At 41.4% G+C, this 62,076-nt stretch overlaps 1 protein-coding gene across 2 annotated transcripts; it reads left to right on the forward strand.

Moving 5' to 3' along the window:
- Positions 1 to 31,949: 31,949 nt before the first annotated feature.
- ARMCX4 (armadillo repeat containing X-linked 4) lies at positions 31,950 to 42,532 on the forward strand. Of its 2 annotated transcripts, none has more exons than XM_058441450.1 (6): positions 31,950 to 32,098; positions 32,591 to 32,660; positions 33,827 to 33,906; positions 34,242 to 34,325; positions 34,642 to 34,733; positions 35,078 to 42,532. In XM_058441450.1, exons 4-6 carry the CDS (start codon positions 34,252 to 34,254, stop codon positions 42,106 to 42,108), a joined length of 7,197 nt encoding a protein of 2,398 aa, XP_058297433.1. In that variant the 5' UTR covers positions 31,950 to 32,098; positions 32,591 to 32,660; positions 33,827 to 33,906; positions 34,242 to 34,251; the 3' UTR covers positions 42,109 to 42,532. The 2 variants fall into 2 exon arrangements, with proteins under 2 accessions (XP_058297433.1, XP_058297434.1); XM_058441451.1 differs by having other exon boundaries at positions 34,678 to 34,733.
- Positions 42,533 to 62,076: the final 19,544 nt, after the last annotated feature.

The raw sequence follows: 62,076 nt of genomic DNA on the forward strand, positions 1-62,076 counted from the left end.
ACGGTGGCTCTCGCCTGTAATCCCAGCACTTTGGTGGGGAGGCCAAGGCGGGCGGATCACGAGGTCAGGAGTTCAAGACCAACCTGGAGCTGGGGGTTAAGTGAGAAAAGTACACCTGTGGCCAGCACCACTGATAATTTTCTGGGTCAGACCTGAAGCCAGCACAGCACTGGGTCTTGCCCAAGGCCCTCTGTAACCACTACCTGGCTACCACCTATGTTTGCTCAAAGCCCTAGGGCTCTACAATCAATAGGTGGCAAAGCCAGTTAGGCTTGTGTCTTTCTTCCCTCCCCTTCCCACAGGCAGATAAGCCTCACTGCATGATCACTGCCACCACAGGCTCATGGGGAAGTACTTCCAGATTACCATCAATGTTCACTTAAGGCCCAAGGGCTGTTCAGTCAGCTTGTAGTGAGTGCTTCCATGCCTGAGACTCATCCTTCAGGGCAGTGAACTTCCCTCTGGCCCAGGGCAGGTCTAGAAATGCTGTCCATGAGGCAAGGCCTGGAATCAGGGACCCCAAGAACCCACTTTGTGCTCTACTTCCAAGGACCAAGCTCATACCTAAGGTGCAAAAGAAAGTTCTCTTTACTTTTCCCTCTGCTTTTCTCAAACAGAAGCAGTTTTTCACCATAGCCACCACAGCTGGGAATGTGCTGGGTCTCTCCTGAAACCAGCACATCTCAGAACCCAAGGCCCATAGTGTACTTTCTGGATATTGCTGCTGGTTATTCGGGGATCCAGGGCTCTTCAGTCAGCAGATGATGGGTCCTGCCAGGACAGAGTCTTTCCCCTTAAGGGAGTGGGGTCCCTTCTGGCCCACTGTGTGTATAGAAATGTCATTTGGGAGCTCAGGCCTGGAACAGGGGCCTCACAACTCTGCCCAGCGCCCTATCCTACTGTGTCTGAGCTGGTATCCAAGATGCAAGACAGTCTTCTTCACTCTTCCCTCTCCTCTACAGAAACGGAAGGAAGAGTCTCCTTTAAAGCGGTGAGCTGCCTGCCTGGGGTTGGAGGTGGGGTGGCATAAGCATTCACTTAGCCTCCCTGGCTTGTGTCTCAATAGGTCATGTGACCCTCAGTCTTCTGGCTCTGGGCCCAGTTCAGCACTAGGACATGCCTAGGAATTGCAGTCCTTTTGGCCTAGACTGTCTTTCAAGTTTATTTAGAGACCCAGAACACTTTAGCCTGTGGTGACAAGGCTTGTCAGAACTCAAGTTCTGACCACTGGGATGGGTAATTTCCCTCTGGCTAGGGATGGTCTAAATGCTCCCTCTGTGGGCAGGCATAAACTGAGTTCAGCCTGGTTTTGCTTTCTGCGATAACAGGGCATCACTGAGTTCAATGCCAAGTCTCATGATCACTGCATTCTCCTTCTCCAAAGCACATGAATTTTTTCTCCATGTCATGTGGCTGCTGCCAGGGGATGGGGGAAAGGTGCCATCAGTAGTTCATGATGGTCTTTCCTACCCTCTTCAGTGCCTCTTTCAGGGATATGAAGTTAAAACCAGGTACTGTGAGTACTCACCTGATTTTTAGTTCTTTTGAAGGTGCTTTTTTGTGTAGATAGTTGATAAATTTGGTGTTCCTGTTGGGGAGATGATCAGTGGAGCCTTCTATTCAGCCATCTTGCCCTGTCCTTCTCCATGTATGTATTTTGACAGGTGAAGACACAAGACCAAAATGTGCTTCCCGGAGAGCATGAATGAATACAATATTTACTCTGGACACTGATCTAGAAAGTCCAAAGAATGAAAGGAAATCCTACCAATTCATTTAAAAAGAATGTAATGTTTTTTCTCTCAACTCTATGTCAACCTAAAATAACCAAAAAGATCACAATCTAGTTTGGGAGTTTATTCAAGTGAAAAGGTTGAGGACAGCCTGCCCAGTAAGCACAGATTTCAAAGAATGCAAGTCAGTGTTCCAAAGAGTAGAAGTTCAAGATCGTTTATATAGATAAGGTTCAGGGAAGTTTAACAGAATTTCAGTGTCTTTCTATGGAAGCCTTAATGTATAATTACAATGATACAATTGGTCAAGGTGGTCTTTTTCTTTCAGGAAAGGTATATTTAACATTCCACACCGAATATATAACTGTCATGAGGTGCCTATTTGGGGGTGTTATCCGATCTGAGTTAGACGCAGGACAATAAAGGAGGCAGTTGGTCTATAACAAAGATCAGTGATTGGAAGGGGCAAGTCTAGTCTCTGATCTTTCCTAGTTATTTACAGAACAAGAACAATGAGGAAGAGAGTTAATCTGTAATCTAAGAAGCAGAAGTTATAAATACGTGCTACATGACTCAGATCACAGTTACATCTCTCTCAAGTCTTTAAATGTCTTGAGGCTTCCAACTGCTTTTATATTTTATTTTCACACCTAGTCCCATCAGAACAACTCATTATATCATGCAGAAATAGTATTCAGTTATCACATAATGTACAAAATACTATTTATTTTCCTTTTTGCTGTTAAATTTCCAGAGGTTCTCCATGACATGGTTGGGCTGGTTTTTTTGTTTGTTTGTTTGTTTTGAGACAGGGTTTCACTCTGTTGCCTAGGCTGGAGTGCAGGGATGCAGTCTCAGCTCACCGCAATCTCTGTCTCCCGAGTTCAAGTGATTCTCCTCCCTCAGCCTCTCGAGTAGCTGGGATTACAGGTGCACACCACCACACCCAGCTAATTTTTGTATTTTTAGTAGAGATGGGGTTTCGCTATGTTGGCCAGGCTGGTCTCGAACTCCTGACCTTAAGGGATCTACCCACCTCGGCCTCCCAAAGTGCTGGGATTATAGGGATGAGCCACCACGCCCAGCTGGGCTGTTTGTTTTGTTATTATTATTATTTTTTTTTCAGAAAGGAGGTAGTAGGGAGGGAGAGAACTTATATTGAATGAGTAATTACAACACACCGATTACTTTATATAGGTTTTCTTATTTGATTCTCATTACCACCTGAAAATAAAGTACTATTATCACCGTTTTACAGATGAGGAGATGAACAGTTAGAAAGCTTAGTTTTTTTTTAGGATCACTCAACTAGTGAGTGGAACAGGAAGGACTCAAATCCAGGCTTTGTTTAACTGTGGTGTTTATTATGGTGCTTCATTTTGAGATGGTGCACTTTCAAGATTCAGGGTTACATTGATTTGAGCTTGCTAAGTCATAGAGTTCTTTTTTGATTCAATGACAAAATGAATATAAATCTTTACCATATTCTCATGACACAAAAATAGTATTTGTTATTATGAAGGGCCACTAACATTAATACTCTGAACTCCATGGCTCTAAGCCCCTAATTGCTCAGTTTCAGTAAATTTGATGTTCTATAGACCCATGCTTCTCAAACTGAAATGTGTAAACATATCACCTGGGGTATGTGGTTAAAATGCAGGCTCTTATCCAATAGGTCCTGGGTGGGGCCTAAGCTGCATGTCTAACAGGCTTTCACGTGGTGCTGATACTGCTTGTCTTCATATCATAGTTTGAGTAGCAAGACTGTGGAATAGCAAGACTTAAATACTCTTGAAATTCCCGGGGTGCTTCCAGCAGTCTAAGAATTTGTAGTCGTGGACAAGGATGGCTAGCTGTGCTAGAACTCTGAGGCTTCTGGTCACAGCTGTTTTACAGGGGTTCTCCTCTACACCAGAACTCTGCTTGTGGTACCACTTCTATCTCCTGTATATGAGTGGATTTGGAAATCTGCTATGCCAGGTATTACTGGATCTGCATGCTATTGCAGTCCCTTGATGTTAATTATAAGAAGATGATGAGCAATGGCAGCCTAGAAGAGGGTGAATCAGAGAGGCAAGTACAATAGGCATCTGCTGCTTGATAGGGAGGAGAGAGAGGGAGCCTGGACCATGAAGAGTTTTAGAAAGTTTAAACTTCCGTATATACCTCTGTAAGCCAGATGTTGAATAAGATTTTAGAGATATAGCATCATTACCCTCAAGAAAATTTCAGCTTGGAGGGGAAGACTGACAAGTAACCTACAGAACATAGTGATGGGTGTAAGTTTAGGGCATTATCAGAGCCTAGAGCAGAGCCATTTAACTCACACTTGGGATGGGGTGGGGAAGGAGCAGGGCAGTGGTGTGTTGGAAAATGTTTAACAATCAGTTCTCTGGAAAAAATAAAAGCTCTGATCTGTAGTGTTTGTTGACTTCCATGATGTAAATACTTCCATCATGGCCAATTTCTTTTTATTTTTTATTTTTTTTTGAAATGGAGTCTCGCTCTGTCGCCCAGGCTGGAGTGCAGTGGTGCGATCTTGGCTCACTGCAAGCTCCACCTCCTGAGTTCACACCATTCTCCTGCCTCAGCCTCCTGAGTAGCTGGGACTACAGGTGCCCGCCACCACGCCCGGCTATTTTTTTTTTTTTTTTTAGTAGAGACGGGGTTTCACCATGTTAGCCAGGATGGTCTCGATCCCCTGACCTCGTGATCCGCCCACCTCGGCCTCCCAAAGTGCTGGGATTACAGGCATGAGCCACTGCGCCCGGCTCATCATGGCCAATTTCAAGGTACTATCTTGATGTCACTGAACAAAGAATTGGGAAGAGATGTTCATAATTGGCTCTTGTAAGTCAGGCCAAGCTGACTCTAAGCACACCACTGAGGTAGCGAATCCTTCCCAAAGTGAATGTCTTTGTCAATTCGGGCTGTCATAACAAAGTACTATAGACTGGATGGCCTGTAAACAACAAGAGTTTATTCCTCATCTTTCCGGAGTCTAAGATCAGGGTGCCAGCATGGTTGGGCTCTGGTGAGGGCCCTCTTCCCAGGGTTGCAGACTGCTAACTTTTCACTGTACTCTCACATGGTAGAAAGAGGGCAAACTAGCTTTCTGGCCTCTTTTTATAAGGACATTAATTCCATTCATGAGGGCTCCATGCTTATTACCTAATTACCTCTCAAAGTCTCCACCTCCTAATATTATCACACAGGGCATTGGGATTTCAACATATGGATTTTTTGAGGGAAGGAGGGACCCATTTAGTCCATTGCAATGGGAAAGAAGAGATTTGAAGGATAAGCAGAAGTTAGCCCATCAAATGTAGAGGACAAATGAGAGGATTCCAGGTAGAAGGATGGCAGGTACAAATGACCCAAGGTAATAGGAAACATGGTGCTTTGGCAGTAAGTTATGAATTAGAGTGGAAGTGCACAGTCCTAAGTCTCCAAGTAGGCAAACATTTAATTACAGAACACATTTAATTATACTCTCTTTTCTGATCCCATTATTGCTTTTGCCAAATCATTTCCATCAAACTAGACCAATGCTGCATTTATGTCTGTGATGAGCTTAAATCTTAGTAAGGACATTAATTGAATCTATTTGTATTTTTTTTCAAGTTACTAAGCAAAGCATGTTATTAGATACTCCACAAAGAGCATATTTGTAGTAAGTAATGACACAATTTTAGATTATTACCACTAAACTCTTTTAAAGATAATTTATAATCTACTTAAGAATTACACAACCATCACAATGTGCATGTTAACAAAAGCACAAAAAGATAATGCTCCTCCATGGTTTATTATGATTTTGTGTATAAAAAGAAGATATATGAATATAAATGGTTTTTTCTCAACTTTTATTTTAGGTTCAGGAGGTACATGTGCAGATTTGTCACATGAGTAATTGTATGTTGCTGAGGTTTGGTGTATAAATCATCTCACCACCCAGATTGTGAGCATAGTACTTGATAGGTAGTTTTTCAACCCTCGCCCCCCTCCAGCCTCCCGTCTAGTAGTCCCCAGTGTCTATTGTTTTCATCTTTATGTCCATGTGCACCCAATGTTTAGCTCCCACTTATAAGTCAAAATACGAGACATATGGTTTCTGTTTCTGCATTAGTTTGCTTAGGATTATGGCCTCCAGCTGCATTGGTGTTGCTGCAAAGAACATGATCTCATTCTTTTTTAATGGCTGTGTAGCATTCCATTGTGAATATGTACCACATTTTCTTTATCCAATCCACCGTTGGTGGGTGGGTACCTGGGTTGATTCCATGTCTGCTATTGTGAGTAGTGCTGCAATGAACACATGGGTGTGTGTGTCTTTTTGGTTGAACAATTTATTTTCCTTTGGATAGATACTCAGTAATGGGGTGCTGAGTTAAATGGTCATTCAACTCTAGTTCTTTGAGAAATCTTTAAAGTGTTCTCCATAGTGGCTGAACTAATTTACATTCCCACCAACAGTGTATAAGTGTTCCCTTTTCTCTGCAGCCTCATCAACACCTGTTTTTCTTTTTTTTGCTTTTTAACAAAAGCCATTTTGACTGGTATGAGATGGTATTTTATTGTGGTTTTCATTTGCATTTCTCTGATGATTAGTGATGATGAGCACTTTTTCATCTATTTGCTGGCCTCATAGGCGTCTTCTTTTGAGAAGTATCGTTCATGTCCTTTGCCCATTTTTAATGGTGTTGTTTTTTGATTGTTGAATTTTAAAGTACTATAGATATGTACTTCTTTTTATTGTGGGCTTTTTCAAACATACATAAAAATAGAATAGTAATGAATTGCCATATTCTCACCAACCAACTTCAACAATTATAAACTCATAACTAATCTCATTTAATCCTTCTAAAGAGTTTGGACTTAAACATCCATAACTTCAGTATTATTATTATTCATCAAACAATTAACGATATTCCTTAAAATTATTAAATCTTCATTTAGTGTTCTAATTTTCTTAATTGTCTAATTTTTCCTTTATAATTTGTTTAAAACAGGATTCAAAGTCCATATATTGTATTTTATTGACTTTTTAAAAGTTTCTCTTAATTTGTTGATTCTCTGTGTATTTTTATTTTAAAATTATTTTATTTTACTTTGAGGTGGGGATTTGCTATGTTGTCCAGGCTGGTCTTGAACTTCTGGGCTCAAGTGATCCTTCTGCCTCAGCCTCCCAAGTAGCTGGGATTACAGGCATACGCTACTACACCCAGCTTTATTTTAAAATTATTTCAACTTCTTTGTTGAAGAAAACAGGTTATTTAGCCTGTAAAATTTTCCACATTCTGGAATTTACTGACTGCATCCCTGTGGTATTGATTAACATATTATTTTGTTTCCTATTTTTCTGTAAACTGGGAGATCTAGAGGCTTGTTCTGATTCAGGGTTGATTTTATGGAAGGAATATTTCATAAGTGTTGTTTGTATTTCTTTCAAGAGGTACATACTATCTGACTGAAGCTCTTTTTTTTTTTTTTGTGATGTTAGTGGCCATCAATGGTCATAGCCTAGATTCATTATTTCCTTAGGGATTTGTAAGATGGTGATATTCAATTTCTGTAATTCCTTCTTCATTTATTAGTTAAAAAAAATGGCCTTGGTGCAGTGGCTCATGCCTGTATCCCCAACACTTTTGGAGGCAGAGGTGGGCAGATCGCCTGAGGCCGGGAGTTTGAGACCAGCCTGGCCAACATGGCGAAACCCCATCTCTACTAAAAATACAAAGTTAGCTGGGTGTGGTGGTGCATGCCTGTAATCCCAGCTACTCGGGAGGCCGAGGCAGAGAATCACTTGAACCTGGGAGGTGGAGGCTGCAGTGAGTCGAGATCGCACCATTGCACTCCAGCCTGGGCGACCAAGCGAGACTGTGTCTCAAAAACAAACAAACAAAACCCCCCAAAACCCCCTTTTTTTAGACGGAGTCTCACTCTGTTGCCCAGGCTGAAGTGCAGTGGCACCATCTTGGCTCACTGAAACCTCTGCCTTCTGGGTTCAAGTGATTCTCCTGCCTCAGCCTCCTGAGTAGCTGGGACTACAGGTGTGCACCACCATGCCCGGCTATTTTTTGTATTTTAGTAGAGACAGGGTTTCACCACGTTGGCCAGGCTGGTATCAAACTCCTGACCTCAGGTGATCTACCAGCCTCGGCCTCCCAAAGTGTTGGGATTACAGGCATGAGCCACTGTGCCTGGCCTAAAAAACCTTCTGTAAATGGAAAATTTCTCCCAATAACTGGTGACTGTGAGGGGCATCATCCTTCGAAGGTAGCCAATAAAGATTTTTTTCGGTATTATTATGAATTCTTAGAGTTTTAACATATTTGATGTGTTTTGACTCATCAGTTCATTGCAGTTGTTATTTTTAATGATGCTCAAATTTGCTGGTGCAATCATTTTCAAGTTGGCTCCTGAATGCTTTTGACACAACCCCACTAGCCTTTGATAGCTTTCTTGCTTGGTAACTAGTAAAATATCATAAATAAGTAATTTGAAATATTTATGACATGTTAACTGCAAAATTGTGATTCTAAATTACCATTTCGTTATGCTTCATATAAAAGGAAATAAAAACTACCCTTGCATCCAACCTATGGAATGTTAAGTTGACACGTAAGACAGTCAAAGCTTCCTTTAATTCAATATCCCCCTCCTCCCACCTTTTTTTTTGAGATGGAGTGCAATGGCGTGATCTTGACTCACTGCAACCTCTGCCTCCCGGGTTCAAGCAATTCTCGTGTCTCAGCCTCCCGAGTAGCTGTGATTACAGGCGCCCGCCCCCACGCTCGGCTATTTTTTGTGTTTTTAGTAGAGACGGGATTTTATCATGTTGGCCAGGCTGGTCTCGAACTCCTGACCTCAGGTGATCTGCCCGCCTTGGCCTCCCAAAGTGCTGGGATTACAGGCGTAAGCCACCATGCCCGGCTCACTATCCTACTAATTTCTAGCTTTACAGAAAAATAGGCAGCTAGTGCATGATTTCCTCTTCTAAATAAAGCATTGATACTTATCTAAATAAAATAAAATAAAATTAAAATAAAAGTGGAATGGGGTAGAATCTCTTCCTTTTTAAAAATGTGTTCCTGGAGCTACTAAAAAACTGGATTTTCAAAGTCCTTGATAAAAACCATTCCCCCATATTGTAGAAGAAGGGAAGTATTGGGACCCCTGATAATACTGGGTATAAATATGCTATTCAGACTTGGCTTGTTTCCATCCTGCTGCATCAGAGGCTGGATTCACCTTTTATGTTTTCCCTTTCTTGCCGTCTTTAGTGTCTTGTTTAGCCACTCCAGTGAGTTTCCCTTTTGCCCTTCCTTTCCCTTATATTTGTACTTTTTACTGAAGGTTTATCCTTTTACTTTGCCTTTTGTTTATGATTTAATTTTAACTTCTGCAGGAGCGGGTTTGAACTACTACCTTCAGATCTTCTCTTGGGCTCTTTATTTAGCACCTCTTTAGCTGAATTGACTTTCTTCTTATAAATCTTGGCAATGGCTGCAGTGGGGAGGGCAGGTGCCTAGGTGCCTGGGTGCCTGTGGGCCTTCACGAAGCTGGCCTACCTGTATATTTCATTTCTTGCTTACATTTCCAGATGCTATCTATAATAGCTATGTAGCTATAATAGCTATAATAGCTCTATGCAGTTTATATCAAAGTCTTCTCTTTATGTGAGAAAGAAAGCAGGGTAGGCCAGGACTAACATTTGGTGAAGTCCTTTTATGTGCCAGACATTCTTTGTTGATTTTCTCCTTATGTTCTCTCTTAAGAGTCAAGTAAAAGGTAAAATAAGGAGGACAAGGAAACACAATTTTTTAAAAAAGAAATGGCATAGGGATTTTCTATTTTTTTCTCAGCCCCAGAAGGTAATTACTCTTACGATGCAGAAGTATCACCAGATACTATCTGCACAGGTTTTCCCATTTTTTGCTCACACCACTATGGTAAAGCAGGGGAATCTGTCACCTCCACTGAGGAGACTGAGGCTCACAAGAGGTGATAACATATAAAACTCTATCAGTCATTTATGGAGTGGAGCAGAGGCTCTCAAAGTTCAGCATGCATCATCTGTAGGTGTATAAACACTAATTGCTGGGCCCTGCCCCTAGAGTTTCTGATTCAGACCATATGGGTGAGACTCAAAGATAGGCATTTCTAAGAAGTTCCCAGGTAATGCTGATGCTACTGCTCTAGGGACCACAGTCTGAGAACTACTGGTCTGGCTAATAGACAAACAAATAAACAAAACAGCATTTATTCTTTACAAGGTACATAGAGAATTGCATTGAGCTGAGCGGATTGGTGGAAGTACATGGCCTGGAGTCAAAGCAAAGGGGTCAGAGTTTGCAGTGTACCTAGGCCCATGACCTGGGCCATTCACTCAGGCAGGGGGTGACACTATATCATTCTCCTAAAATGTAAGGAAACCAGTCACTTGCCCTTAGAACAGCTCATGTGGGCATTGGTGATTTCATCACGTCTCTTACCCTGGGGAGCCTGGTGGGTGAGGGATTAAGCTCCAGGCTCCTGGGATCTCCCTTGATCTTAGCTATTCAAGTTACTTATTATTAAATCCGTAATTCAGATCAGGGTATAGGAAGTTAGGAGATGTTAAGTAAATCAGGGAAACTGTCTTATAAATGCTTGCTTAGTAGTGAAACCTGGAATTACTCTAAAGCTTTCCCCATGGTGTCTGGAATCCACCAGGGTTCTAAGTACTCCAATCTGTCTGGGTAACTGATGCTGGGCGGGGTATGGCTTAATTTTTTAAAATAGTGAACTGTATTACTTTTAAATTATATTATTACTGAAAAATTTAAAACACAGTATATGGCAAAAAAATCAGTAAAGCTTGTCTAAAATGACAGCAAATATTTGCAAACTATTAATATATGTGGCTAATTCTTATGATATAAGAAGCCTTCCCAGTAGCCAATATAAAGAGATGGACAAATGAAGTAAGCAGCCTCTAAGATGGTGATCTCAATGAGCCATGCCTCCTAGTGTTCATGCACTTGCATAATCCCTATCCTTGAGTGTGGGCTGGTAGTTAGGAGAGGCTTAAATAGTGAAAACTGAAATTACTCTAAAGCTTTTCTGTTTGAAGCCTCCAGGGCTCTGAATGCTCTGATTTCTCTGGGTGCTGGCACCTGATGCTCTCCAGGGTATTGCTCAATTTCTGTTATAATGAACTGTTTTATTTATTTATTTGTACTGTATAACAATATTTACCATTTTAATCATTATATATATATATATATTTTTTTTTTTTTTTTGTATTTTTAGTAGAGACGGGGTTTCACTGTGTTAGCCAGGATGGTCTCGATCTCCTGACCTCGTGATCCACCCGCCTCGGCCTCCCAAAGTGCTGGGATTACAGGCGTGAGCCACCGCGCCCGGCCGTTTTAATCATTTTAAAGTGTACAGCTCAGTGGCATTAAGTACTCTCACATTGTTGTGCAACCATCACCACTGTCCATCTCCAGAACTCTTCATTTTGAATAAAACTCTATACCCATTAAATGATAACTTCCTATTCTCTGTTTCCTCAGACTCTGGCAACCACCATCCTTTTCTCTGTCTGTATAAATTTGACTACTCTGGGTAGCTCATATAAGTGGAATCATACAGCTTTTGCCCTTTTGTGTCTGGCTTCTTTCACTTAGCATAATGTTTTCAAAGTCAGCATGTAACAGACTTTCCTTCCTTTTTAAGGCTGAATAATATTCCATTGTATGGCTATACTATCTTTTGTTTATCCATTCATCCATTCATGGACATTTGGTGGTTTCTACCTTTTGGCTATTGTGAGTAATGCTGCTGTCAGCATGGGTGTGCAAATATATGTTCAAATCTCTGTTTCATTTCTTTTGGCTATATACCCAGAAGTGGAATTTCTGGATCATATGGTAATTCTATGCCTAATATTTTGAGGAACTGCCATACTATTTTCCACAGTGGCTGCACCATTTTATATTCCTACAAGCAATACACAAGAGTTCCAATTTCTCCACATCCTCACCAACACTTACTATTTTCTCTCTCTCTTTTTTTTTAAATATTAGCCATCCTAATGGGTGTGATTTATTATTTATTTTTAAAACTAAACTTTATTTTGTAATAATTTTAAATTTATAAAACTGTATAATTTTAATTAACATTATTGAAAAATTTAAAACTGTGTATTGCAGAAAAAGGTAAAAGTTATGTGAAAAGTAGAGAGAATATTTGCAAACTAATGGGGCTTATATTTGTGATATGTTAGGCAGACTTACTGACCAACAGTGGGTCAATGATGTCAAAAAAAAATTCACTGAAAGAGCAATATTTATGTCAGTAAACATTGCTAATGAAATGTCAGTTAAAATCAGAGATATCATATTAAGTGAAATAGGAAAATTGCAGAAGAATATGTATGACTACAGTTTTGAAGAATATGTGTATTTTATATATTTTATGTAAATATTTTTCTTTATATGTAGCTATACAGTAGTAAATTACGTGTACATAAACATCTGGAGAACATGCACCTATTTTCAGTGAAAATCTTTGGGTCGGAGTGAGAGTCAGGCAGATGAAATAGACAGGATAAATTTAATTTATACATACACCTTTTTGGCTTGTTTGAAATTTTGTAATCAGGAACATTTATTAAGATAAAAATTTGTAGGCCGGCGCAGTGGCTCACGCCTATAATTCCAGTACTTTGGGAGGCTGAAGCGGGCAGATCACAAGGTCAGGAGATGGAGACCATCCTGGCCAACATGGTGAAACTCTGTTTCAACTAAAAATACAAAAATTAGCTGGGCGTGGTGATGCGTGCCTGTAATCCCAGCTACTCCGGAGGCTGAAGCAGGAGAATCGTTTGAACCAGGGAGTTCGAGGTTGCAGTGAGCCGAGATTGCACCACTGCACTCCAGCCTGACGACAGAGTGAGACTCTGTCTCAAAAAAAAAAAAAAGATAAAAATTTGTAAAGAGCAAAAATATATAACCCCAATTGAAAAAAATTAGATACGCATATATTATGTTTTGGAAATATGTGTACAATATACTGGTTGCTTGGGAAAAGAGCAGATTAAAGCAACTGATTTGGTGATGTATCTACTTATGTGTGTATTGCTATGTCTCAAACTTCTTCACTCCAAATAATCACACACTCACACATGCAGCTTTCCCTTCAGCTCAGGCTAGAAGTGGATGTCTAGTTTTAGGGCTTAGAGACCACAGAAAGTCCTATATTCAGAGGGTTGCTGCCAGTGGGTGGTCATTCCAGAAAGATCTGGCTGGTGCCCATAAGTCCAAGCCTCTCCCTCCTTCCCTTCTTCCCTTGCAAAGCCCTCTGTCCTGACTTTCATAATTGCAACTCTGATTCTAATCACCAGGTGGCATCTGTCTCCATTCTGTCTCTCTTTCTCCATCAAGGTTGCCTGTGTCCACACTGTAGAGCACTCCCTGGAGAGAGGAGGTGGTTCAAGTCCTCAAACACCATACGCCTATAATGACTTCCCGAATCAGGCCACTTTACATACAGCTGCTCAGAATGGTTTCCCTGAAGTTAGCTCTAATACTGTCACACAAACACCCTCAGAGGCAATCCACTACCCACCCAAGAGAACTATGCACTCTTTCCCAGCTGGCATGCAAGGCTCCTCATCCCATGGGTCCAGACTACATTTCCAGCACTCTCTTGCAAGTGCTCTTGGCAAACTGTACCACGGCTGCTCTTTCAAGGGACTCTTGTATTTTTTGTGTGCCTCTCCATTAGGTTAGGGGTCAATTTGCATAGACTTTGGTCCCTGCCCACACATGATAACGTTAAATATTTAGATCAATCCTTTGAGGAGGGATTGTTATCCTCATTTTAAAGAAGTGGAAACTGAACCTCAGGGAAAGTGAGAACCAGTCTTGTCTTCGGGAAAGACACTGGGGTTATAGAAGTAAGAGACCCAGTGGTAGCTTGGTAGTGATAACGAACAGTATTATTTTGCTCTATAACAAAGAGTAATGGATAAAGTGCTCGCTACAATTAAGTGCCTACTATGTGTAGTATTAATTTTATTATTTTATTTATTTATTTATTTATTGAGAGGAGGTCTCACTCTGTCACCTAGGCTGAAGTGCAGTGGTGTAATCTTGCTTCACTGCAACCTCCGCCTCCCAGGCTCAAGTGATGGATCCTCCCACCTCAGCCTCCCAAGTAGCTGGGATCACAGGTGTGCACCACCATGACCGGCTAATTTTTTTTGGTATTTTTGGTAGAGATAAGGTTTTGCCATGTTGCCCTGGCTGGTCTCCAACTCCTGAGCTCGAGCGATCCACCTGCCTCGGCCTTCCAAAGTGCTGGGATTATAGGCGTGAGCCACTGCGCCCAGCCTATTTTTTCTAAGATTTAAATAATATGTGTTCAGGCTGGGTGCGGTGGCTCACGCCTGTAATCCCAGCAGTTTGGGAGGCAGAGGCGGGTGGATCACCTGAGGTCAGGAGTTCGAGACCAGCTTTGCCAACATGGTGAAGCCCCGTCTCGATGAAAAATACAGAAAAAATTAGCCAGGCGTGGTGGCGGGTACCTGTAATACCAGCTACTTGGGAGCCTCGGGCAGGAGAATCACTTGAACCTGGGAGGTGGAAGTTGCAGCGAGCCGAGATAGCGCCATTGCATTCTAGCTTGGGCAAAAAGAGCGAAACTCCATCTCAAATAAGTAAATAAATAAATAAAATGTGTTCATTGTAGAACATTTAGAAAATATATTAAAACAGAGAGAATGGGAATGAACACCCACAATACCACAACTAGAACAGCCCATCCCTTTCTAGGATTTGCTAACATCAAGTGGTAGGTTCAAGAATGTCAAGTTATACCTATAAAATAAATGAAGATAGGTCAAGAGAGGGTGAAAACGTTTCCAGGTTCCATCTTACTCTGACTCCAATACGCACAACTCCAATTTTACATCATCTACTCCTTTTAGATGATGGATTTCTAGATTTCTAGAGCTCAGGATATGGCTATGTTACATTTGTTTGGAATGGTACACATATATTATGAAATGATGCATACATATGGGTACCAGTTTATGTATCTCTCTTGATGGAGATAAAATCCCTTTCTTTGTGCTAAAGGGACAAGGTGTATGACCAACATCACTTGGTCTCCAAGGCAGTAATATATATAGAAAATCTCACAGGCTTTGGAATCACAGATGGAGTGCGGAATGCAGGCAAAGGATCTAATACTTATTTAGGAGTGTGCTATAGTCAGACAATGTGGTAAAATTTATACTAGGCTTGAGTAATGTCTAGGATGTATTTTTTATTCTAATGTAACCACTACATGAATAGTAATAGAATCTATAATTAACAAGATAATGGGGAAAATGGAATTATAAAAAACCATTATGCATTTCAAAAGAGGGCAAGAGAAAAGAGAAAAAGCAATGTAAAACAGGAAGAACAAATACAAAGCAAATAGTAAGATGGTAGATTTAAGCCCCAATATACCAAATATACCATCTATAAATATATATTATAGGTAAGCAGCCTAAACATTCCAGTTAAGACACAAAACTTGTCAGAATGTATTAAAAAATAACTATATGTTGCCTATAAAACATCCATTTTTAATATGAAGCCACAGAAGGCTAAAAGTAAAAAGATGGAAAAAGATATGCCATGCAAATATTAACAAAAAAGCTGATGTAGTTGTATTAATATCAGATAAAGTAGACTTTAAAGCAAGAAGTGGTAATAAAGACAAAAAGGGACATTTCATAATGATAAAAGAGTCAATTCAGCAGGAAGATCAAATAATTCTAAATTTGCATGCATCTAATAATACAGCTTTTAATAATATAACTCAACATTATGTTTGTGAGATTCATCCATTTGGTTACATGCAGCAGTAGTTTGTTCATTATTATTGCCACATGATGTTTCATTGTATAAACTTTTCTCAGTATTGGTAAAATAAGACAAATAAGTAAGAATATCAAATATTTGAATTGCACAAGTATTCTTAACATAACTGACAAATGTAGAACCCTGGACTCTAAAACTGCAGAATATAGTTTATTTTTAGGTACAAGGAACATCTACAAAATTTCACTACATGAAAGGCATAAAGTAAGTCTCAACAAACAGCAAAGGTTGAAATAACACAGCGTATATCCTTTAGCTATTGCAAAATTAAGCTACAACTTTAAAATTATTAACAATTATTAAAATTATTAAAATTATAAAATGTCTAGAAGAAAATATAATAGAAAATATTTGTGATCTTGTGTTTGGCAAACATTTTTTTGGTAGAACACAAATAGGACAAACCATAAATGGTGAATAAATAAACTGGATGTACCCAAATAAAGACTACTGCCCTTTCTAAGATGCTGTTAAGAAAATGAAAAGCTGAACTATAGACAGGGATGAAATATTTGTAACTTAACAAAGCTAATAAAGGACTTTATCCAGAATATATAAAGAACTCTCACAATTCAATATTAAGAAAACAACAACTGAATTTAAAAAATACAGGTAAAAGATTAGAATATCTACATCTGTTAGAGTGGTTTTAAAAATGACAAAACCAAGTGCATGTCAGAATTGGAGCAACTGGAACTCTCATATGATTCTAGTGGGAATGTGAAATGGTATAGCCACTTTGGAAAAGAGTTTTGTATAGAGTTAAACATACACTTCCCATGTGACTCAACAATCCCACTCCTCAGTATTTACCCAATAGAAATAAAAACATAGGTCCACACAAAGACTTGCATGCAAATATTTATAGCAGCTTTCTTGGTAATTGGCCTAACCTAGAAACAACCCAAGTGTCCATCACCTGGTGAGTGAATAAATAAATTGTACTATACAATGGCATACTACTTAGCAATAAGAAGGACCAAGCAATTAATACAAGCAACAACATGAATGAAGCTCGAAAGCACTATGTTAAATGAATCTCAGACATAAAAAGTCTTGTTTCATTTATATGACATTCCGAGAAAAGCAAAAATTATAGGACAGAAATCAGATCAGTGGTTTTTTAGGGGTGCTGAGGCTGAAGAGAGAGGGTTGACTATATGGTACAAGGGCACTTGGTGGGGTGATGAAAATATTCTGTATCTTGATCATGGTGGTAGTTACATGACTACATACACTTGCCAGAACTCATAGAACTTTATACCCTAGAAGAGCAAACTTTACTATGTGTAAATTATACACCAGTAAACCTGATTAAAGTGATCCCTTTTGCTAATTTGTAATTAATCTCTTTTGCTAATTTGCACAAAGCCATGTGCCAACTGGGTGGCATCTTCCTAGAAGAATCTCTTTTGTCTCATTTATGCAAAGGCAACAAATGAGATAGTAGTGGCCTTGTCTTATTCCATGTTGAATCCTTTTTATCTTTGTCTTTTTAAAAATTTAGGTAAAATTATATATAGAGAAATACACGAATATTAAGAATATAGTTAAAAAATACACTTGATTTTTAAAAGCCTATGATTTTTCTTTTGAGACAGGGTCTCGCTCTGTTGTCCAGACCGGAGTGCTATGGTGTGATCTCGGCTCACTGCAACCTTCACCTCTCGGGTTCACGTGATTCTTGTGCCTCAGCCACCTGAGTAGCTGGGATTACAGGCGTGCGCCACCATGCCCGGCTAATTTTTTGTATTTTAAGTAGAGATGGGGTTTCACCATGTTGGCCAGGATGGTCTCAAACTCCTGGCTTCAAGTGATCTGCCCACCTTGGCCTCCCAAAATGCTGGGATTACAGGCATGAGCCATCACACCCAGCCAAAACCTATGAATTTTAAAAAGGCTGGAAAGAAACCATCAAAGCATCTATCTCAAGAAGCTAGAAAAAAAATCCCAACCAAACAAATCAAACTGGGTTAAGCTGGTGATGATGATATAATTCCTCTTTTGTAAAGTTATGTTTTTCCCTCATGGCTATAGCACCTGATGATACAAGCATCCATCCATGCATGATCCTTTTCTGAATCAATTATTTCATGGTGGTGGGGGACGGTGTCATAAAATGATAATTTTTGAATTCTATCATTTTTCTATGTGTATTAGTTAACATTCTCCTAATCTAGAAGGAAGCACTTTCCCTCATTAACTGGGCTTTTTGGTTACCGAAAACGTGGTTTCTGCTGGAAAGGCAGGTAACTGCCTAATTCTTCTCCTCTAATGAAACCGTTGCTCCACTTAGTCATTGTTTTGTTGAGTCCAACAGATTTAGAAAATACAAGAAATTATGTTCCAGTTCAAACTGTTGCTTTGGGTGTTAGTTAAGATGAATTGGTTTGATTGGATAGTGCTAAATTTATAATTAATTTGAGGAAGAACATAATACGGAATAGTATGTACAATATGATCCTTGTGTTTAACCTATATATTCTCATACAGGCATATATGGGTAAAGTATATGGCATTTAGTTAAGTGTATGGTAAAGGTTGCATTTTAAGTTCTAATAGGGGAAAGGATCTCTTCAACAGATGCTCCTGGGAATCTGGGTATCCATATGAAAAAAAAATCAGAGTCCTATCTTATGCCACTTATTAAGTTCCAAATAGATTTTTAGAACTTAGAACAGTACTACAGCAGTATAGGGGAGTATTTTTCTTTTCTTTTCTTTTCTTCCTTTTTTTTTGAGACAGGGTATCATTCTGTCACCCAGGCTGGAGTGCAGTGGTGTGATCATGGCTCACTGTAGCCTTGGCCTTCCTGGGTCCAAGTGATCCTCCAGCCTCAGCCTCTCAAGTAGCTGGGACTATAGGCACGCACCACCATGCCTGGCTAATTTTTGTATTTTTTTGTGGAGATGAGGTTTCACCATGTTGCCCAGGCTAGTCTTGAACTAGTCCCAAACGACCCACCCGCCTTGGCCTCCCAAAGTGCTGGGATTACAGGTGTGAGGCACCATGCCTGTCCTTAGGAGAGTATTTTCCTTTTCTTTTTTTTTTTTTTTGAGACAGAGTCTGGCTCTGTCGCCCAGGCTGGAGTGCAGTGGTGCGATCTCGGCTCACTGCAAGCTCCGCCTCCGGGGTTCACGCCATTCTCCTGCCTCAGCCTCTCGAGTAGCTGGGACTACAGGTGTCCGCCACCACACCTGGCTAATTTTTTGTATTTTTAGTAGAGACAGGGTTTCACCGTGTTAGCCAAGATGTTCTCGATCTAGGAGAGTATTTTTCATAGGCTTCAGTTGGGGAAGAAAAAAGCCATAAATAAAAAGACTGATGCATTTAACTACATCAAAATGGAAAAACTTCAGTATGTAGAAAGACAACATAAACAAGATTAAAATAAGCTACAGACTAGGAGGAAATATTTGCAACATATAAAACAGAGAAACAAGTACTATCTATACTAAATACAGCCCTTCTGCAAAATCAGTAAGATAAAGATAATATCTTTTGTGCCAGGAAAACAGGCAAAGCATGTGAACAGGCAATTTACAGAGCTACAAGTAACCAATAAACACGTGAACAGAGGCACAACCTCACTACTTAACAGAAATGTAATCTGCAACATTGTTATACCACTTATCAGTTATCCAATTGTCAAAATTTGCAAAGATAATTTTTGCAGTTTTTTATTGCTTAAAATGAAAGAAAACCTAAATGTCCATCAGTAGAGGAATGGCTAAATAAACCATACTATAGCCACACTATGGAATACAATACAACAGTTAAAAGGATCAACATTTATTGACAAGAAAAGAGCCCCAAGATATATTGTAGAATGAAAATATCAAGTTGTGAAACATATGTACCATTTGATACCCTCTAACAATATTTCTATAGGTACATATATATGCATGAAACTCATAGAAAAAGGTCTGGCATGATACACACCAAACTAATAAAGTGGCTTTCTCTGGAGAGGGAATTAAGGTATATTGAAGTATGATTTATATACAATATATCACACACATCTTAAATGTTCAATTTGAAGAATTCTAACAATTGTATAATCCCATGTTACCACCACACAAAACAAGATGTAGAATGTTTTCATCATCCCGAAAGGTCCCTTGTGCCTGTTTCTAGTCAATTTGAGGTAGGAGGTGGGACTCTACTCCAGGGGTGGAGCTCAGACACCAGACCAAATTGAGGACTAGCTAAAATAGGGACTGGGCTGAAGCAGCTTTCCATAAGACATGCCCACCAGTGCACCATGTCAATTTACCATGGCCATGGCAACACCTGGAAGTTACCACCCCTTTTCTAGAAATTTCTGAATAACCTGTCCCTTAATTTGCATATAATTAAAAGTGGGTATAGGTATGGCTGCAGAACTGCCCCAGAGCTGCTACTCTGGGCACACTGCCTATGGGTTAGCCCTGTTCCGCAAGGAGCAGTACCTCTGCTGCTGCTGTACACTGCCGCATCAATAAAAGTTGCTGTCTAATGTCACCTGCTGGCCCTTGAATTCTTTTCTGGGAGAAGCCAAGAACCCTCCTGGGCTAAGCCTCAATTTTGGGGCTTGCCTGCCCAGTGTCAGATTCCCGTCTATTTCCCTGAACACCACTTTCTGATTTTTATCACCACGGATTAGTTTCATTTGTTTTTACGTTTCACGTAATGGAATCCTGCAATACTCTTTTGTGTCTGGCTCTGTTCACTCAGCATACTGGCTTTTTTTTTTTAACTTCTCCTTTTTGAGACAGAGTCTCACCCTGTCACCCAGGCTGGAGTGCAGTGGCACAATCTGGGCTCACTGCAACCTTCACCCCCTGGGTTCAAGTGATTCTTATGCCTCAGCCTCCCAATTAGCTGGGATTATAGGTGTGTGCCACCACACCCGGCTAATTTTTGTAATTTTATTAATAGTAGAGACGGGATATCGCCACGTTGGCCAGGCTGGTCTCAAACTCCTGAGCTCAAGCAATCTACCTGCCTCAGCCTCCCAAAGTGCTGGGATTATAGGTGTGAGCCACCGTGCTGGGCCAGCATACTGTTTTTGAGATTTATTCATGTTGTTGCATATATCAGTACTTTAATACTTTTTATTGCTGAATAGTATTCTACTGTATATAGGTACAACAATTTATCCATTGTCTTATTGTTTTCTGAGTTTTAGCTATTATGAATAAAGCTGATATAAACATTCATGTACAAGTCTTTGTGTAGGCATGTTTTCATTTTTCTTGGCTAAATAATACTCAGAAGTGAACTTGTTGGGTTGTATGGTAAGCGAATGTTAAACTTTATAAGAACCTGAGAAAGATTTCTCCAAAGTGGCTGTACCATTTTACACCCCTGATGATAATGTATTAGTATTCTGGTTTCTCCATGTTCTCACCAACATTTGGTGCCATTAGTCTTTTGATTTCAGCCGTTCTAGTAGAAGTGTGGTGGAATGTCATTGTATTTTCTATTTGCATTTCTCTGATTACTGAAGATGTTGAGGACTAGATATCTACCATTGTGAAGTGTCCATTCAAGTTTGTGCCCCCTTTTACAATGGATTTTTCTTTTTATTGTTGATTTGTAGGAGTTCTTTATATATTCTGGATGTAAGTCCTTTGTCAGCTACATGTACTATACGTGTATTTTTCCAAGCCTGTACATTACCTATACATTTTGTTAATAATGTCTATGGATGAACAAAACATATAAATTTTGATAAAGCCCAATTTATCCATTTTCTCTTTTATTATTAATGCTTTTTATGCTCTAAGGCATCTTTGCCTTCCCCAAGGTCATGAAGCTATTCCCCCATTTTTTATGCTAGAAACCTTATGGCTTTGGCTTCTACTTCTAGTATGCTAGGAACATGGAAGAGGCATTTGTCCCTCTGAAACAGGTTTTATGGAACAGGCTATCAGATTTAGAGAGAATGGAGAATAGAAATTAGGACTGCTTGGTAGGGCCAGGCACGGTGGCTCATGCCTGTAATCCGAGAACTTTGAGTGGCCCAGGCAGGAGGATATCTTGAGCTCAGGAGTTCAAGACCAGCCCGTGCAGCATAGTGAAACCTCATCCCTATGAAAAATAATAATAAAAAAATTAGCTGTCTGTGGTGGCGCATGCCTGTAGTCCCAGCTACTCAGGAGGCTGAGGTGGGAGGATCCTTGAGCCCTGGGATGGAGGCTGCAGTGAACTGTGATTGCACCATTGCACTCCAGCCTAGGCAACAAGCAAGATCCTGTCTAAATAAATAAATAAAAGGACTTCTTTTTAGGTATCTGCAAAAGAAAAAAGCTATCAGGGCTGACAAAAGTTGTGGGGAGTGTAATAAATATAGAATGCATAACCTCCAAACCACTATAGGTAAAATAAATTGACTAACAAAAAGCCGGCGGTGGGCGGGGGGGAGGGGGGTGTGGGGAAGGAACAAAAAAGCATGGTAAACAGAAAATGCAAAAACAAATGGCATAAATAAATCCAAATATATTGTAATAACAATGTGAATTGGTTGCATTCACTTAAAAAGAGACAGTGACTCTCAGATTGTGTTAAAAATAAAAATATACCTCTATACTGTATTAAATAAGAAGATGGAAAAAGATAAACCAGGCAAAAACTAATAAAAAGAAAGCAGAAGCTGCATTATCAATATAAGACAGAGTAGAATTTCAGACTGAAAGGACTAAAGGACACAGAAGGATGCTTATTATTAAGTATGGTTCTATTACCTAGAAAATATAACACAATCTTTTATGTAGTTAACTATAGCTTCAAAATATGCAATGCAAAATATGATATATATATATATATGGAAACATTGTTACATCTACAATCATAGTTGGGAGGCTTAGCACACCTTTTTCAATAATCCATAGATTAGCAAAAAGATAGAGGATTTAAATTTCACAATCGATGAGCTTTAACTAATCTCTCTAATATAAACAACTTTCTACACAACAGAAAATAACATTCTTTTCAAATGCACTTGGTTTTAAAAAGTGCCCAGGTATTAGAACATGCTTATTCAACAGTTAAATCCCACCAATTTCTTTTTTAAAAAAGTAGAAAGAGTACTCATAGGGGTCATATTTATTATTCATAATTTATTTATTTAGCAAATATTTATTGAGTGCTTACTATGTTCCAGGCCCTGTTTCAGGTACTGGAAATGTGGTAGCAAATAAGAAGCAATGTTTCAGTTCCCAAGGAGCTTACATCCTAGATAGAGGAATCAAATAATACATAAGTAAATGAATAAGTGATAAGTCCTATAATGATTTCACATTGCATACCTGTATCAAAACATTTCATGTACCCCATAAATATATACATCTACTATGTACCCACAAAATTAAAAATAAAAAAAATTTAAAAAAGGAAAGAAAGTCAAACTCAATGATGCCATAGAAGCTGCAGGGATATTTTTAATTGTACAATTAAGAAATACCTTGAAGAGAAGGTGACACAATGTAATGAAATAAAATTAGGCATTAATGCAGTCCCCACACTGAATCCAAAATTTAAGAAAAAACAAAAAGACTCTTCTAAATGACTCTTGGGTTAAAGAGGAAATAAAAATCATGACTTCAAATTATGTAGATGAGGATGGAAATAAACCCACCAGATGTGAAACCTGGGATGAAGTTAGAGTTATTAAAGAGGGTCATTTATACACTCACATACATATTTGAAAATAAGGAAGATTTAAGATAAATGAACTAGACATTTAGCTCAAGAATATAGAAAAAGAACAGTAAATTGAATCTTAAGGAAGTAGAAGGAAAAATAAAGATAAGAAAAAAAGAAAGAAAAGACAAGAAGAAAAAATCACAATACAAAATCACAATACAATTGACTGATGCAAACTGAAGTTATTTGAGAAAATTTTTTTGGCAATTCTGATCAAAGGAAAAAGAGACAATAAACAACATTGGGAATTATAATTATGGATATAAAAGGCAATAGGAAAAATATAAGAAAATACAAGTCAGAATTTTATAACACTCAAATTGAAATTTCAGACAAAATGGATCATATATTAAGAAAATACAACTAATCAAAACTGGCTCAAGAAGTAGAAAACTTGAATAGAACAATAAAGAGATAAAAATTTTACTTCAGGCCGGGCATGGTGGCTCACGCCTGTAAACCCAGCACTTTGGGAGGCCGAGGCTGGTGGATCACTTGAGGTCAAGAGTTTGAGGCCAGCCTGGCCAACATGGTGAAACCTCATCTCTACTAAAAATACAAAAATTAGCCCGACATGGTGGCATGCACCTGTAGTCCCAGCTACTCGGGTAGCCGAGGCATGAAAATCACTTGAACGGAGGTTGCAGTGAGCCAAAATCATGCCATTGTACTCCAGCCTGGGTGACAGGGCGAGACTCCGTCTCAAAAAAAAACAAAAAAACAAAAAAACAAAAAAAAACTTACTGCTTAAAAACAAACGACAAAAGGAAAGAAAGACAATTACCGTGCTCAGACTATTATTTTTAGAAAAGTTCTTCCCCAAGCCTTTAAGGAATGGAAAAATTCTCTTGTCATATAAACTAATTCCAGAACACAGAAAACTTCCTAACGCATTTCATAAGGCTAGTATAATTATATTATAATACCAAAAACTGAAAAAGGATGGTACACAGAAAAAGAAAACTATAAATTGATCTCATCTACAAAAATGTAAAACCAGATATTAGCAAATTGAAATCCAGCAGTTTATTAAAAAAAAATTGTCACTACTGTGTGAGGTTTATTGCAAGAATTCAAAGGTGGTCCAATATTTAAACATTTTTATTGTAATCTACTATATTAAAATCATTAAAATATGATTATCTCAATAGGAACCATAAAATTTTTTGTTGAAATTAAACATCCATTCCTGATAACAAGTCCTGGCATTCTAGGAATAGAAGTTTCCTTAACTTGGCAAAGGATTTGTGTAGGAGATGCATAGAAATATTGTACTTAATGATGAAACATTAAAAGCATTCCTGTTATATTCAGGAGCTAGACTCTGACTATAAGGATGTCTGTTATCACCTTTACTATTCAACATTACTCTGGACTTCTTGTTATGTATAATAAGATGAAAAGATAACAAGAATAGTATAAAACATCAGAAAGGAAAAATATTAAACTGTCATTTACAGACAATATAAATGTCTTTTGAGAAAATCACAGAAAATCAACTGACAAACTTTTATAACTAATAATACAAATTAATTAGGGTGGCCTGATACAAGGTCAACATTCAGAAATTGTAGCTTTGCTTTGCACCAGCAATACACAAATGGAAAATGGATAAGAAGCTTCTATGTTAGAATAGAGGGAAGATACCATTTCACCGGATCTCTCCTAATATTTAACAAAATGCAGAAAAAACAAAACGGCAGAAGAGTGGAGATGATCATCAGCAACCAAAGAAAGGGGCACATTCCAATGACATAAACTTCAAAATATCTCAGCCAAGTAAAGAAACAGGAGATTCCAGAACTGGGCATTGTGGTGCAGTGTAACCAGGCTCTTCCATTCCTCAGAAGCCATATAAGATACAGCAAGCACAAGACAAAGAATCTAAACAAGAAAAAAGCATACCACAAAGAACAGAAGGAAATTTCCAAGTACTTTAAGCTATAGAACAACTTAATAAGAATATGAACTTAATAAAACAAGAATACACGGATGAGATGTGAAAACAGCAGAATTAGGTAAAAAGGAAGATTGCAAACTAAAGAACCCATTAGGACAAAACAACATTATAGAATAAATTATAAATAGAGTGAAATAGAAACATGTGGCTAAAAGTTGAATTATGGACAGAGGAAGGGCTTCAGATAATTACATTGACGGGAAATGAAAAAGAAGAAATTAAAGGAAATAACTCTATGTACTATATATGTATATACATACACACACATATATCTATATTCTTAGGAAAGAATAAAATGTTTAGATCTAAAGAGCGTAACATGTCCTGGGAAGTTTGATTGTCATTTGAAAGTTTGTTATTTCACAGTGCTAGAATCTGAGATGATATTTTATCTTATTCTGTGTACTTTATTGCATTGCATTGCTTCTTTATAATGAGCATGCATCATTTTTATAAAAATAGTGAAATCACTTTTCTAAAAAATGTAGAGAGAATATATTGTACAAAAAGCCACATTCACAATATTAACAAAAACTATGAAATATTGGGGAATACAGCTAATAAGAAATGTATAAAATCTATAAAGAAAACCACACACACACACACACACACACACACACACACACGAAAAATGACAATTTTCCTGAAGAGCACAAAAGAGGATGTGAATAAATTTTAAAAATACTACATTACCCTGGGTGAAAATAGTTTATTACTAAGATTTTAATTATTCCTTAAGTTGATCTATAAATTCTTTTTTTTTTTTTTTTGAGACGGAGTCTTAATCTGTTGCCCAGGCTGGAGTGCAGTGGCACAGTCTGGGCTAACTGCAACCTCCACCTCCAGGGTTCAAGTGATTTTCATGCCTCAGCCTCCCGAGTAGCTTGGACTACAGGTGTGCGCCACCACTCCTGGCTAATTTTTGTATTTTTAGTAAAGACGAGGTTTCACCATGTTGGCCAGGCTGGTCTTGAACTCCTGACCTCAAGTGATCCACCTGCCGTGACCTCCTAAAGTGCTGGGATTACAGGCATGACCCACCACACCCAGCTTAATCTATAAATTGGATGCAATCCTAATGAAAAGTCCAACAAGATTTTTTAAAAATGAAACTTGGAACTTCACTTGAAATGCCCAAGGATATCCAAAAATAGTTGGAAAAAGCAGGGCAATGAAGGATTTGTCTTCCCCGACACCAAAACTTGCTACAAAACGACACCATGTAAAAGTGTGATATTGAGGCAGTTTATAACTATATATCTATATATTATCAGTGAAACAGAAAAGTCAATCGATGAAACAGATCTGAGTATAAATGAGAATTTAACATATGGTTAAGTTAGCTCTTTAAATTTATTGGGGAATAATGGACTATTATATGAATGGTACTAGGGTTTGGAGACACACACACACACACACACACACATATATATATGTGCAATGACCCAGAAGCCATACAAGAAAAAGTTAATGTTTTGACCACATCATAATGTAAAAATTCTGGAGTTAGGTGCCATGGCTCCAGAATCCAAAGTGCTGGGATTATAGCCCTGGCTCATGCCTGTAATCCCAGCACTTTGGGAGGTCTGGGTGGGAGGATCTTTTGAGACCAGGAGTTTGAGACCAGCCTGGGGAATATAGTGAGACCCTGTCTCTACAAAAAATAAAAATTAGCTGGGCGTGGTGCCACGCATTTGTAGTCCTAGCTACTCAAGAGACTGAGGCAGGAAGATCGCTTAAGCCCAGGGGTTCAAGGCTGCAGTGAGCTATGATCACGCCACTGCAGTCCAGCCTGGGCGACACAGTGAAACCCTGTCTAAAAAAGTAAAAATTCTGAATATCAAAAATACCATAAAATTAAGATGTTAGAGATAGATTGAGAAAATATATGTACAACCTATGTAATAGAAAAATAACGAATATACAGAAATGTGTAAAGAACTACAAACCAGTGAGAAAAATACAGCTGAAGAGGAAAATACTCGAAGGATGTTAACTAATACTCAGAGAAGAAATGCAAATGGATATTAAGCATGTGAAATTATGCTCAAGATAATAAATAGTTAGGAAAATGTGAATTAAAAGGACAATCTTGGCCAGGTGCAGTAGCTCACACCTGTGTGATCCCAGCATTTTGGGAGGCCAAGGCGGGTGGATTGCTTGAGCTCAGGAGTTTGAAAACAACCTGGGCAACATGGCAAAAATCCGCCTACACCAAAAGTACAAAAATTAGCTGGGCGTGATGGCACGTGCCTGTAGTCCCAGCTACTGGGGAAGCTGAGGTGGGAGGATCACCTGAGCTCAGGAAGGTAGAGGCTGCAGTGAGCTGTGATTACATCACTGCACTCCAGCCTGGGCAACAGAGTGAGAACCTATCTCAAAACAAAACGAAAAAAGGACAATCTTTTGTTGACTCTTATATTGGCAATAATTACTAATACAGACGGTCCCCAATTTATGACAATTCAACCTATGATTTTTTTACTTTAATTGATGGTGCAAAAGCAATACACATTCAGTAAAATCTGTACTTCAAGTACTCATACAACCATCCTGCTTTTCTTTCAATATAGTATTCAATAAATTATGTGAGATATTCAACACTTTATTATAAAATAGGCTTTGCATTAGATGATTTTGCCGAACTATCAGCTAGTGTGAGTGTTCCGAGAATTTTTAAGGTAGGCTAGGCTATGATGTTTGGTAGGTTGGATGTATTAAATGCATTTTAGATTTATGGTACTTTCAACCTATGAGTTTATTTGGACATCACCCCATTATAAGTTGAGAAACATTTGTACACAGTGTGCATGAGGGTGTAGGGAAATAGATCCTGTCTTATGTTTGATGGGGGTATAGATTGGGCAAGCCTTTTTGGAGGACAGTTTGGTGGTATATCCAATAACTATATAAAATCCCACATCCTTCTTTTGGCAATATCAAATGTATAAAATCTCATACATTTAAGCAAATAATTATATTTATAGTAGAATATCCTAAAGAAATTCTTCTACCTGTTGGCAAAGCTGTATGTGCTAGATTGTTCATTGTAACCTTGCTTTATTAGCTCCAGATCCAGAACTCATAATATGCAGCAGTTAAAAAGAATGAAGCAGCTTTAAATGTACTGGTATGTAGAGCTCTTTGAGACATAATTTTAAATGAAAAAAAAAGCAAGTTGCAAAACAGTATGTTAATTATGATCCTGGCCAGGCCTGGTGGCTCACACCTGTAATCCCAGCACTTTGAGAGGCCCAGGTGGTTGGATCACTTGAGGCCAGGAGTTCGAGACCAGCCTGGCCAACATGGTGAAACCCAGTCTCTACTAAGAATACAAACATCAGCTGGACATGGTGGTGCGCACCTGTAATCCCAGCTACTAGGGAGGCTGAGGCATGAGAATCGCTTGAACCTGAGAGGTGGAGGTTGCAGTGAGCCAAGATCGCACCACTGCACTCCAGCCTGAGTAAAAGAGCAAGACTCCATATATAAAAAGATCTCATTTATATATTTTAATAAGACATGTATGTGTATATCATGTATACAAAAGGTTAACACACCAAACTTAAAATGGAGAGGTAACTGTGATTTGGGTGAGGACAGGGGAGTTAAAGTGGTACTAGTGCTTTTTCTGGGTTTGAATTTTCTTTTCTTTTCTTTTCAGAGACAGGGTTTCATGCCATTGCCGGTCTGGAGAGCAGTGGTGCAATCATAGTTCACTGTAACCTTGAATTCCTGAGCTCAAACAATCCTCTTGCCAAGTAGCCTCCCAAGTAGCTAGGACCACAGGCATGCACCACCAAGCCCAGCTATTTTTTTTTTTTTAATAGACAGGGTTTCCCTATGTCGGGAAACCTATGTAGGGTGGTCTCAAACTCTTGGCCTCAAGTAATGCTCTTGCCTCAGACTCCCAAAGTATTGGGATTATAGGCGTAAGCCATCACACTTGGCCTTGGGTTTGAATTTTATACTAGAATTGTACTCTTGTGGAATTTGTATGTAAAATAAACAGCAAATAATAAAACACCCCAATTATCTTTCCACTGGGATACACAGACCTAACTCCATCAGCCACATTGTGTAAATATAACATGAGTTATTTAATCTCTCCCCTATCAATAGCCATTTTATGTTGCGTCAGGTTTATTTATTTATTTATTTATTTTTTGACAAAGTCTCATTCTGTCACCCAGGCTGGAGTGCAGTGGCGTGATCTCGGCTCACTGCAACCTCCATCCCCTGGATTCAAGCGATTCTCCTGACTCAGCCTTCCGAGTAGCTGGGGTTATAAGCACCTGCCACCGTGCCTGGCTAATTTTTGTATTTTTAGTAGAGATGGGGTTTCACCATTTTGGCCAGGCTGGTCTTGAACTCCTGACCTCGTGATTCACCTGCTTTGGCCTCCCAAAGTGCTGGGATTACAGGTGTGAGCCACTGCACCTGGCTGCGTCAGTTTTTTTAAACCTTACAAGCACTGCAAAAAAAAAAAAAAAATTCTAGTATATATATCTTTGTGAAACTGTGTAGGTATATAGGTTGGCTAAATTCCAAAGAATAGAATTATTGGGTTAAATAATTTGTGAAATATTATAGTTATCATTTAATAGAGTTTGCCAAATTGCCCTATATAAAAAGGTTGCATCAATATCTGCCTCCAACAGAGTGGAGGAGTGTCCATTTCCTGACAAGCCAGTCAACAATGTTATCAAGTTTCTAAACTTTGAGAAAATCATGCTTGAAACATGGTAAGGCATAGTTGCTTTGATTTGCATTTCTTTGAGCATCTTTTCATATGTTTATTAGTAATCTGTATTTCTTTTCTGTGAACAAATATGTTCATGTCTTTTGGCATATTTTCTGTTGGGTTGTTGATCATTTTACTAATGATCTGTAAGAGCTTTTAGATTATTACAAGTCAGCCTTTTGACAGTCAATGTTTATGGTTTTTTTTCTTACTTTACCAAAGTTTAAAAATTTTTATGCAATTAATTTATCAATATTTTCCTTTGGTGGAGAAAGTAAGTTTGTCACTGGCAATTGAGTTCTGAAAAGCCATTAGTAAGATTGTAAGACACTAGGACTTCCTTTCTTGGCCCCTGAAAGGACCTCCTCCACACAGGGGCCCCTCACAGTGGAGCCCCTCCCTCTGGGGTGTCATATTTCAATGTTCTAAGAAAGAGGCTGCCTGGAGGGTCTATATTTGGAGTATGACTCCTCAGTGGGGACAGGTGGATGCATGGGGACTAACTTCTGCATGCTTGGTCCCTGAGTTTTGGGATTATTCTGAGGGGCTTGTATGGGAGGTGCAGTGAAGTTGTAACACAAGGCAGGACATGAAAAAACTTCTTTTTCTTGGCCATTGCTTGGGATCCTGTACATTGCCCTTCCACTTGTGAGGGAAAAAAAATGACACGGACATCAGGTGTGTTGCAGTGATTCACAGTCATCCAAAGACCCTCACCACCATCTCCACTGGAAAATATTGAACACTCGCCACTGCTAGGGTAATGTGTAGTACATGAATGGCAGACACTGGCGAGATCTCAAGTGTTATGATGGATGAAAATTCCACCTGTTAAGCCTCCTTTCCATCCAAGCTCTAGCAGTTGGTCGTTCCATGGGTGTGGTGAGGCTGATCTGATTACACACTTATGTAAAATCCAAATAAAGCCCCTTGAATGGAAAACAGGTTAATTTGGGAAGTCACTAGTAAAGCAGGTTAATTTGGTAAGTCACTAGTAAAGCACTAGGCTCATCAGGAGTTGGATCTTAAATATATCCTCTAGGAGTCTTCTCTGAAGAAGGTCTTAGACACCTGAAAAAAGACGCTGAGTTCAGCCAAAACCTCAAAAGTTACAAATCCCCTGTGTAAAATTGTCAAGATTAGAAAACGAAAGGTTTTTCCAAAGATTAACTTATAGATCATATTGAAAACGTGCTGGTTTTGTTTAGGACAATTTTGTATTTAAAATGTCAAGAATTACTAGTCAGTTTTGAAAACTGTAAAATAGTTTACAGTAACTATAAGACATTTTAAATTGTGGCACAAAATAATGTAAACCAAAGAATGAGTCTTTTGTTATTTTTACACCCTGAATATTTTTTGTGTCAAATGAAAATGGCTATACTGTATTTTCTGATTACAAAATTAGAAAAGAATGTCATATTAAAAGAAAAAAAAAGGAACACAAAAAAGAAAATTAAAGCTCTACTTGCACCTTCTGCTTTCCTTCCTGATACCCCCTTCCACAGCCCATTTGGTGCAAGCATTGTACTTAGAGAGGGCAGGTCATGTAGAGGGCGGGTGGGGAGTGCTGGTCTTATAGCCTAAGAGAGAAAGAAATGATTACTCAAAGAAGAAACATAAAAGGCCACAGCCAAGGGCCGGGAGTGGGTAGGGGGATGCAGACCCTCCCCTGTAACTGAAGATGGGTAAACTCCAACCACAAGGCGATGATGCCACTTGCGGGCCCTCAGATTGGAGAGGACGGAGATGAGTGACAACGGCGTGCGCACTGGGGCAGCGAGCACAGACCAGAGAAGGGGGATGTCTGTGCGTGCGGAGTGGAGGAGGGGGGAGTTCCTGGTGACTGGCCGCCGGCCCTTGGTGGGTGGTAGGGGGTGGTGGGGAGGAGGGCGAGCTCGGCGGTGACGCGCGGTCCTCACGTGACCCGGAGCTGCAGAGCTACGCAGCCTTCGGTGCAGTCGTCACTCGCATCTGGCTACCAGCTCCCCGCTGCCCTGCGCTCGGCGGGCTGGCATCGGGCCCGGGGAAAGCGGAGCAGGTAAGGGCCCCGGGGCCCGCGCGCCCTGGCCAGGCCGGCAGAAGCTCACTGACCCCGGCAGCGGTTACGGGGCTTGAGGGGGCGGTGGTCTATGCTGCCTCAAGTACAAGGAGCCTTTGCCTCTGATTCTCTCTAGCCCCCTTGCCCCCGCCTACATCTGTGTAGGCGAACCGTGGGCTTTGATTTGTGGGGAGATTGTCTCCGCCAGAGGGAAATACAGAGATTGAGATGCCCATTGCACTAATCACTGGCCACACATGCCCGCTCGCTTCGTGCTCAATTTAGTGGAAGGGATGCGCCGCGGTGGCGTTTGCAGAGAAAATGGTGGGCCTTAGAGACTGGACGGTGGGGTTGGTAAGGGTGGTGTCTCAGACTGTGGGGAGGGACGTTTGATAACCAGGTTCCTGAACCCGGAAAGGCGAGTATTGGGATCTATGTCCTGGGCTCTAGACCAACACTAAGTGGTTTTACTCTCTCCTGTCTGTCGGACAGTAGTTCGGTGTGGCACTGTTTGCGGCGACAAGAAAGGAAGGAGAGGAGAAAACTGCACTGGATCAAGGAGGTTAGTGTGAGTACAGGCACTATCTAAACCATTGGAGTTCTATATAAATTCTATGACAGGAACTTAGGTGCCGCTGTCTGATTGGGATGTGGGGTGGGGCTAACTTGGGGACTTTCCCTAAACTGCATTTTACTTACCAAGCTTAGGACTTTTAAATTGTGTGTTGAAGACCAATAAAGACAGCAAACTTTTCTACAGATGCTTTTATTTGCATTTCAGGTAATATTGAGAAAAAGATAAATTGTATTAAAGAATATTACTTTTTTTTTAGATAGCCTTTGGCGGGGAAGGATAGTGATTTTGTAGAAGCAAAAGGCTTCCCCTATAGCTTTTCTCTTCTGCTGGAGACTCTTAGAGATAGGTTGAAAGGGACGTGGACAGCAGTAGGTTGTGGTTCTAGAGTATGGGATCTGGGGGCTCCCATCTCTCCTGCCATCCTTCAGTTTTCCAGATCCCTCTGCCTACCTGACCATCTTGGTGAAGGAAATGGTGGGCTTTTGGGGAAATCCCTAGAACCCTACAGGTGGTTTTAAAATAATTTGCCTTGTCGGGCCCAGTGGCTCTTGCCTGTAATCCCAGCACTTTGAGAGGCCCAAGCAAGAGGATCACTTGAGCTCAGGTGTTCAAGACCAGCCTGGGCAACATAGCGAGACTTCGTCTCTACATATAATTTAAAAATTAGCTGGGCATGTTGGCACAGTCTGTAGTTCCTGCTACTCGGGAGTCTGAGGTGGGATGACCTTTTGAGCCTGGGAGGTCGAGACTGCAGTGAGCCATGATCGTGCCACTGCACTCCAGCCTGGGTGACAGAGTGGGGCCCTGTCTCAAAATAAATAAAAAATAAAATAAAATAAAATAATGTGCCTCTGTCTGTTGCCTTTTACTTTTCCTGCCTCCCTTTTCCATCCTTCCCATTTCAGTGCTGGGGAAGCCCCAGGCTTTTTTTTTTTTTTTTTTTTTTTTTTTCTGCCAGCAAATGGGTCTTTAAATCCAGGCAGGCAGGTACAGGGACCTATGTCTTAGATGGTAAGTGTCACAAGTACTTAACGTCCACTCTCTTCTTTTTCTCCATCTCCAGGCAGGCAGGTACAGGGGTGTGTTTTTCCGATCTTCAGTGTCACAAGTACTTAACGTCCACTCTCTTCTTTTTCTCCATCTGTTCCAAGGTCTTCCCATAGGCCTGCAGTAGGGCTGTTTACCATTGGAAGCAAGGGAAAGAGGAGGAGACCAATCTAGAAGCATGGAGGTTGGTGTGAAGTGGGGGTAGTCTCTGGAGATGACAAGAGAGGGTGGGCATAGGAGGTGGGTGAGATTTAAGAGGGTCTCAGTGGAGTGCTGGATTGCCACAGTGCTGCCATGCCTCCTATGGATTTCAGTGCAGGAAATGATAGGAATATGGGGGTAAGGGTGGGCTGGAGTATGACTGGGGGAAGACTTGATGGAGGGACCATGAGATGGTACACATTAGTATATTGAACCTGGGCTCTGGCGAGGCAGACATTGGGGTCAGGGATCAGGGTGCTTGTCTGTTCTACCAGGGACTCGGTTTCCATTACCTACTCTTTGTTTACTTGTCCATAGATCTGCCTGCATGTCTGCTGCAGGGCTTAAGATCACTGGAAGCAAAGAAACAAAGAGGAGATTGCTCCTGATCAGTATAGACTGGTAAGAGTGTGGGGACTTCCTGGGTGGACCTCTAGAGTGGGTTGGTGGAGACCAGTGTGCATCCAGTAAGGACCAGTAACCAGTCTGGAGGATGAGGATCCTCAGTCTCTCCTTTTCCAGCCACCTTTCCCACCATCCCTGTCGTTTACTCCATACCCTCACCTTAATTCTGGTACAGGGAAAAGACTGTGATAGTGTCTTGGGGAGTGGGGTGGACTGAGAAGCGTAGAAAGGTAGTTTGCTAATAATATGCCTGTCCCATCAAGAACAAACTGTCTACTCCCATCTGCCCCTCCATCTGTCTGTCTGTCTCTAGGTCCAGAGATCTCATGAATTTACATATCTACTTTAGGGTGTATTGCCAAGAGAAGCAAGAGGAGAGGAGGGAACTGTCTCGGATCATTACAGGTTGGTATGAGGGTGGGGCCCTGTAGACAGGTGACCAGAGTAGGTCCAGTAGAAATCAAAGTCTGGGGCTTCTTGGTTGCTCCCATTTATCGTCAGACCTCCTACCATCCTTTCCACTGTTCATTTGGTGTATGGAAATGTGTATAGAAGTATCTTGGATGAAAATTACTGGGCACTGGGGAAGGTGGAGAGAGGATGAAATAAGAGGAATGGAGAGGCTGCTAATCATCCTCTCTTCCACCAAGCACATGGTTCTACCCTTTTCTGTTCCTCTGTGTATCTATCTGTATGATGCAACAAAATCAGAAGAGAAATTTTAGTCTATTTCCTTCTTCCACTTCTAGGTCCACCTCCGGAGGCAGCTGTAGTGGCCTTTGAGTGGCTGAAGACCAGCACCCTCACAGGCCTACACCCACAACTACCACTCTCTTTACCCCAGCCCAAGTGTGCTCTACCATACCTTGTTCGTGCTTTCAGCAGGGGTGATTACATGGGCCGCATTCAGGAAGTGGGCTGGGTGACTGCAGGACTGGTGATCTGGGCTGGCACCTGCTACTACATTTACAAATTTACCAAGGGAAGAGCCCAGAGTGTGAGGACACTTGCCAGAAATGGATCCACAGTTAAGATGGAGACTGTGGTTGGGGTACAGAGCCAGACCTTGGCCATAAGTGAAGCAGAGATTAAGACTAAACCCCAAGCCGAGATTGGAGCAGAAATTGGAGCAAGAAGTGGGCCTGGGGCTGAAGTAGAGACCAAGGCCACTGCTATAGCCATACACAGAGCCAACTCTCAGGCCAAGGCAATGGTTGGGGCAGAGCCAGAGATTCAATCTGAGTCCAAAGTGGTGGCTGGAACACTGGTCATGACAGAGGTCAAGGCCAAAGCCAGGGAAGTGGCCATGAAAGAAGCAGTGACCCAAACTGACGCTGAGGCTGGCAAAATAGTTAAGAAAGAAGCAGTGACGCAGACCAAGGCTAAAGCTTGGGCAGTGGTTGCCAAGACAGAGGCCAAGAGAGAAGCAATGACCCAGACCAAAGCTGAAACTCATATATTGGCTGAAAAAGAGACAGAGATTAACAGAGTAATGGTTACACAGAGCGAGACCTTGGCAGTACCCAGGGAAGTGGCCAAGATGGGGGCCACGAACAAGACTGGAATTGTGGATGAAACCAAGACAAGAGCTCTGGAAGAGACTGTGAGTGTGGCTAAGACTCAGTCTGAGGCCAGGCCTGGTGCCACAGTTGATGCTAGGGGAAATCCCAATGGCATGTCCAGGGAGGTGGCTGGAGTGGACATGAAGTCCTGTGCACAGTCTCAGGCTGTGGCCAAGATCCAGGGTGATGACATGCCTGGTACTGGGGTTGAGGACGTGGGGAATTGTAAAACCATGTCTAGGGCAGAGTCTGGGGCAGACACGAGGGCTTCTGCTAAGCCTCAAATTGTTGCCAAAACCCAGACCGAGGCCATTCCTGGGGCAAAGGTTGATGCCGGGGGTAACACCAATGCCATGTGTAGGGTGGGGGCAGGGGCAGATGTGAGAGCTTGTATACAACCTCAGACTGTGGCCAGGAAACAGGCTGAGGTGACGTCTGGTGCCAGGGTTGATGGTAGGGGAAATACCAATGTCATATCTAAGGCAATAACTGGAGCTGACATGAGAGCTGCTGCTCAGCCTCAAGCTGTTGCCAGTACTCATGCCGAGGCCATGTCTGATGCCAAGGTTAAGAACAGAGGCAATCCCAATGCCATGACTAAAGCAGGGGCCAGGGCAAACTTGAGGGCCAATTCCCAGGTTGAGGCCTTGCCTGATGCCAGGGATAAGAGCAGAGGCAATCCCAATGTTATGGCTAAGGTGGGGGATGGGACAGACATGTTGTCCTGTACACAGCCTCAGCTTGTGGCCAGTGTTCAGGCTGATACCTTGTCTGATGGCAGAATTAAGGTCAAGGGCAATGTCAATACCATGCCTAAGGAAGGAGCTGGGGTGGATATGAAGGCTCAAGGTATGGCCCAGAGCCAGGGTGAAGCCTTACCTAATACTAGAGGTAAGGCTAGGGGCAAAGCCAAAGCCAAGTGTAAGACAGGGGCTGGGATGGACATGAAAACCTGTACACAACCTCAGGCTGGGGTCAAGACCCCAGCTGAGGCCTTGCTTGATTCCAGGGTTGATAGTAGGGGCAATCCTAATGCCACTTCTAAAGCCGGGACTAAGGCAGACCAGAGGGCCTGTGGTCAGCCCCTGGTTGTGGCCAATCCCCAAGGTGAGGTCTTGCCTGGTGCCAAGAATAAAGTCAAGGGCAATCCCCATGCTGTGCTTAAGGTGGGGGCTGGAGAAGGTACAACAGACTCTGCCCAGCCTGAGGCAGTGGTCAGTTTCCAGGGTGAGGCCTTGCTTGGTACCAAGAATAAAGTTAAGGGTAATCCCAATGTTGTGCTTAAGGCAGAAGTTGGGGCAGGTGCAGTGGGCACTGCCCAGCTTCAGATTGTGGCCAGTTCCAAGGGTGAGGCCTTGCTTGATTCTAAGAATAAGGTCAAAGGTAATTCCAATGCTGTGTCTAAGGCAGGGGCTGGGACAGATACAACAGGCTCTGTCCAGCCCCAGATTGTGGCCAATTCCCAGGGTGAGGTCTTGCCTGGTGCCAAGAATAAGGTCAGAGGCAATCCCACTACTGTGTCTAATTCAGGGGTTGGGCCATATACAACAGACTCTACCCAGCCCCAGGCTGTGGCCAATTCTCAGGGTGAGATCTTGCCTGGTGCCAAAAATAAGGTCAAGGCCAATCTTAATGTTCTGTCTAAGGCAGAAGCTGGGATGGGTGCAACAGGCTCTGTCCAGCCCCAGGCTGTGGCTAATTCCCATTGTGAGACCTTGCCTGGTGCCAAGAATAAGGTCAGGGGAAATTGGAATGCTGTGTCTAAGGCAGGGGCTGGGATGGATATAAGGGGCTCTGCCCAGCCCCAGGCTGTGGCCAATTCCCAGGGTGAAGTCTTGCCTGGTGCCAAGAATAAGGTCAAGGGCAATCCCAATGTCGTGTCTAAGGCAGGGGCCAGAGAAGATACAATGGGCTCTGCCCAGCCTCAGGTTGTGGCCAACTCCCAGCGTGAGACCTTGCCTGGTGCCAGGAATAAGGTCAAGGGCAATTCCAGTGCTGTTTCTAAGGCAGAGGCTGGGGCAGGCATAATGGGCTCTGTCCAGGTCCAGGTTGTGGCCAGTTCTCGGGGTGAGGTCTTGCCTGGGGCCAAAAATAAGGTCAGGGGCAATTCCAATGCTGTGCCTAAGGCAGAGGCTGGGGCAGATACAGTGGGCTCTGCCCAGCCCCAAGCTGTTGCTAATTCCCAGAGTGAGACCTTGCTTGGTGCCAGGAATAAGGTCAAGGGCAATACCAATGCTGTGCCTAAAGCAGGGACTGGGGCAGGTACAAGGCACTCTGCCCAGCCTCAGATTGTGACCGGTTCCCAGGGTGAGACCTTGCCTGGGGCAAGGGACAAGGCTATGCCCAGTTCTGGGGCAGAAGCCACAGCAGAAGATGAGGTCTATGCAAAGCCTGAGACTGAGGCCATGCCCACTTCTGAGAGTGAGGGTGGGTCAGGCACTCAAGCCTGCAGAAAGACTCAGCCTAACATCCATGACTACTACTGGAATGGGATTGGTGTTGAAGATTGGATTGCTGCTGAGCGGTGGATCAAATTTAGGTTTCAGACCATGGATGGAGACTGGGAAAATAGCGTGTCCTGGGCTGATGATGAGAATGAAGCCAGTATTGGGTCTTGGAGTGGGGCTAGTGATAAGGCTGGGATTATTCGGTCTTGGGCTGTGGCTTGTGATGAGACCAGTGTTAAGTCCTGGGCTGGGGCCAGGGCTGAGAATGTGGTTGGTATTGGGACTTGGGCTAGAGCTGGGGAGCAGGCCAGTGGAGGGCTCTGGGCTGGGGGTCAGACTAGTGAGGGGACCTGGGCTGGGGACAAGGCCAGTGGAGGAGCCTGGACTGGGGCTGAGAACCAGGCCAGTGCAGGGTCTTGGGCTCTCACTGGGGATCAGACCATTGGAGACCTTTGGGCTGTGGGTCAGGCCAGTGATGGGTCCTGGCCTGGGGGACAGGCCAGTGGGGTGTCCTGGGTTGGGCAAGAGGCCATTGGAGGGTCTTGGACTGGGGCTGAGAACCAAGCCAGTGGAGGGTCTTGGGCTGGAGCTGGGGCTGGGAATATGAGTAGTGTTTCATACTGGGCTGGGGTTGTGGATCAGGCCGGTGGAGGGTCCTGGGCTGGGACTAGTGATCAATCTGGTGGTGGGTCCAAGCCTAGATTTGAGGATCAAGCCAGTGGAGAAGGGTCCTGGGCTGGGGCTGGTGGCCAGGCTAGTGGAGGGTCAATGTTGGGGCCTGAGGACCAGTCCAGTGGAAGGTCTTGGGCTGACACTGCAGACCAAGCCAGTGGAGGGTCTAGGCTGGGCCATGTAGATCAGTCCAGTGGTGGGGCCTGGGCTGGGACACTTGATCAGTCTGGTGGTGGGTCCAAGCCTAGATTTGAAAATCAGACCACTGAAGAAGGGTCTTGGGCTGGGACTGGTGGCCAGGCTGGTGGAGGGTCCAAGGTGGGGCCTGAAGACCAGTCCAGTGGAAGGTCATGGGCTAACTCTGGGGACCAAATCAGTGGAGGATTCTTAGTTGGGATTGTGGACCAGGCCAATGGAGGGTCCTGGACTGGGGCTGGGCATCCGGCTAGTGTTGGGCCAAAGCCTATATTTGAGGATCAGGCCAGTGGCAGAGGGTCCTGGGCTGATGCCGGGGACCAGGTTGTTGGAGATTCTAGGCTGGGGCTTAGGGACCAGTCTAATGGAGATTCCTGGGCTGGCACTGGGGACCAGGCCAGTGGATGGTTCTGTGTTTGCCCTGGGAGTCAGACGAATGGAGGGTCTTGGGGTGGGGCTAGTGGCCAGGATGTTGGAGGGTCTAGGCCAGGGCCCACGAACCAGTCCAGTTCTGGGTCCTGGGATAGCACTGGGAGTCAGGTCAGTGGAAGCTGCTGGACTGGGGCTGGGGCTATGGATCAGGCTGGTGGTTGTTCCAAACCTGGATTTGAGGATCAGGCCATTGGAGGGGGGTTCTGGCCTGGTGCTGGGGACCAGACTGGTGGAGGCTCCAGGCCAGGGTCTGAGGATCAGTCCAGTGGAATAGGTTCCTGGGGTGTGGCTGGTGGCCAGGTCCTTGGGGGAGCTAGGCCGGGGCCTGCAGACCAGTCCAGTGGTGGGTCCTGGGCTGGCACTGGGAATCAGTCCAGTGGAAGGTCCTGGATTGGGCCTGGGGATCAGGCTGGTGACTGTTCCAAGCCTGAATTTGAGGATCAGGCTTGTGGAGGAGGCTCCTGGGCTGGTGCTGGGAGCCAAGCCAGTGGAGAATCCTGGGCTGGGTCTAGGCCTGGGAATGAGGCCATTGGAGGGTCTAGGATGGGATCTGAGGACCAGGCCACTGGAGGATCCTGGGCTAGATCTGAGGACCAGGCCAGTGGAAGGTTCCAGGTCAGTTTTGAGGTGGAGGCCAACGAAGGATTCTGGTTTGGGCCTGGGGCTGAGGCCGTTATAGGGTCTTGGTGCTGGACAGAGGAAAAAGCTGATATTGTGTCCAGGCCTGATGATAAAGATGAGGCCACTACTACATCCAGATCAGGGGCTGGGGAAGAGGCCATCATTTGTTCTAGGATTGAGGCTGAGAACAAGGCTAGTAGTGGCTCCTGGATTAGATCTGAGGAGGTGGCTTATATGGGCTCCTGTGTAGGGGCTGAGGCTGGGGCTGAGGCTGGGGCTGAGGCTGAGGCTGAGGCTGGGCCTGAGGCTGGGGCTAGGGCTGGGGCTGAGGCTGGGGCTGGGACTGAGGCTGGGGCTAGGGCTGGGGGTGAGGCTGGGGCTGGGGATGGGGCTGAGGCTGAGGCTGAGGCTGAGGCTGAGGCTGGGGCTAGGGCTGAGGCTGAGGCTGGGGCTGGGGCTGAGGCTGGGGCTGGGGCTGGGGCTGGGGCTGAGGCTGGGGCTGGGGCTGAGGCTGAGGCTGGGGCTGGGGTTTGGTTCTGGGATGGAGATGCAACCACTGTAGAGTCTAGGCTTGGGGCTGGGGAAGAGGCTGGTGTAGAGTCCTGGACCTTGGCTAGGGATTTGGGAGAGGATGAGCTAAGTAGAGAGTCCAGCCCTGATATTGAGGAGATCAGTTTAAGGTCTTTGTTTTGGGCTGAGAGTGAGAACAGTAATACGTTCAGATCTAAGAGTGGGAAAGATGCCAATTTTGAGTCTGGAGCTGGGGATAACGCCAGCATCAAGGATAAGTTTGAGGCTGCTGGTGGAGTTGATATAGGGTCTTGGTTCTGTGCTGGTAATGAAAACACAAGTGAGGACAAATCTGCACCTAAGGCTAAAGCCAAAAAGTCATCTGAGTCAAGAGGCACATATCCGTCCATGGTCCCTGGGGCAGGAATGGGGTCATGGGATGGAGCCATGATCTGGTCGGAAACTAAGTTTGCACACCAAAGTGAGGCCAGCTTCCCAGTTGAAGATGAGTCCAGAAAGCAAACCAGGACTGGGGAAAAAACTCGGCCCTGGTCTTGCCGCTGTAAACATGAAGCTAATATGGATCCACGAGATCTTGAAAAACTCATTTGCATGATTGAGATGACTGAAGATCCTTCTGTTCATGAAATAGCCAATAATGCTTTATATAACAGTGCTGATTATCCTTATTCTCATGAAGTTGTTCGTAATGTAGGTGGAATTTCAGTTATCGAAAGCTTGCTGAATAATCCCTACCCCAGTGTTAGGCAGAAGGCTTTAAATGCACTGAATAATATCTCAGTGGCTGCTGAAAACCATAGGAAGGTTAAAACTTACTTAAACCAAGTATGTGAAGACACCGTCACCTATCCCTTGAATTCAAATGTGCAGTTGGCTGGACTAAGGTTGATAAGGCATCTGACTATTACCAGTGAATATCAGCATATGGTTACAAATTATATTTCAGAATTTCTTCGTTTGTTAACGGTGGGAAGTGGAGAAACTAAAGACCATGTTTTGGGAATGCTTTTGAATTTCTCTAAAAATCCATCTATGACAAAAGACTTGCTCATTGCCAATGCACCGACATCACTGATTAACATTTTTAGCAAGAAAGAGACAAAGGAGAATATTCTTAATGCTCTTTCACTATTTGAAAATATAAATTACCATTTTAAAAGAAGAGCAAAAGCATTTACCCAGGACAAATTCAGTAAAAATTCCCTTTATTTCCTATTCCAACGACCTAAAGCATGTGCCAAGAAACTTCGAGCCTTAGCAGCAGAATGCAATGACCCTGAGGTGAAAGAGAGAGTTGAGCTATTAATAAGTAAACTCTGATTGGCTGTATATTCCCAAACAAATTTGAGTAATATTTTGGTTTTGCACTCTGGAAGTAATGCACATTGTAAATTGCATTATAACTTTGAAACTGATGTTACTTATGATGGTCTATAGCTGGACCATTTTATGAACACCAAATGAATTCAAGCTTGTACGAAAAATACACGTGTTGATTTTTATCTTGTCTGGATTGAGATATTTTTAGTATGCTTCATGAGCAGAAACTGAATGGATTCTTCATAAGTAAGGTAATCTTTGGTCCTTTGTGTGGACTTATGTTTATACATTTAAGACTTTATTTTTATGTCATCAATAAAGTTGTGTGTTTTAAGCAGCAGAAAAAAGTCATTGTCCTTGTCCTTGAGTTTATGATCTGTTTGGAAAGGCAAGATATATGGAAACAAAAAGATAGTAGTAAAACTGGGAGCTTCCAATCATGGCCAGATGCCTCCTATCAGTGTTTAGAGGTGGCAGAAACTGCTGCAGGCAACAGTGCTCAAGGAAAGTTTTACAAAGGAGGGGGACCCTTAGGTAAGCTGGGCTTCAAGGATACAAAAGAATCAGAAGGGCACTCAAGATGGAAGGAGTGATGGGAAAAAAGGCATGGAGATGGGAATCCTTCTCCAGAGAGAAATGCTGGCCTGCATGGAGTGCAAAGTGTAGGGAGGGTAGTGACGAGAGAGAGAGAGAGGCAGTAGAAGTGAGTCCTGTTCATGGAGCACCCCTAACTGCTAAATTGGGGTGTCTGAATATTACTGCATCCACCCCTGGGAGACATCAAGGCCTTTTGTGACCAGAGGAATGACAAGATGAAAGGAAAACGATATGGTAGATTTATGTGCAGCAGGAGTCCAAGCTGGGGCGGGGATAGGAGTGGTGACTGGAGATTGGAAAAACAGGAAGCTACCACAAGTTAGTCCAGGCATGAGATAAAAAAGGTGTGAAATTTTACTGGAGGCCATGGGAATGGTAAGGAGACGATGGACGCGAGAGGCCCTTTGAACCAATAAGTGCTGAGATGTATTCTGGAGACATACAGAGAGGACCAATTTTATTTTAGGGTCCTTGGGGCATTTGACAGAAAAATGTCCTCTTGGCCAATTCTGGTGTCCATGTAAGTAAACAGTTACAACTTTGAAATAATAAGAAAGTATACTAGAAGAAAGAAGAAGTTTTAGTGCTTGTATCAGATTTCCTTTATAAGGTTGGTTAAGGTGGGGCCTTTATGGAACCATAGAGTGTTGTTGGGATACACATAGAAGATCTCCCTCTCTCCCACCCCATAGTGAGGGTGAGAGTGTTGGGGGAGGAGCACTCTCAAACTGCTGGTGGGAGTATACACTGGTACAAGGTCCATTGGAATATACGCATATCCTTTGACCCTGTAATTCCACTTGCAGAAATGTATCTTTAGGACATAATCACATAGTTGGCTTGTAGGAAGCTGTGCATCTTCAAACTGTTTTGAAGGGTGAAAAGTTGTAAATGACCCAAGTATCTCAAGATAGGTAGTTGGCTAAGCAAATTGATGTATGGCTACACATTTAAATATTATGCCACTATTGAAAATGTTGATGGACATCTACATGTGCTTACATTAGAAATTCAGCATATACTCTTAAGTGGGAAAAATAGGCTGTAAAAGCACATGCCATACATTTAATGAAGAAAAAGTATATATCTAAATTATCTTGCTACATACTCTGAGAATATTAATAGTTTTCTGTGGGTAGACTGATGGGTGATTTCATTTGTTGTTTTTTCTCTTTCTTTTTTTTTTTAAGACGGAGTCTTACCCTGTTGCCCAGGCTGGAGTGCAATGGCGCGGTCTGGGCTCACTGCAACCTCTGCCTCCTGGGTTCAAGCGGTTCTCCTGCCTCAGCCTCCCGAGTAGCTGGGATTACAGGCGCCTGCCACCACACCTGGCTATTTTTTTTGTATTTTTAGTAGAGACGGGGTTTCACCATGTTGGCCAGACTGGTCTTGAACTCCTGACCTCAGGTGATCTGCCCGCCTCGGCCTCCCAACGTGCTGGGATTACAGGCGTGAGCCACCATGCCTGGCCTCATTTGTTTTTTACTCATCTCTATTTATGATATTTATATAATAAGTGGAATTTTATGCATAATTTACCAACAAGGAAGAGGATGGATTCATACCAGGCAGGCCTGGTCAATAGTATTTGAGGGACCTGGAGCAAAAGTATAAATGGAGGCTCACGTATTTATGTCTACATATTTGGAAAGTATAACTTAAAATTTAAAATAAATAATATTTGTAAAGCAATAAGTGTTTTAAAATTTAAATCATATTAGGTATTTTAAAAATAAAACCATTCTCAATACTAGCATTTGATGGCCACCAACTTACTGTACTGTAAAAAAATGACGTCACACTTGTAGTGGATTCTACCATCTGCTGCCCTGATCCCCCTTCAGGAATGAAAAGCTTATTATTTTAATTGTTAGGAGTGCGGCAAGTAGATAGTCCTCAGCTGTCAGCCCTCTTCAGGAATTTCCTCAGCTGAAGAAAGCCACCTCCCGCAAGGTTACACCCCCTACCTGGGGGTATTTCACATCCAATTACTGATGGATATGGCCTCCTTGCCCCAAATTGGGACAGCTTAACTCCTCCCTCTGTCCAATCCTGCTTCCTTCTTTTCCCTTCCACAGGTGTTGATCCCAAGAGCATTCCCTAGTAAAAACCCTTCATGCTGAACTCTATCTCTGGGTCTGCTTCCTGGGAAGCCAACCTGCAACAGTTGGTACAAGAAGTGGTTCGAGAAAGCAAAGACTGTGATGAAATTTTGGAGATGAATCACCTGCTACCCAGCTGTCAATGAAGACTCCATCATTGGTGGTAGGTGGAGTAGATAAGGCCTCTGGAACAAGGTAGCAGAGGAATTGTTAAAACTTTCAATGGTGGTTAACTGGGGTGGCATACTGGTAAAAGGGGACACATTAACTGGTGCCATGTATCAGACATTTGAGAAATATGGGATATATTAAATATAAGGAAGGCCAGAAAATTGGGTGGCTGTTGCTAAGTGGATTGAGCTCTAGAAAAGAATAACAAAAAGCTGAATTAAATTAATCAACAATTGAAAGCTATGTTTGAAAGTCAGAGGGCTTTATTCATAACATATAAAGAGGCTCTCATCTTTTCCAGGTAGAAGGTGGAGAAATCTGAGGAGTAGACTCAGGATTTGTTAAAAGCAAGCTTCAAAGAAAGTTAAAATTCTAACCAAGACAAGTCTTCTATGCCGAGTTCAGTGCCATGGTTAAGAAGGAATGGGACTCTGATACTTGGGATGGGGGACATCTGGATTGATGTCCCTAAAAATCTTATATCCCCAGATTCCCCTGAGCCCCTTGAGAAGTGTCCTACTCCTCCCTATTAAGGGCTGACACTCCATCTTGCTTCAATATGTGGAATCCTTTCGCCTGTAAGATAACCTGGGTTTCCCTCAGAATCTGCCCTCACCTCCTATCCTGGCCACTGGGCCTATATCTAGGGTTAAGCCACAGCATAATCTAGCTGGTGATGTGCTGGGTGTAATAAGGAAAGAAAGAGAATACACCAACAAAGAGTTTCAGGACGTAACCTAGCCAGCATGTACTAGAAGGTGCTGAGGGAGTAAGTATGGCATCAAATTCTGAGGAGCTTGATCAGGAGAGCTGGAATATAAACTTGAATATGAGAGAATTAATCAATTTGAAAGTGCTTTCCAAGAATACAGGATTTAATACCCTGGAGAAAACCACAGGAAATGACACAAACTCATTACTACAATGGCTCCTCAAAGTATGGAAAAAGCCATGGCCTACATTAAGTGAGGTGTAAATGGCAGAGTTGCCATAGAAGATGGTGGAAAAAGGGATTAAAGACTCAGAGAGGTGATAATTATATGATAAACCTATTATGTAAGGCCAGAAAACCCTCTAGAAGATTATATTTTACAGGAGGATCCAAAGGACAAACCATTTACCAAAGCTATAAGAAATATTCTGGTGAGAGGGACATCAGCATCACTGAGAAGTTCAGTAGTGGATCTCTTCTGCATGCCAGGGCTCAGAGTAGGAAAGGATCTTATGGAACAAGGATCACTGATAGAAATGATGATGTCTCTGAAACAATAGAGGCAAGATGGCTGCACTTAACTGTCAGAAGTCAGATGGATGTAAATACCACAATGCACTGCAGGGTCAGAGTGGCAGGTGGGGAGGCCTGACCTGAAGAGAGCTATGGAGATGGTTAATAGAACACAGTACCCCTAGTGGGTAGATGGTTAAGAGACAGTTAATAGGACATGGACAGTCAATACAACATAATGTCCTGGGGGGAAATAGGCAGCCAACAATCTGCACTCTATACAATCAAAAGAAATGAAAGGTGTTCACAGGTTTAAGGGAGGTTGCCTCAATAAAAAGTCATAATTACTTATCCAGCTTCTAGTCTCAAGTCAGGTTTTGATCCACAACACATGGTTTGAAGGAAAGGCTGAGTGCCCAAGAAGAAGGACCCTACAACGCATGCGTAGTAATGATTTCTCTAGTCCTTCCATTTACTCAGGTAACTGTGTACCAAGGAAAGAGAAATACTCAAACATTTTGAGAACAGATGGACACTGGTTCTGAGTTGATATTGACACTAAGAGACCTAAAGTGCCTTAATTGGCCCCCCTATTAGAATGGGGGCACATGGGAGCCAAGTATTAAGGGGGATCCTGGCCTAGGTAGGGTTCACAGTGGGCCCACTGAGTTCACAGACCCACTCAGTGGTTATGTTTTTGATCTCTGAATGTATAATTAGAATAGACATAGTTGGTTAATTGGTACAAGCCCTATAGTAGTTCTTTGGCCTGTGGAGTCAGAGCTATTTGTAGATGAGAAGGCCAAGTGGAAGCTTATGAAACTGCCCTCACCTTCCCTGGCCAAGATAGTAAATGAAAACATATGGCATCTGTGGAGTGGAGGATGGCAGAAATTATTGCTGCCTTTGAAGAACTAGAGAATGAAGAGGTGTGGTCTCCATCATATGTTCGTTTAATTCACCAGTTTAATCCCCTGCAAAATGTGGACAGAGCCTAGATGACACTAGACTACTGAAAACTCAGCCAAGTAGTAAGACACTTGCAATGGCATACCAGATATGATATCTTTGCTACAGCAGAAAGCATGGCCTTAAGTACCTAGTTTTCAGCTATTGATTTAGAAAATGTGTTTTTTTCCCTGTCTGTATCATAATGGAAAGTTCATATTCACACAGAATGGATAACAGTATGCATACACAGTTTTTCCTCAGTGCTCTACTAACTCTCATGTCCTCTGTCATAACATAGTCTGAAGAGGTCTGGACCATTCGAACATCCTTCAGAATATAGTACTAGTCCACAATGTATGTGACATCATTCTAATTGGACCAAAATAAGTAGGAAGGGGCTAGCACATTGGAGGCCTTAGTAAGGCACACGCACTATGGAGAATGGGTGATGAACCCTACAAAGATCCAGGAGGTTTAAGTATAACTTTTAGGGGTTGAATGGCCTGGGGAATGCTAGAATATCCTCTCAAAGGGAAGGACAAATTAAGGTATTTTTTTACCTTCTTCACAGAGAATTTTCTGGAAGTGCACTGCCTGGTAGGCCTCTTTGGGTTCTGGAAATATCACATTTCATACCTGGAATTACTGTTTTACCCCATATACTGGGTGACACAAAAAGTGCCAGCTTTGAGGAGAACTATAGCAGAACAAGGCCCTATAGCAGGTCCAGGATGCAGTTTTAGGCAGTTCTGCCACTTGATGCATACAAGAGACAGTCCTTATGGTACTGATTCAGGTGAACTCCAAAACTGGGGCTTAGCCTGGGGGGTTCTTGGCTTCACTCAGGAAAGAATTCAAGAGCAAGCTGATGGTAAAAGAAGGCAAGTTTATTAGAGCAACAGTGTATAGCAAAATGGCTGCTCCATAGACAGACCAAGGCTGTCTCATAGGCAGAGGAGCCTTGAGTAGCAGTGTACAGCAAAGTTGCTGCTCCACAGGCAAAGCAGCCGGGAGCAGCAGCAGCAGCAGCAGCAGCAGCAGCAATATATAGCAACAGTAGCATTCTGGAGCAGCAGAGGGAGCAGGAGCAGCAGTTCTGCTGGCTAGCTATATTTATACCCACTCATAATTATATGCTAATGAAGGAATGGGTTTTTGGAATTTGCTAGAAAAGGAGTGGAAAGTTCCTGGAACCACATAAGGCAACTTCTAGGTCATTGCCATGGCACATTGCCATGGCATTTGTAAACTGTCATGGCACTGGTTGAAGTGTCTTTAATAATGAGCAGTGAGGACAACCAGAGGTTGCTTTTTTCATCATCTCCTGGTGTCTTTACTGCATCCTGTTTTTGATGAGCAGGGCCATTACCAGTGCTTGGAAAACAAGTCCTGCTGATGTCCTATCTCAGTATTAGAGGTATCTGTGTTGGAAAAAGATGCCATGTGGAGTTTTTGGAAGCCCCTATGGGAAAGGCCCTATGGGAAGCCCCTATGGGGAAATCACAGCTTAGCTAGGGTTGTGGAGCAAAGCCATGTCATATGAATGGAAAATTATATACCTTTTAAGAACAGCTCCTGACATGCTACTGCATCCTGATAGAGATGAAATGCCTGACTATAGAACATCTAGTGGCCATGCAGCCAGAACTGCTTCATGAGCTGAGTTCTGTCAGATCCACCAAGGTATAAGGTTGAGTAGCCCCAGCAATGAGATGGAAGTTTCTTTTTTGTTTCTTTTTTTGAGACAGGGTCTCGCTCTGTCACCAAGGCTGGAGTGCAGTGGCACAATCATGGCTCACTGCAGCCTTGACCTCCTGGCTCAAGTGATCCTCCCACCTCAGCCTCCTGAGTAGTAGGAATATAGGCACACACCACCATACCTCGCTAATCTTTTATTTTTTTTTTTGTAGAGCTTGGGCTCCACTATGTTGCTCAGGCTGATCTCAAACTCCTGGGCTCAAGGGCCTTTCCTGCCTTGGCCTCCCAAAGTGCTGGGATTAGAGGCATGAGCCACTGTGTCCAGCCAAGATGGAAGTTTTATATATGGGATCAAGCACAAGCAGGACTGGAGGGCATAAGCAGTTGCACGATCAGGTAGAGCAGATCCTCTATGATAGCGACCACTGTTGCACTAGTACCTTTCCTTATCTACAACTATGGCCTTTCACCAGATCCCATGTGACACAGGCATTCAAATGTTCTTTATTTTTAAATTTTTTATTTTTTCTTCTTCTTTAGGACAATTTGCTTAATTTATTGCCTTGGAATTTTTTTTTCGCTTTTTTTATTATACTTTAAGTTTTAGGGTACATGTGCACAACGTGCAGGTTAGTTACATGTGTATACATGTGCCATGTTGGTGTGCTGCACCCATTAACTCGTCATTTAACATTAGGTATATCTCCTAACGCTATCCTTCCCCCCTCCCCCCCACCCCACAACAGGCCCTGCTGTGTGATGTTCCCCTTCCGGTGTCCATGTGTTCTCATTGTTCAATTCCCACCTATGAGTGACAACATGCGGTGTTTGGTTTTTTGTCCTTGCGATAGTTTGCTGAGAATGATGGTTTCCAGCTTCATCCATGTCCCTACAAAGGACATGAACTCATCATTTTTTATGGCTGCATAGTATTCCATGGTGTGTATGTGCCACATTTTCTTAATCCAGTCTATCATTGTTGGACATTTGGGTTGGTTCCAAGTCTTTGCTATTGTGAATAGTGCCGCAATAAACATACATGTGCATGTGTCTTTATAGCAGCATGATTTATAATCCTTTGGGTATACACCCAGTAATGGGATTGCTGGGTCAAATGGTATTTCTAGTTCAAGATCCCTAAGGAATCGCCACACTGACTTCCACAATGGTTGAACTAGTTTACAGTCCCACCAACGTTGTAAAAGTGTTCCTATTTCTCCACATCCTCTCCAGCACCTGTTGTTTCCTGACTTTTTAATGATCGCCATTCTAACTGGTGTGAGATGGTATCTCATTGTGGTTTTGATTTGCATTTCTCTGATGGCCAGTGATGATGAGCATTTTTTCATGTGTCTTTTGGCTGCATAAATGTTTTCTTTTGAGAAGTGTCTGTTCATGTCCTTTGCCCACTTTTTGATGGGGCTGTTTGTTTTTTTCTTGTAAATTTGTTTGAGTTCATTGTAGATTCTGGATATTAGCCCTTTGTCAGATGAGTAGATTGCAAAACTTTTCTCCCATTCTGTAGGTTGCCTGTTCACTCTGATGGTGGTTTCTTTTGCTGTGCAGAAGCTCTTTAGTTTAATTAGATCCCATTTGTCAATTTTGGCTTTTGTTGCCTTTGCTTTTGGTGTTTTAGACATGAAGTCCTTGCCCATGCCTATGTCCTGAATGGTATTGCTTAGGTTTTCTTCTAGGGTTTTTATGGTTTTAGGTCTAACATTTAAGTCTTTAATCCATGTTGAATCAATTTTTGTATAAGGTGTAAGGAAGGGATCCAGTTTCAGCTTTCTACATATGGCTAGCTGGTTTTCCCAGCACCATTTATTAAATAGGGAATCCTTTCCCCATTTCTTGTTTTTGTCAGGTTTGTCAAAGATCAGATGGTTGTAGATATGTGGCATTATTTCTGAGGGCTCTGTTGTGTTCCATTGGTCTATATCTCTGTTTTGGTACCAGTACCATACTGTTTTGGTTACTGTAGCCTTGTAGTATAGTTTGAAGTCAGGTAGCGTGATTCCTCCAGCTTTGTTCTTTTGGCTTAGGAGTGACTTGGCAATGTGGGCTCTTTTTTGGTTCCAGATGAACGTTAAAGTAGTTTTTCCCAATTCTGTGAAGAAAGTCATTGGTAGCTTGATGGGGATGGCATTGAATCTATAAATTACCTTGGGCAGTATGGCCATTTTCACGATATTGATTCTTCCTACCCAAGTGTTCTTTAATAAGTTTGTGTGTGTGTGTGTGTGTGTGTGTGAGAGAGAGAGAGAGAGAGAGAGAGAGAAGGAGAGAGAGATTCTAGACCCAAGACCCTTCAAAACATGGGACTTAGGGGGGCCTTCTGGCTCAGTTCTAAGAGCCCTCCTGCCTAGTTATGAGGCTAGGGTAGCAGTGGACAATATTTCTAAATGTTTTGGAGAGATAGGTAGTCTTATAGTCAGTTCTGGGTCTGACTCTGGCCCCAGGTCCCCAGATTCTTACTGTAGTGTTGTTGTAGTAGTAGACTCAGGGCTTAGAGGTTGGTTTAAGATTTTGAGTACAGTGGCTTTGCTGGGTCATGCACATATAAGGAATCATATAACACCACTTTTCAAAGGTGAAAATGCAATCCTTCTTCTTGGGCAAAAAGGTCCATTTCTGAAAATCATATGAACTGATTGGTCCTTGAGACAGTTTAGTGTAGGGGAAATAATATAATCTGGAGTGAGGAATGAATGGGGAGGGATATTAACATTTCTCTTCCCCTTTTATTTTTCAGAGTTAAAGGAGAAGATTTGGGAGAGGGAGAGGATTAATCCTGATTTGAACTCTTCGAATTTGAAGTGCTTATGTACTATGATTTGAATATGGTTTATCCCCATCCAAACTCATGTTGAGGATGGGTTCCCAATGTGACAGTGTTGGGAGGTGGTACCCTTAAGAGGTGTTTGTGTCATGAGGAATCTGTCCTGATGAGGGTATGAATGCAGTCTCTTTGGAGTGAGAGAGTTCTTGTGCTCATGGGACTGGATTAGTTACTTTGAGAAGGTTGGTTGTTATAAAGTGAGTCTGCCTCTTGTGCTTGGTGTCTTTTGCATGTACCTGTTTCCCCTTTTGTTTCTTTGCCATGTTTTGATGCCCTAAAAAGAAGTTGTCAGATGTGACTGCCCAGTCTTGAACTTCCCAGCCCTCAAAACTGAGTTAAATAAAACGTTTCTTTATAAATGTCTAAGTCTTAGGCATTCTCTTATAGTAACACACAACAAACTAAGACACTGTGGGACTTCCAAGTGGAGAAGCTCAGTATTTATTTGAGAGGTATGGGTCTAGAGCTCAGAATAAATGTCTGGGCTGAATATACATATTACAGATGATAACAGAAGAGTAAGTCAGGTAGCCTCAGTGAGGAGTACAGATGGAAAAACTGAGTACAGAACACTAAGGAAGCCTAGTACATGTGGGGCTTTGGCAGAGAATAGTGCAGAATTGAAACCGAGAGTACAGCCTTCTATCAGTGTTATCATGCATGTCCTTGTACGTCCTTCTTTTTTCTTTAAAAAATTGTGGTAAAAGATACATAACATTTACCATCTTCACCATTTTTAGGTGTACAGTTCAGTGACATTAAATGCATTCACATTGTTGTGCAACCATTACCACCATTCATCTCCAGAACTGTTTCCTTTTCTTTTATTTTTTGAGACGGATTTTCAGTCTTATTGCCCAGGCTGAAGTGCAATGGCATGATCATGGCTCACTGCAACCCCCGCCTCCTGGGTTCAAGCGATTCTCCTGCCTCAGCCTCCCAAGTAGCTGGGATTACAGGCGCGTGCCATCACTCCCGGCTAATTTTTTGTATTTTTCATAGAGACGGGGTTTCACCATATTGGCCAGGCTGGTCTCGAACTCCTGACCTCAGGTGATCCACCCACCTTGGCCTCCCAAAGTGCTGGGATTACAGGCGAGAGCCACCACGCCCCGCCCAGAACTGTTTTCATCTCCCAAACTGAAATGTTTACCCATTAAACAGTAACTCCCCCCACTGCTCTCCCAGCCCCTGCAAAGCACTATTCTACTTTCTATTTCTATGAATTTAACTACTCAAGGTGCCTCATTTTAGTGGAACCATATAGGATTTGTCCTTTTGTGACTTAGCATAATATTCTTCTATTAGTCTACTTGGGCCGGTACAACAAAATACCACAGACTGGGTGGCTCACAAACAGCAGAAACTTATTTGCTGCAGGCTAAGAAGTCCAAGATCAAAATGCCAAAAGTTTCTGGTAAGGGCTTTTTTCACGGCTTGTCAATGGCTGCTTTCTCACTGTGTCCTCATGTGGCCTTTCCTTGGTGCATTGAGAGAGAGAGAGAAAGAGAGAGAGACACTTTCTGATGTCTCTTCTTATAAGGATACTAATCCTACAAAATCAGAACCCCACCCTTATGATTTCATTTAACCTTAATTACTTCCTTAGAGGTCCTATTTCCAAATACAGCCACACTGGAAGTTAGGGCTTTAACATGTGAATTTTGTGGGGACACACCCATTCAGTCCATAATGGTTCTCAAGCTTCCAGTTCTTTACACAGAATTGGAGTACTCTATGTTCAATTTCAGAACTTGGTTTTTGAAATGTAATTTTCATAGTTATAAGGTACCATAACAGTTACAGAAATCCTACAGAACCTTCCTTCACCCTTCCCCACCCCATATTTCTGCTTCCAAATTAATTTCAATTTAGTTTTAAAATTACTTTTAATTCCAGATTACTTAACAATTCTCTTAACTATTTCTTCTGATATTGCCTTTATATTTTTTATTAACCATTTTATTTCTTGATTTTTAAATTTTATGTATCAGCTAGGACTTCCTACAGTGGAAGGATTCAGTTGTCTTATACCTCCCATCCTATACACAACCATCCTTCTCCCATATTCTCCCAATATATTGTTGTTGTTGTATCACTATATTATGTTAAATCAATATTCAGTGTTTACATTATGTCTATGTAAGGATTTTTCACAATTGAGACATTAGAAGGAGAGGCAGATAAGTGCATGGACTCTGCCACTAGACAGCCTGGCTTCAAATCCTGAGTTTGTCGTGTAATAGCTACATGATCTTGAACAAATCTCTTCCATTCTCTGTCTCACTTTCCCCATATTTAAAATGGGAAATGGCATATCTCATAAGATTTCTATGAGGATTAAAAGATTAAGCACTCAGAGTCATACTTGGTACATAGAAATTGGCATCTATTATATATTATTGTTGTTCATTGTATAAATTTTTTCCCTAGAGTTCATGGATCCTTCTGTATTCCTGCTCCATTTTGGAAGATTATTCTTCAGGCCTAATGTACAGCTATTGTCCTAGAAACTCCCTTGTCATCATAGTGGAATTTTCTTAGTCTCTTTTTCATGTTGGATCTTGCTTTCCCTACATCCCATGGCTTAATCTTTCTTGATTTATGAGCTCATTTTGACAAAGTAAATCTAGGTTTATGAGAAAGAGTGTATAGTATATAAATACCTTGAGATTTTGCCTGTCTGAAAATGCCTGTATTCTACCCTTACACTTGACTGATAATTATTGGATATAAAATTCTAGGTTTAGGTCATTTCCCTCAGAATTTTAAAAATTTACTTTTCAAATCAAAGCTGTATATGCACATAGTTTAAAAAATCCAATACAGTCATGCACTGCATAACAACATCAATGATGGACAGCGTATACGATGGTGGTCCCATAAGATTATAATGAAGCTAAAAAATTCCTATCAGCTAGTGATGTCGTAGCCATTGTGATGTCGCAGCACTAGACATTATCTTTTCTATGTTTAAATGTTTAGATATGTAAATACCATTGTGTAATAATTGCCAACAGTATTCAGGACAGTAACATGCTGTTCAGGTCTATAGCCTAGGAGCAATAGTTTATACCATATAGCCCAGGTATGTAGTAGGCTATATTATCTAGGTTTGTGTGAATATACTCTATAATGTTCACACAATGACTGTGTCACTGAACGATGCATTTCTCAGAACGTATCTTTATTGTTAAGCAATGCATGAGTATAATCATACAAGGCTAATATATTAGTCTGCTTGAGCTTCCATAACAAAATTCCACAGGTTGGGTGGATTAAACAACAAAAATTTATTTTCTCATAGTTATGCGGGCTAGAATTCCAAGATCAAGACGCAATCAGCATAAGTTTCTGGTGTAGCCTCTATTCCTGGCTTGTATATGGCCACCTTCTTGTTGTGTCCTCACATGGCCTTTTCTCTGTGTGGGCGTGAAGATAGAGATCTTTGTTGTCTCTTCTTATAAGGACACCAATCCTATCAGATTAGGGCTCTATTCTTAGTACCCAATTTAACCATAATTACCTCCTTAAAGGCTCTATCTCTGAATACAGTCACATTAAGGGTTTAGGGCTTCAATATATAAATTTTGGGGGACATGATTCAGTATATAACAGCTTACTATGATAAACAGCACCCTATCCTTGTATCTCAACACTATTTTCCACACCCAGAAGCAATAAATTTCAACTCTTTTAATGTGTCATTTTGGCATTATCTACCTATGTCAAAATAACATACTTATATTGTTTCTTGATTTTTGAGTTTTAAGTCACTGACTTCCCACTATGGGAGATGAGTTTAGCTACTCTTTTATACTCACCCCTGCTTATTGTAATCATACATTTCTACATTTCTTATACCCTGCCCTCTCAATTGCTTTATTCTTATTTTAGTTATATTGACAGTATTATGTTGACTATGTACTTGTCATTGACAGTTGAGTTACATAGTACATTAGGATTATTTTTTCCTGTCTTGCACAACTTTTTGTTTTCTCTAGATTTAATTTCTTCCCCTCTCTCTTTTTCTATGTATTTATCACCAATTTATTTCCAAAATACACTCCCAATTATGTAAATATTCTTCCATTATGTTTAAATAAATTAGGTATTCCAACAATTTCATTTTCTGGACAAAGTTTCTCTTGGGAATCTTTGGACCTGCTTTAAACTAGACTGGTTGCACTCTAGGTGTGCAACACAACTTTTATTTTGGGATCTCTTTTCACAATAATCTTGGTGACTTTCCTTGCTCACTATTGTGTTAGATTCACTGTTTCCTGGATCTCATGTCTCCCTCTTTCTTGGTTTATGCTCTCTTTTGGCAGAACAGAACATATCTTCCAGTAGCTTCCTGAGAAAGTGTATATGCAAAGCACACTTTTGAGATCTTTCAGGTTTGAAAGTCATTTTTCTTTTTTTTTAATAAAAAAATTTTAAGTAAGCAAACAGCATACAGTATTCAAAGGAAAAAGATTTAATATATTCAAGAATCACATCATGACAGATGATACAAATTTGTCAAATATCATTTCTTCCTCTTTTTGTATTTTTTTGTAGATGGTTTTGCCACATTGCCCAGGATGGCCTTGAACTCCTGTTCTCAAGTGATCCACCTGCCTTGGCCCCCCAAAGTGCTGGGATTACAGGTATGAGGCACTGAGCACTTTTCTATTTTAACTAACCTTGCCATCTTTTCCCCTGTGCTTTTCTGTTACTGTCCCCTCCTGTTTTCCTACTACATTGACAGGTTATCTTGAAAATGTCATTTTTCTACTCCAACACTTGATTGATAGCTTGGCTGGAGATGGAATTTTGAATTGGAAATTCTCTAAGAATTTTGAGGACATTGTTTCATTGTATTTTAGCTTCCAGCGTTGTTGTTGAGAAGTCAGATGTTATTCCAGTTCTTTTTTATGTATTTACTTTTTCACTAGGTAATACATTCACATGGTTCAAATTAATAATAAAAAATGCAGTGAAAAACCTTCCTCCAACCAACATTCTTCCTCTACTCAGTTCTCCTTTTCCGAAAACAGATAACTATTGTTATTAGTTTCTTTTTCATACTTCCAGGATTTCATCTTGCATATGTAAGGAAACAGAAATGTAAATATTCTTATTTTACCCCTTTTATAAATGATAAAATATAGAATATATATATGCATATATTCACACACCTGCTGTCTTGCACTTTGCTTTTTTTAGGTTATTTGATTGTTTTACTTAATATATCACGGAAGTCTTTCCACATGAGTACATAATTTACTCGCATTTTACAGCTGCATAATCTCCCTTTGTGTGAATGTACCAATTTTATTTAGAAAGCTCTCTTGCAATGAATATTTTGATTATTTCCAGTCACTCCAATGACAAACATTGCTTCAATCAATAATCTCCAGTCTTCTGCCAGGGCCGGGGAGGGATAGTCACTGAGGTACTTGGAGTGGAAGGGTGAGGGTCTGTTTTTGAAACATTTAACCAAGCCTCCTATTTTTGGTCTTATTTTCACCCTTGCTTATTAGAGAATACTATTCTCTGAGATTGGGGGTTCTGTGATGTAAATTAGATTACTTCTCACCTTTCTCTACTTTAGGGATAGGATGCAGCTATCTCAAATCTAATAAGTTGATTGCAATGTGCCCATCTGTACTCCAGCTTCTAAAATTGTGTTACTGTTGTCTCCTATCCTTTTCTTTTTATTATTGTACCTTTAAATATCTTTACTGTAATTTTAATGGGATTTTTAGGAAGAAATAAAGTCTAATGCTAAGTTCATCCCCAAATATTTTATTGGGAGTTCATGTCTTAGAATTTTGAAATTATCCTTCTGAAATCATTTAGTTGTGTGTGATTTGAGAAGCCTAATGCTCTTCTATTTCTTGTCCATTATACATGACATTTTTTTCCTCTCTGAAAATGTTTAGGTTCTTCTTTTCATCCTTAATATTTTGAAACTTATCAATAATATGATTTTTTAATCTTGCAGGTTGCTATGAAAAGAAAAATCATGATTTTAAGTAAGTCTATTTTTATTCATTTTGGTAGGAACTTAATGGGCTGTTTCAATCTGGTGACACATATTTTGCATTAGATCTTTAATGATTTTTTGATTTCTTGTATTAGCACTTTGATTGTTTCTTCTTACCATTTTTCTGTTCTTTCGTTATGGAACTTGTACTATTTCTATGTTTTACCTCCCATATGATAATTTTATTATCTTTTTCCTATTTTAAAAAATCTCTTTCTTATTGTGTTCTACATTTGGGGGTTTTTCCCCCTGCTCTTTTGATCTTCTATTGATACATAGAGCTTTTCCTGACCTCTGATTGTTTCTTTTAAAATAGAATTCCGCACGTCTCATGGATATTATATATTTCTTATCTATTTATGGATATTATAGATTTTTATGGCTTTCTTCTGTTTCATGTATTGTCTATTTTACTCTCGGCTTCCTTTTTATGGCCGTTTGTCTTGGTCTCACCAAAACAATGTTAGTCCTCTAACAAACATATATTTATCTTTAAGAATGGGCCCCTCCGTAGGGTTAGGAGGGATCCAGTTATATCATTGCGGCACACACAAATGCCAGTTTTCATAGATACTTTTTTTTTTTCTGAGCATTCTGTTGCCCACACTGGAGTGTAGTGGTGTGATCATAGTTTGCTGCAACTTTGAAATCTTGGACTCAAGTGACCCTCCCACCTCAACCCCTGTAGGTACTTTTTATTAGGCTAATTAGTTTACAGGGAGAGGAATCCTCCAATCTCCTTCCTTGGGCGTATAAGCACAGTTGACAGTGCTCAGGAGGCTGAGCAAGGGAAAGGACCTTGAGTGGGGAGAATGTCTCACCTTTCAATATGCAAACTCTCACTTAATTATTCCTTTTATTTTTAGTACAACTTATTATACCCACCTTCAGCTGCACTCATAAGTTCAGACCTTTTCTGGTTTAACTTCTCCAGAAAGTAAACCATCTGTTTTCTGAGAGAACTCACCTAGTATAGGGGCTGGAGGAGAAGATCTTGGGGTCTAATTGCCCCTTATTAAAAATTTCAACTAATGGGCTGGGTGCGGCCGCTCATGTCTGTAATCCCAGCACTTTGGGAGGCTGAGGTGGATTGATCACTTGAGGTCAGGAGTTCGAGACCAGCCTGGCCAGCATGGCGAAACCTCGTCTCTACTAAAAATACAAAAATTAGGCTGGTGTGGTGGCAGGCGCCTGTAATCCCAGGCTGAGGCAGGAGACTGGCTTGAACCCGAGAGGCGGAGGTTGCAGTGAGCTGTGATTACGCCACTGCACTCCGGCCTGGGTGACAGAGCAAGACTCTATCTCAAGAAAAAAAGAAAACAAAAATTTCAACTAATCCTTTTGTTCTTAGTCCAATGAGGACCCTTCAGCAGTTAACTGGTGCCTCAAATTCCTGAGCTTCCGTATTGCTCTGTGGAGTGAATCACATACTCCTAACTCATCATCATCATTAACGGGAGATTGGAGTTTCAGCTTTTCCTGTTTTTCTAGGTCATTCAATGTTTATCCACTGATCTTCCAAAATTTAGTTAATATATTCCATGAACTGTTATTTCTTCTCCATTTCTGTTTATATTTCTGATTATTTTAATGAGATTTCAAGATGGACTTGAGATAAATGCATATGTTGTATTCTGTATTAGGACTCTCTAGAGAAATAGAACCAATAGGGGAATATATGTGTGTGTATATATATATATATGTGTGTGTATATATATATATATGTGTGTGTATATATATATATAGAGAGAGAGAGAAGAGAGAGAGAGAGAGAGAGAGATTCATTCTTCAGGAGTTGGCTCACATGATGGGAACTGAAGGGTGAAATTTTCAAGCCTGAAATTTTTAGGGCAAGCTGGCAGGCTGAAAAGTTAGGTAAGAGTTGATGTTGTGATCTTGATTCTGAAATCCGTAGGGCATGTTGCAGGCTAGAAAGTCAAGTAGGATTTCTATGTCTTGGGGCAGAATTCCTTCTTCTCCAGGAAGCCTCAAGTTTTGCTCTTAAGGTCTTCAGCTGATTTGGTGAGACCCATCCAGACAATGAAAAACAATCCATTGTGTCAATAGATTATAAATGTTAATCACATCTACAAAATGCCTTCACAGCAACATCTAGACTAATTTTTAAACAAACAACTGGACATCACAACCTTGACAACTTTACACATAGTATTAACCATCACAGTCTACCCTTTGTCACCTTGGCACCCATACACGTCTCCTTAAACCATACGTAATCTCTAAATATAGTCAATAACAAAGCGATACCTCCACTTATCATGATACAGATATCCTGTGTTCAACTGAAAATGCACCTTTTCCCCAGAAGAGGACGCAAAGTCCTTGGGCAATGTTTACACTTTTCCTTGATATCCTGTAACTTAAATGATATGATGTAAAGCTAATACATATTTCATTATATGAAAAGGGAATAAGATATTTGCTATATACACATACAAATATATTTGCTATATACACACAGACACAAACATAATCATAATGAAATAAGGAAAAAATACACATGACAATTACAGTCCTCATTTCTGCAATTGGTTATGTGGTCATAGCTGGTTTTTATAACTAGTTTCTTTCACTATCCATTCCATATTCCCTCTGCCCTCAGCAAGTACTCCAGCTAGTCATGGTTCTTTGCTAGGTCAGGTGACCTACACCTTCATTCCTGAAGAGTTTGGGTCTTTATTAGTCCTGCTTGAATTGAGTTATTGTAGCTTTCCATTGACTTTAATCACAGGGCATGGAAACAGTAAGGAATACTAGTACTAGTACTAGTACTAGTGGATATTAGTACTAGTACTAGTACCAGTGGATATTAGTACTAGTATTAGTACTAGTACTAATACCAGTGGATATTAGTACTAGTATTAGTACTAAGGGATACTAGTGCATGGTAGCACTAAGCCCTAAGGGATATCCTATATTCCAGACAAGCTGTTCCTTACTTCCATTGTGGAATAGACTCACATTTCCCCCTTGTTGATCAAGACCAATAAACCCAGCTAGTACAGCAAATCTGTTCATTGCCTGTTTATTCACAGGCATGAAAAGCCTAAAGTGGCCTGGTGGCAGTCTTAACTTCAGTGGAATCATTGTTGAGTTTCCTACTGGAAGCATTTCTCCCTTTGGAACTAAGATCTTCAGACTAGCAGAGCATAAGATCATGGAGGCAGGAAGCAAAAATTTTGGTAGTGGAACACTAGGGGTGATAGAGAGTGATGCCACTCCCATTTCCACCCCTTGATTCCTGGGCCTATGAAACCTGGCTATGAAAAAAATAGCACCATATATTGGATTGCTGATGTAGATCACATACAACTTCCTGGAGAACATTACTCCTATATAGAGTTGCCTGTAAGAAATCGCTACCTACCTCATGCTGTAACTGAGTCTTCAAAAGGCCATTCTGTTAAGCCAGCTGCTTCAGGATAATAGGGAACATGGTTTAATACCAGTAATTCCATGACCATGCACCTATTGTTGCACTTCACTTGCTGTGAAGTACGTTTCTTATGAGAAGCAATGCTGTGTGGAATACCATAATGGTGAATAAAGTATTCTGTACATCCATGGATGACAGTTTTGGCAGAAGCATTGCAACCAGGGAAGGCAAATCCATATCCAGAGTGTCTGTTCCAATAAGAAAAAAATGATGCCCCTTCCATGATGGTAGCGGTCCAACATAATCAACCTGCCTCCGGGTAGCTAGTTAATTTCCCTGGGGAATGTTTCCATATGGAGGACTCAGTTTTGGTCTTTAATGCTGGCAGGGTTAATCTCCTTAGACAGGGATGGAAAGGCTGTCTTTACTGGCAAAGAAGACTCAGTTGAATTTAGAGGTTTAAATTCCTTAACGAAGGTCCCCAGCTTCATCAGGATCTACCCATATGTCCTCATTTAAACTTTCAGAATCCAATTCCCTCCTAATCAATGCTCTCACTTTAACATCAGACACCCTGAGAGTTGGGAATTCAATTTACATTGTAATTCAGCCACTTGCAGAGATAGAATTCAGCCACTTGCAGACATTTATACAGTACTTGTGTTGGGAATTTGAAGCCCTGAGCTCATCCCTTTCTTCTGCAACTTTATCCAGTACGATTAACGGCAACCAACTAATCTCATCTTACTTGTTAGTTTGACAATGTTCTCAGGTATAAAATACATGTTTGGTTACTCAGAACCTTGACTCTTCCAAGTATGTGATTAGGAGTATCCAGTGATGATATTTTGTGTATTTCTTTTCTTTTCTCCTTCCTTCCTTTCTTCCTTCCTTTCTTCCTTCCTTTCTTCCTTCCTTCCTTCCTTCCTTCCTTCCTTCCTTCCTTCCTTCCTT

This window comes from Hylobates moloch, unplaced genomic scaffold (genome assembly GCF_009828535.3).
Source record: "Hylobates moloch isolate HMO894 unplaced genomic scaffold, HMol_V3 SCAFFOLD_7, whole genome shotgun sequence".
Taxonomy (NCBI): Eukaryota; Metazoa; Chordata; class Mammalia; order Primates; family Hylobatidae; genus Hylobates; species Hylobates moloch.

What these genes read in the sequence shown, in the direction of transcription:
- ARMCX4 (XM_058441450.1), top strand. Translation starts at nt 34,252, where the DNA reads ATGTCTGCTGCAGGGCTTAAGATCACTGGAAGCAAAGAAACAAAGAGG. An exon ending in CTCCTGATCAGTATAGACTG is followed by an intron (nt 34,326 to 34,641) that starts GTAAGAGTGTGG and finishes GTCTGTCTCTAG; the next exon opens with GTCCAGAGATCTCATGAATT. An exon ending in ACTGTCTCGGATCATTACAG is followed by an intron (nt 34,734 to 35,077) that starts GTTGGTATGAGG and finishes TTCCACTTCTAG; the next exon opens with GTCCACCTCCGGAGGCAGCT.